At 35.1% G+C, this 71,896-nt stretch overlaps 6 protein-coding genes across 11 annotated transcripts; 2 read left to right on the top strand and 4 right to left on the bottom strand.

Moving 5' to 3' along the window:
• The first annotated feature begins 34,510 nt into the window (after positions 1 to 34,510).
• Positions 34,511 to 43,179, top strand: LOC104901666 (respiratory burst oxidase homolog protein E). 2 transcript variants are annotated; one of them, XM_048635045.2, is made up of 14 exons: positions 34,511 to 35,650; positions 35,768 to 35,927; positions 36,638 to 36,686; positions 38,730 to 38,843; positions 39,080 to 39,502; positions 39,919 to 40,302; positions 40,390 to 40,485; positions 40,573 to 40,688; positions 40,774 to 40,941; positions 41,031 to 41,181; positions 41,283 to 41,471; positions 41,572 to 41,700; positions 42,026 to 42,104; positions 42,636 to 43,179. In XM_048635045.2, exons 1-14 carry the CDS (start codon positions 35,014 to 35,016, stop codon positions 42,755 to 42,757), a joined length of 2,817 nt encoding a protein of 938 aa, XP_048491002.1. In that variant the 5' UTR covers positions 34,511 to 35,013; the 3' UTR covers positions 42,758 to 43,179. The 2 variants fall into 2 exon arrangements, with proteins under 2 accessions (XP_048491002.1, XP_010687558.2); XM_010689256.4 differs by having other exon boundaries at positions 34,528 to 35,650; positions 42,648 to 43,179.
• Positions 40,121 to 48,029, bottom strand: LOC104901667 (hypothetical protein). 2 transcript variants are annotated; one of them, XM_010689260.4, is made up of 3 exons: positions 47,795 to 48,029; positions 44,748 to 44,902; positions 40,121 to 40,275 (listed from the first exon to the last, which is right to left on the bottom strand). In XM_010689260.4, exons 1-2 carry the CDS (start codon positions 47,935 to 47,937, stop codon positions 44,767 to 44,769), a joined length of 279 nt encoding a protein of 92 aa, XP_010687562.1. In that variant the 5' UTR covers positions 47,938 to 48,029; the 3' UTR covers positions 40,121 to 40,275; positions 44,748 to 44,766. The 2 variants fall into 2 exon arrangements, with proteins under 2 accessions (XP_010687562.1, XP_010687560.1); XM_010689258.3 differs by lacking the exon at positions 40,121 to 40,275 and having other exon boundaries at positions 44,491 to 44,902; positions 47,795 to 48,027.
• A 1,469-nt stretch (positions 48,030 to 49,498) lies between these two features.
• Positions 49,499 to 52,367, bottom strand: LOC104901664 (eukaryotic translation initiation factor). Its single transcript, XM_057391296.1, is given in 7 exon segments — positions 49,499 to 49,689; positions 49,691 to 49,839; positions 49,842 to 50,598; positions 50,695 to 50,937; positions 51,017 to 51,370; positions 51,449 to 51,536; positions 52,156 to 52,367. Coding segments are annotated over 7 exon segments (1,710 nt in total). The 5' UTR covers positions 52,239 to 52,367; the 3' UTR covers positions 49,499 to 49,653.
• Positions 52,368 to 52,536: 169 nt separating this feature from the next.
• Positions 52,537 to 62,101, bottom strand: LOC104901665 (eukaryotic translation initiation factor-like). Of its 4 annotated transcripts, none has more exons than XM_057391297.1 (5): positions 61,875 to 62,101; positions 58,982 to 59,069; positions 53,529 to 53,882; positions 53,208 to 53,450; positions 52,537 to 52,981 (listed from the first exon to the last, which is right to left on the bottom strand). In XM_057391297.1, the coding sequence occupies exons 1-5, from the start codon at positions 61,970 to 61,972 to the stop codon at positions 52,673 to 52,675; spliced, it is 1,092 nt and encodes a 363-aa protein (XP_057247280.1). In that variant the 5' UTR covers positions 61,973 to 62,101; the 3' UTR covers positions 52,537 to 52,672. The 4 variants fall into 4 exon arrangements, with proteins under 4 accessions (XP_057247280.1, XP_057247282.1, XP_057247281.1 ...); XM_057391299.1 differs by having other exon boundaries at positions 59,008 to 59,069; positions 61,875 to 62,016; XM_057391298.1 differs by lacking the exons at positions 52,537 to 52,981; positions 53,208 to 53,450; positions 53,529 to 53,882 and adding exons at positions 57,619 to 58,001; positions 58,228 to 58,470; positions 58,556 to 58,903 and having other exon boundaries at positions 61,875 to 62,098.
• On the bottom strand, positions 55,043 to 57,464 carry LOC125492500 (eukaryotic translation initiation factor-like). The gene is made up of 5 exons (XM_048635048.2): positions 57,175 to 57,464; positions 56,475 to 56,562; positions 56,045 to 56,395; positions 55,723 to 55,965; positions 55,043 to 55,496 (listed from the first exon to the last, which is right to left on the bottom strand). Exons 1-5 carry the CDS (start codon positions 57,255 to 57,257, stop codon positions 55,188 to 55,190), a joined length of 1,074 nt encoding a protein of 357 aa, XP_048491005.2. The 5' UTR covers positions 57,258 to 57,464; the 3' UTR covers positions 55,043 to 55,187.
• A 5,225-nt stretch (positions 62,102 to 67,326) lies between the features above and the next one.
• On the top strand, positions 67,327 to 71,529 carry LOC104901662 (peroxiredoxin Q, chloroplastic). Its single transcript, XM_010689254.4, has 4 exons — positions 67,327 to 67,634; positions 67,763 to 67,900; positions 70,560 to 70,649; positions 71,117 to 71,529. Exons 1-4 carry the CDS (start codon positions 67,437 to 67,439, stop codon positions 71,333 to 71,335), a joined length of 645 nt encoding a protein of 214 aa, XP_010687556.1. The 5' UTR covers positions 67,327 to 67,436; the 3' UTR covers positions 71,336 to 71,529.
• The last annotated feature ends 367 nt before the right edge of the window (positions 71,530 to 71,896 follow it).

Genomic DNA, 71,896 nt, shown 5'->3' with positions numbered 1-71,896 from the left:
CAGTCTCATCTTTCAGATACAGTATAACTTGACCTACTTTCACACTCTCAGGACAGTTCACAGCCCCAAAAATCTTTTCAAACGCCCTAATCCGACTTCTAAGAGATAGGGTCAGCTTACCCCTTAAGGTACGACAGTTTATTCTTAGCTAGTCTCTCCAACATGTCCCAGCAGAATCGGGACACTCAACTTTTTTCGAGTCAAATTCTTGCCAATAGACGAATAGCGAAAGCAATTAAGGCATCATTATTGTTTGACACTCTACTTCGCACTAAACTTAACGTAACTCTACTTTGGTTCCGATAACTTGCCATTCCTAAAGGCAACATTTGATTTGACCATAAAGATCGCATCAACAAACAATTTCACTAAGTTCCAACATGAAATGTTCTCTAATAATCACATAATCGTTCATGTAAAATATATTCACATCAACGTGCAAGTAGAAACAAGCAAGCAAGAATATAATCACATGATAAAAGAATAATAAAAAAAATATTCCCATCACGTGCCCAGAATAAATTCTTACTCACTCATATAAAGAAATAATAACTTCTATTCCTCAATCGATAATAAGAATATTTTCCCAATCCAAAATAACCAACTTATTCCTCAATAATATAAAGAATACTCAATAAGGAAATTTAAACCATTATAGCTTGACTACTTTCCAACAACTAATCTTAAAGCATAAATAAATACTCTATGGAGTTACACCATCATTCTCATCCTTATTTCCTTTATATGGAGTAAACATTTCATCTTCAAAGTCTCCAAAGTCTTCACTATAATAATAATAATAGTAACAATAATAACTTGAGTTCCTAGATCTAGTAGATCTTCAAATACTTTTGGATTGATGTCCATTTCATCCATCTCTAAAACACTCACATCGCTCAGATAAAGTCTCCAAATAACATTGTAGATGTCCTTTCAAGTTTGCACTCTAGTACAATCAAACTCTTAAATTACTTCATATATCGCTAACAGGGATACCTACTTTTAACACATAAAGCATAATGATCTCCAGGCTTATATAACTATAACTTCCAGGCTCATAACATCGAACATTCTCATCATCACTCAATATAGTTGGGTTATAATAGCTTCCTACTCTATTAACTTGCCTGACAATTCTATTAACTTGTCTGGCAGGCATGGTTAGGGATCTACAACAAATAAACCATAATGGTTTAGCACTCTTCCTGACGTGTTCCCACCAATAATTAAAGGGTAAACAAAAACAAAGGCATGTAAAATATAACACCTTAGCAGGCAAGAAGGATATAACAGTTAGCAGGGAAGAAAAACATTCATGCATCATAGCAGGGAAGAAAAATAAATAATGCACTTATTTGCAGGGAAGAAAATAATGATGATGCTGAACTAACTTTTCAATGCAGGCATATAATATTCTATCCTATATGCCCTTCTTATACTACCCATTCTCACAATGCAATACTATACCTTAAAGGCATGAAAATAATGCAGACACTTTTTATAAATAACATTACTTTGTGCCTAAAATAATTTTCGAAAAAAAAATTTGAACTCCAAGGTTACTCGAAAGAAAAAAAATTTCACTCGAAATTTTTTTTTTTTTTCGGACTCGCACGTTTTTCAAAAAAAAATTCGAACTCTAAAATTTTCGGAAAAGAATTTCGAACCTCGAATTTCCGAAAAATATCGGTTCTAAAAAAAATTTGATCCTCAAAATATTTTGTCAACTTTTCGAAATGAAACGTAGGAGCATACTAAGGTTTCCTCCAATATAACTAATAAGCTAGTTAGTTACGCGCCTATAAGTCTTAAACTAACCTAAAGCTCCTAGATACCACTTTGTAACACCCCGATAATTCTCTCTTTCTAGAAAATACTTTTATAACAAATCTAGAGAATTACCCAGGCATTATCGCCCGTGTGAAAACGTTTCGGCTTACTCAGAATTTTGCAGCGGAAAACAATTACTAAAATAAAATCAACTTTATTAAACTTATGAAGTAAATGACAACTGTTTCGAAACTAAAGCACACCAACTAAAAACCTCAAACTTAAGTAAAGATGCCCTACGAAAACAACTTCAACTATACTAAGTATAAGCCTCTCCATTCCAGATTCCCAATGCAATGCATCTGCAAACCTGTAATGTCAATGCAATACTGACTCTGCTCACCAGAAGGATCATCACAGGATCAATAGGCAAAGCCATGATCACACACAAAAACGCACGTAATCAGCAAAGCTGAGTACTACATATCAGGCATAAATAATCCTAAACATGATACTACAACAATAAATAATAATAAGCATACAACAAACTGCAGATGATTCTTACTGAACTAGACTCTAAACTTTTATTTCTTCTTTTAAATGGAATAGTTATGGGACGAGTTGTCTATACTGAAGTAGGAGATATGGGAGCTACCACATATTCCAATTGACCTGCGATATCGAGGAACCTTTGAGCTAAAAAGGAAAGGTGATCAATCCAATCCTAGGAAATACATATCACGGCGGACTATGTATCCCAACCCTTAGTGTCCAACTCTAGACGTGCACGTCAAGTCTATAACCTATCTCGTTTCACTTTACGTTGCATTCATTTTTATACTTGTGTTGACACCAACCAAGCACACAACACATATAACTAATAATCACATAAAATCACAAAACTCCTTTTTATCTTAGAATTAACAAGTGTTCACAACTTATCATTCAAGACTCTTTTAACTTCTTTTATTCTTTACTAATTGCCTGTTGAACCTAGCCAACAGTAAACTGTACCTTTATATAGGTATAACTCATAATTACCAAATAAGATCCACGGTTCTTATAAGATAAATAATAATCTCAAAGATCATGTAACACATGATTCAACTTACTTACATTAATTCACTCACGATTAACACCAAAAACTAAACTTATCTGCTTGCATCAAACTTCCATACAAACAGTCATACTCATACATATTCTTAGTTTACATGTAGCACACAGGCAAGTAACATGTAAAGCAATTTCAGTAAATCATATATATGAACAACAAGGTCCTATACATGATACTACAAATAAAAACATCCCTAAAGCATGTTTCTAACCATATAGCACGTAGACTATGTACGTACCTTGTGTAAACGCAACGGTAGGCCACTTTTATGTTCTAAAAGTCCCCTACTATAAATTCTCCGCCTACAACAATAAAATAATCAAGTAAATAATTGAACTAAAAAAAAATACAGCAACTTTAAAACGTCCCAAACCTTTTTAAACGTCTTTAAAAATCGTTTTTATAATTTAAAATCTCGTTATTTTTAATCTCTAGTATAGTACAACTATTCTAGTGATTAAAAATCATTAAAAGCCTTAAAATACTAATTTTCTGAATTTCCAACATTTATAAAATTTCTAAACTTCTGAAAATATTTTAAATGCATATAAAAATCGTATTCCACTCAAAATTCATATTTATACTTTAAATATACGGTTTCTAGTGATTTAAAACCCTAAAAACCGTATCTTTCATGATTAAAACTAAAAATAATAAATCTGAAATTTTTTTCTTTTATACATATGAAAACCGAAACTAAGTTCTTCATTATAAATAATAATTCATATCATAATCATGTAAATAGTAATAAAATAACAATAAAAATTAGGACTTTAATGGAATCTTAAGGAGAAGTAAAGAAAAAACAACCAAAACAATAAGGAGGAAAAGAATCAAAAGGAAAAAGGAAGAAAAAGAGTAATATACCGAATTCGCGAGTGAAATATGGCAGCAGAATTGCGAAACTTGCAGAGGCCATAACTAATAGAATAAGAATCGGAATTGAGTGATTCTTGAGGCTAACTTCAATAACTTTTCGAGATCTACAACTTTCAAGAAGGAAGTTTTGGCTAAAAATTAACGGAACTATGAGAAATCTGGCCAATCAGATTCGGGTGAAAGAAAAAACGAGTGAAGAGAGGAAAAAAGAAAAACCATGAGGAGAGAGAGAATAGAAAGTGGCGTGATTCTGAAAAAAAAGTGTGTAGGGTGAAATAATTGGGTTTTAGGATAATTACATAAAGGATAATCCTTTTATGTTTAGGAAAAGAGATAAGATTTAAAAAGATTTGATGACTAATAAGATGATCAACTTAGGACTTTAATCATCAACATGACTCTTTTCCTTTTTTTTTTATCTTTTTAGGAGTTTCGATTCCACTAAACTTCTTTTTCAAAATACTTTTAATATATAAACTTTTATTAAGACATGCTTAATTAAAACATTTTCAATTTTATTAAGCTATGAAAATATTTTTAGTTGACTTTTAAAATAGTCAACCCTTTTTAAAAGTCAAATCATTTTCCAAACTCATTTGGATTTAAATATAATTACATAAATACTTTAATATATTTATGAAAATCCTTTAAAAATGTGGGGGATTACAGTCTACCCCCTTAAAAGAAGTTTCGTCCCGAAACTTAACACAAAACCCCCGTACTTTCAAAAGTTTGAACTAACATTTCGAAAACTTTTGGAGAAAAGGTAGTGCCTCTCGTGCACTTTCCCATTTTTAAAACACTTGTGTAACTATGAACACTTTTCTTATGCGGAATCTACTTCTTTTGCACTTAACATGTGCAAATTCCCAACATAGGCATACATATGATGAAAATCGCATAAAAATAGACAAAAAGGCGAAATTTATCGCATTCTACCCCCTTAAAGAAAACGAGTTACGCCCTCGTAACTCACCTCAAGGAATAGGTCTGGATACTTTTTCTTCAATCCTCTTCGGCTTCCCACGTTGCCTCTTCTGACTCGTGGTTAGACCAAAGAACTTTGACAATATGAACATCCTTGTTACGCGTACTACGCACTTTCCTGTCGAGAACTTGACAGGTCTTTCTCATAAGTGAGGCTACTATCTATCTGACTCGTTCAGGCTCTAACACATGGCGCTCATCAGGGATATAGCGCTTCAATTGGGAATATGAAACACATCATGCATCTTTCTCAAATCCATTGGCAAGCCAATCTATAAGCTACTTTCCCAATGCGCTCCAAAATCTCATATGGGCCTACATATTTAGCACTCAGCTTGCCCTTTTTCCCAAATCTCATAACGCCTTTGGTGGGTGATACTTTCAGGAATACTTATCACCTACAGCGAACTCATCTTCGCGCCGTTTTAAGTCTGCATAACTCTTCTGCCTATCTTGCGCAGCTTGAATTCGAGCCTGAATCAATCTAACGTTCTTGACGGTCTCCTCAATGAATTCCGTCCCCAAAACCACATTCTCACTATAGTCATTCCAGCAAATGGGACTTCTACACTTCCGTCCATATAACGCCTCAAAAGGTGCCATCTTGATACTCGCATGGTAACTATTATTGTAAGAGAACTCAATAATCTAATTGGTCCTCCCAACTTCCTTGAAAATCTATAGCACAAGCTCGCAACATATCCTCCATAGTTTGGTTAGTCCTCTCAGTCTGACCATCGGTCGCGGGTGAAAGGCGGTACTCATCTTTAATGTTGTCCCAAGGTTTATTGGACCTTCTTCCAAAATCTAGATAGAAATCTAGAGTCACGATCCGAGATAATGTCCTTTGGAACCCCATGCAACCTCACTACATGCTTGATATAGGTTGTAGCGAGTTGCTTCTTCTTCCATATCTCCTTAATAGGTATGAAAACAGCGGACTTGGTCAGTCTATCCACAATAACCCAAATGGTATCATTTCCACTCCTCTCGACTTGGTAAGGCAGTCACAAAGTCCATAGAAATCGAATCCCACTTCCATCCAGGAACCTCTAGTGGTTGGACTTTCCCCATGGTCTCTTATGGTCTATCTTCACTTTCTGACAAGTTAGACACTTAGACACATATTCAGCTACTTCTCGCTTCATGTTCGGCCACCAATAGATCACCTTAAGATCCTTATACAACTTGTCACCCCCAGGGTGCACAAAATACGGAGTATTATGCCCCTCATCCATAAGACGTCTCTTAAGGTCATTGCACTTCTGTGGTACACACCACCTCCCTTTGAACCTTAGACTCCCATCATCATGAATCTTGAAGTCTACTTCCTTACCTTGCTTCATTTTCTCTTAATCTTGTCTAGATGCTCATCCCCGACTTGACCCTCAATAATCTCATCGAAAACTGACACTCCCAAAGAAAGATTACTAAGTCTAGCCTCACTTTCCCCAGGATTTAAAATTTCTAGGCTCAACCTTTGCATATCTCTACACAACTCCTCAGGGACTATCAAAGCACTTAAGCTATGACTCGATTTTCGACTCAAGGCGTCAGCAACCACATTTGCTTTCCCTCATGATACTGGATGTCTAGATCGTAATCCTTAATCAACTCTAGCCATCTCCTTTGTCTCATATTCAAGTCTTTTTGGGTAAATATGTACTTCAAGCTCTTATGGTCTGTGAATATCTTGCAAGTTGCTCCATAAAGATAATGTCTCCAAATCTTCAATGCAAACACTATGGCAGCTAACTCTAGATCATGGGTAGGGTAATTAGCCTCATAAGGTTTCAGTTGACGCGACGCATAAGCTATTACCTTACCATTTTGTTGCAACACACAACCCAAACCATTCTTTGAAGCATCACTATAGACCTCAAATCCCTCATTCCCATCAGGTAGGGTTAAGACAGGTGCAGTGGTTAAACGATCCTTCAAGATCTGAAAAGCTTCCTCACACTTCTCATTCCACTCAAACTTGGACTCCTTTTTCATCAAATTAGTCATAGGTCTTGCTATCTTCGAGAAATCTCTCACAAATCTCCTATAATAGCCAGCTAAACCCAAGAAACTTCTAATGTCAGTCACACTCTTTGGAGTTGGCCACTCACTCACAGCTTGAATCTTAGCAGGATCTACAGAGACTCCTTCCTTAGACACAAAATGACCCAAGAATGCTACTTTCTCCAAACGAAACTCACACTTACAGAACTTGGCATATAGTTGGTTCTTTCTCAAGGTTTCCAAGATAATCCTCAAATGTTCATCATGCTCGGTTTCATTCCTCGAATATATCAAAATGTCATCAATGAAAACCACTACGAACTTATCTAAAAACTCGTGAAAGATTCTTTCATCAAGTCCATAAATATAGCAGGAGCATTGGTTAACCCAAATGGCATTACAGTGAACTCGTAGTGACCACAACGCGTTCTAAAGGCAGTCTTAGGTACATCCTTATCGGCTACCCTCAATTGGTGATATCCTGAACGTAAGTCAATCTTCGAGAACACACATTCGCTCCATTCAGTTGGTCGAATAGGTCATCTATTCTAGTCAAAGGGTACTTGTTCTTGATGGTAACATTGTTCAACTCCCTATAGTCGATACATAACCTCATACTCCCATCCTTTTTCTTCACGAACAAACAGGAGCTCCCCAAGGCGATGCACTAGGTCTGATATAACCCTTATCAAAAGTTCTTGCAATTGCGTCTTTAACTACTCATCTCAGGAGGTGCCATTCTATAAGTAGGTGCCTTAGATATAGGTGCAGTTCCAGGAACTAAGTCTATGGTAAACTCAACAGCTCTTGCAGGCGGCATACCTGAAATTTCACTCGGAAATACGTCATAAACTCATTCACTATCGGAACATCCTCAAGTTTCAACTCAGCTTCCTTACTCATATCTTGCAGCTACAGAAAGAACAGCTCACAACCCTTTCTCATCAACTTCTGCACTTGCATAGCAGAGATCACTCCAAAGTTCTTAGGTTTCCCAAATCGTCTATATGAGGTAAATTTTCTCGAAGGGTTTCTCAATACTACTTTTTGAACTTCACAATCGATCCTGGCCTTGTAATGACTCAACCAGTTCATCCCAAGAATCACATCTAGGTCTCCCAAATTGAATTCTATTAAGTCAGACGGAAATACAAAGTCTCCTATCTTTAAAGGCAATTTCTCAACATGGCACACCTTATGATTTCTCCAATAGGTATGCTAATAGGCAAATCAACACTTCAAAATCTACTAAACCCCAATTGAATTTCCTCAGCAAGCTTGCTCAAATACTGAGCCTTTAACTCCTCATGGCTATTACCTCAAGTGCAAACCTAGCTATGAACTTCTATAATACTCAAGATAGTCATACTTCTCATCCTAAGGTTTGTAAACTTCGGGCTTTTAGTTTCCTCATAAAATCAGGGTAAAACTTTTCTCTTAAAGCAGCAATAAAAGATTCCCAAATAAACTCTTTCATAATACCGAGTCTAGTCTCATTCTCTTTCTACTATAAGTCAGTCTCATCTTTCAGATACAGTATAACTTGACCTACTTTCACACTCTCAGGACAGTTCACAGCCCCAAAAATCTTTTCAAACGCCCTAATCCGACTTTTTAAGATGATAGGGTCAGCTTACCCCTTAAGGTACGACAGTTTATTCTTAGCTAGTCTCTCAACATGTCCCAGCAGAATCGGGACACTCAACTTTTTTCGAGTCAAATCTCTGCCAATAGCGAATAGCGAAAGCTAATAGGCATCATTATTGTTTGACACTCTACTTCGCAACGAAACTTAACGTAACTCTACTTTGGTTCGATCAGACTTGCCATTTCCTACGAAGGCAACATTTGATTTGACCATAAAGATCGCATCAACAAACAATTTCACTAAGTTCCAACATGAAATGTTCTCTAATAATCACATAATCGTTCATGTAAAATATATTCACATCAACGTGCAAGTAGAAACAAGCAAGCAAGAATATAATCACATGATAAAAGAATAATAAAAAAAATATTCCCATCACGTGCCCAGAATAAATTCTTCTCACTCATATAAAGAAATAATAACTTCTATTCCTCAATCGATAATAAGAATATTTTCCCAATCCAAAATAACCAACTTATTCCTCAATAATTAAAGAATACTCAATAAGGAAATTTAAACCATTATAGCTGACTACTTTCCAACAACTAATCTTAAAGCATAAATAAATACTCTTGGAGTTACACCATCATTCTCATCCTTATTTCCTTTATATGGAGTAAACATTTCTCTTCAAAGTCTCCAAAGTCTTCACTATAATAATAATAATAGTAACAATAATAACTTGAGTTCCTAGATTAGTAGATCTTCAAATACTTTTGGATTGATGTCCATTTCATCCATCTCTAAACACTCACATCGCTCAGATAAAGTCTCCAAATAACATTGTGTTTCCTTTCAAGTTTGCACTCTAGTACAATCAAACTCTTAAATTACTTCATATATCGCTAACAGGGATACCTACTTTTAACACATAAAGCATAATGATCTCCAGGCTAATATATCTATAACTTCCAAGCTCATAACATCGAACATTCTCATCATCACTCAATATAGTTGGGTTATAATAGCTTCCTACTCTATTAACTTGCCTGACAATTCTATTAACTTGTCTGGCAGGCATGGTTAGGGATCTACAACAAATAAACCATAATGGTTTAGCACTCTTCTACGTGTTCCCACAATAATAAAGGGTAAACAAAAACAAGGCATGTAAATATAACACCTTAGCAGGCAAGAAGGATATAACAGTTAGCAGGGAAGAAAAACATTCATGCATCATCAGCAGGGAAGAAAAATAAATAATGCACTTATTTGCAGGGAAGAAAATAATGATGATGCTGAACTAACTTTTCAATGCAGGCATATAATATTTCTATCCTATATGCCCTTCTTATACTACCCATTCTCACAATGCAATACTATACCTTAAAGGCATGAAAATAATGCAGACACTTTTTATAAATAACATCACTTAAGTGCCTAAAATAATTTTCGAAAGAAAACAAATTTTGAACTCCAAGGTTACTCGAAAAGAAAAAATAATTTCACTCGAAATTTTTTTTTTTTTTCCGGACGTCGCACGTTTTTCGAAAAAAAAATTCGAACTCATAAAATTTCGGAAAAGAATTTCGAACCTCGAATTTCCGAAAATTTCGATTCTTAAAAAAAATTGATCCTCAAAATATTTTGTCTAACTTTTCGAAATGAAACGTAGGAGCATACTAAGGTTTCCTCCAAATAACTAATAAGCTAGGTAGTTAAGGCGCCTATAAGTCTTAAACTAACCTAAAGCTCCTAGATACCACTTTGTAACACCCCGATAATTCTCTCTTTCTAGAAAATACTTTTATAAAAAAAAATCTAGAGAATTACCCAGGCATTATCGCCCGTGTGAAAACGTTTCGGCTTACTCAGAATTTTGCAGCGGAAAACAATTACTAAAATAAAATCAACTTTATTAAACTTATGAAGTAAATGACAACTGTTTCGAAACTAAAGACACCAACATAAAAACCTCAAACTTAAGTAAAGATGTCCCTACGAAAACAACTTCAACTATACTAAGTATAAGCCTCTCCATTCCAGATTCCCAATGCAATGCATCTGCAAACCTGTAATGTCAATGCAATACTGACTCTGCTCACCAGAAGGATCATCACAGGATCAATAGGCAAAGCCATGATCACACACACAAACACGCACGTAATCAGCAAAGCTGAGTACTACATATCAGGCATAAATAATCCTAAACATGATACTACAACATAAATAATAATAAGCATACAACAAACTGCAGATGATTCTTACTGAACTAGACTCTAAACTTTTATTTCTTCTTTTAAATGGAATAGTTATGGGACGAGTTGTCTATACTGAAGTAGGAGATATGGGAGCTACCACATATTCCAATTGACCTGCGATATCGAGGAACCTTTGAGCTAAAAAGGAAAGGTGATCAATCCAATCCTAGGAAAATACATATCACGGCGGACTATGTATCCCAACCCTTAGTGTCCAACTCTAGACGTGCACCAGTCTATAACCTATCTCGTTTCACTTTACGTTGCATTCATTTTTATACTTGTGTTGACACCAACCAAGCACACAACACATATAACTAATAATCACATAAAATCACAAAACTCCTTTTTATCTTAGAATTAACAAGTGTTCACAACTTATCATTCAAGACTCTTTTAACTTCTTTTATTCTTTACTAATTTGCCTGTTGAACCTAGCCAACAGTAAACTGTACCTTTATATAGGTATAACTCATAATTACCAAATAAGATCCACGGTTCTTATAAGATAAATAAATAATCTCAAAGAATCTATGTAACACATGATTCTAACTTACTTACATTAATTCACTCACGGATTAACACCAAAAACTAAACTTATCTGCTTGCATCAAACTTCCATACAAACAGTCATACTCATACATATTCTTAGTTTACATGTAGCACACAGGCAAGTAACATGTAAAGCAATTTCAGTAAATCATATATATGAACACAAGGTCCTATACATGATACTACAAAATAAAAACATCCCTAAAGCATGTTTCTAACCATATAGCACGTAGACTATGTACGTACCTTGTGTAAACGCAACGGTAGGCCACTTTTATGTTCTAAAAGTCCCTACTATAAATTCTCCGCCTACAACAATAAAATAATCAAGTAAATACTTGAACTAAAAAAAATACAGCAACTTTAAAACGTCCCCAAACCTTTTTAAACGTCTTTAAAAATCGTTTTTATAATTTAAAATCTCGTTATTTTTAATCCCTAGTATAGTACAACTATTCTAGTGATTAAAAACATTAAAAGCCTTAAAATACTAATTTTCTGAATTTCCAACATTTATAAAATTTTCTAAACTTTCTGAAAATATTTTAAATGCATATAAAAATCGTATTCCACTCAAAATTCATATTTATACTTTAAATATACGGTTTCTAGTGATTTAAAACCCTAAAAACCGTATCTTTCATGATTAAAACTAAAAAAATAAATCTGAATTTTTTCTTTTATACATATGAAAACCGAAACTAAGTTCTTCATTATAAATAATAATTCATATCATAATCATGTAAATAGTAATAAAATAACAATAAAAATTAGGACTTTAATGGAATCTTAAGGGAGAAGTAAAGAAAAACAACCAAAACAATAAGGAGGAAAAGAATCAAAAGGAAAAAGGAAGAAAAAGAGTAATATACCGAATTCGCGAGTGAAATATGGCAGCAGAATTGCGAAACTTGCAGAGGCCATAACTAATAGAATAAGAATCGGAATTGAGTGATTCTTGAGGCTAACTTCAATAACTTTTCGAGATCTACAACTTTCAAGAAGGAAGTTTTGGCTAAAAATTAACGGAACTATGAGAAATCTGGCCAATCAGATTCGGGTGAAAGAAAAAACGAGTGAAGAGAGGAAAAAAAGAAACCATGAGGAGAGAGAGAATAGAAAGTGGCGTGATTCTGAAAAAATAAGTGTGTAGGGTGAAATAATTGGGTTTTAGGATAATTACATAAAGGATAATCCTTTTATGTTTAGGAAAAGAGATAAGATTTAAAAAGATTTGATGACTAATAAGATGATCAACTTAGGACTTTAATCATCAACATGACTCTTTTCCTTTTTTTTATCTTTTTGGAGTTTCGATTCCATAAACTTCTTTTTCAAAAACTTTTAATAATAAACTTTTATTAAGACATGCTTAATTAAAACATTTTCAATTTTATTAAGCTATGAAAATATTTTTAGTTGACTTTTAAAAATAGTCAACCCTTTTTAAAAGTCAAATCATTTTCCAAACTCATTTGGATTTAAAATAATATACATAAATACTTTAATATATTTATGAAAATCCTTTAAAAATGTGGGGGATTACAGTCTACCCCCTTAAAAGAAGTTTCGTCCCGAAACTTAACACAAAACCCCGTACTTTCAAAAGTTTGAACTAACATTTCGAAAACTTTTGGAGAAAAGGTAGTGCCTCTCGTGCACTTTCCCATTTTTAAAACACTTGTGTAACTATGAACACTTTTCTTATGCGGAGTCTACTTCTTTTGCACTTAACATGTGCAAATTCCCCAACATAGGCATACATATGCATGAAAATCGCATAAAAATAGACAAAAAGTGCGAAATTTATCGCATTCTACCCCCCTTAAAGAAAACGAGTTACGCCCTCGTAACTCACCTCAAGGAATAGGTCTGGATACTTTTTTTCTAATCCTCTTCGGCTTCCCACGTTGCCTCTTCTGACTCGTGGTTAGACCAAAGAACTTTGACAATATGAACATCCTTGTTACGCGTACTACGCACTTTCCTGTCGAGATCTTGACAGGTCTTTCTCATAAGTGAGGCTACTATCTATCTGACTCGTTCAGGCTCTAACACATGGCGCTCATCAGGGATATAGCGCTTCAATTGGGATATATGAAACACATCATGCATCTTTCAAATTCCATTGGCAAGCCAATCTATAAGCTACTTTCCCAATGCGCTCCAAAATCTCATATGGGCCTACATATTTAGCACTCAGCTTGCCCTTTTTCCCAAATCTCATAACGCCTTTGGTGGGTGATACTTTCAGGAATACTTTATCACCTACAGCGAACTCATCTTCGCGCCGTTTTAAGTCTGCATAACTCTTCTGCCTATCTTGCGCAGCTTGAATTCGAGCCTGAATCAATCTAACGTTCTTGACGGTCTCCTCAATGAATTCCGTCCCCAAAACACATTCTCACTATAGTCATTCCAGCAAATGGGACTTCTACACTTCCGTCCATATAACGCCTCAAAAGGTGCCATCTTGATACTCGCATGGTAACTATTATTGTAAGAGAACTCAATTTAATCTAATTGGTCCTCCCAACTTCCTTGAAAATCTATAGCACAAGCTCGCAACATATCCTCCATAGTTTGGTTAGTCCTCTCAGTCTGACCATCGGTCGCCGGGTGAAAGGCGGTACTCATCTTTAATGTTGTCCCAAGGTTTAATTGGACCTTCTTCCAAAATTAGATAGAAATCTAGAGTCACGATCCGAGATAATGTCCTTTGGAACCCATGCAACTCACTACATGCTTGATATAGGTTGTAGCGAGTTGCTTCTTCTTCCATGTCTCCTTAATAGGTATGAAAACAGCGGACTTGGTCAGTCTATCCACATAACCCAAATGGTATCATTTCCACTCCTCGACTCAGGTAAGGCAGTCACAAAGTCCATAGAAATCGAATCCCACTTCCATCCAGGAACCTCTAGTGGTTGGACTTTCCCCATGGGTCTCTTATGGTCTATCTTCACTTTCTGACAAGTTAGACACTTAGACACATATCAGCTACTTCTCGCTTCATGTTCGGCCACCAATAGATCACCTTAAGATCCTTATACAACTTGTCACCCCCAGGGTGCACAAAACGGAGTATTATGCCCCTCATCCATAAGACGTCTCTTAAGGTCATTGCACTTCTGTGGTACACACCACCTCCCTTTGAACCTTAGACTCCCATCATCATGAATCTTGAAGTCTACTTCCTTACCTTGCTCATTTTCTCCTTAATCTTGTCTAGATGCTCATCCCCGACTTGACCCTCAATAATCTCATCGAAAACTGACACTCCCAAAGAAAGATTACTAAGTCTAGCCTCACTTTCCCCAGGATTTAAAATTTCTAGGCTCAACCTTTGCATATCTCTACACAACTCCTCAGGGACTATCAAAGCACTTAAGCTATGACTCGATTTTCGACTCAAGGCGTCAGCAACCACATTTGCTTTCCCCTCATGATACTGGATGTCTAGATCGTAATCCTTAATCAACTCTAGCCATCTCCTTTGTCTCATATTCAAGTCTTTTTGGGTAAATATGTACTTCAAGCTCTTATGGTCTGTGAATATCTTGCAAGTTGCTCCATAAAGATAATGTCTCCAAATCTTCAATGCAAACACTATGGCAGCTAACTCTAGATCATGGGTAGGGTAATTAGCCTCATAAGGTTTCAGTTGACGCGACGCTAGCTATTACCTTACCTTTTGTTGCAACACACAACCCAAACCATTCTTTGAAGCATCACTATAGACCTCAAATCCCTCATTCCCATCAGGTAGGGTTAAGACAGGTGCAGTGGTTAAACGATCCTTCAAGATCTGAAAAGCTTCCTCACACTTCTCATTCCACTCAAACTTGGACTCCTTTTTCATCAAATTAGTCATAGGTCTTGCTATCTTCGAGAAATCTCTCACAAATCTCCTATAATAGCCAGCTAAACCCAAGAAACTTCTAATGTCAGTCACACTCTTTGGAGTTGGCCACTCACTCACAGCTTGAATCTTAGCAGGATCTACAGAGACTCCTTCCTTAGACACAAAATGACCCAAGAATGCTACTTTCTCCAAACGAAACTCACACTTAGAGAACTTGGCATATAGTTGGTTCTTTCTCAAGGTTTCCAAAGATAATCCTCAAATGTTCATCATGCTCGGTTTCATTCCTCGAATATATCAAAATGTCATCAATGAAAACCACTACGAACTTATCTAAAAACTCGTGAAAGATTCTGTTCATCAAGTCCATAAATATAGCAGGAGCATTGGTTAACCCAAATGGCATTACAGTGAACTCGTAGTGACCATAACGCGTTCTAAAGGCAGTCTTAGGTACATCCTTATCGCTACCCTCAATTGGGATATCCTGAACGTAAGTCAATCTTCGAGAACACACTCGCTCCATTCAAGTTGATCGAATAGGTCATCTATTCTAGGCAAAGGGTACTTGTTCTTGATGGTAACATGTTCAACTCCCTATAGTCGATACATAACCTCATACTCCCATCCTTTTTCTTCACGAACATACAGGAGCTCCCCAAGGCGATGCACTAGGTCTGATATAACCCTTATCTAAAAGTTCTTGCAATTGCGTCTTTAACTTACTCATCTCAGGAGGTGCCATTCTATAAGCTAAGGTGCCTTAGATATAGGTGCAGTTCCAGGAACTAAGTCTATGGTAAACTCAACAGCTCTTGCAGGCGGCATACCTGAAATTTCACTCGGAAATACGTCCATAAACTCATTCACTATCGGAACATCCTCAAGTTTAACTCAGCTTCCTTACTCAATCTTGCAGCCTACAGAAAAAACAGCTCACACCCTTTCTCATCAACTTCTGCACTTGCATAGCAGAGATCACTCCAAAGTTCTTAGGTTTCCCAAATCGTCTATATGAGGTAATTTTCCGAAGGGTTTCTCAACTACTTCTTTGAACTTCACAATCGATCTGGCCTTGTAATGACTCAACCAGTTCATCCCAAGAATCACATCTAGGTCTCCCAAATTGAATTCTATTAAGTCAGACGGAAATACAAAGTCTCCTATCTTTAAAGGCAATTTCTAAACACTTGGCACACCTTATGATTTCTCCAATAGGTATGCTAATAGGCAAATCAACACTTCAAAATCTACTAAACCCCAATTGAATTTCCTCAAGCAAAGCCTTGCTCAAAATCTAGCCTTTAACTCCTCAATGGCTATTACCTCAAGTGCAAACCTAGCTATGAACTTCTATAATACTAGAGATAGTCATACTTCTCATCCTAAGGTTTGTAAACTTTGGCTTTTAGTTTCCTCATAAAACAGGGTAAAACTTTTCTCTTAAAGCAGCAATAAAGATTCCCAAATAAACTCTTTCATAATACCGAGTCTAGTCTCATTCTCTTTCTACTATAAGTCAGTCTCATCTTTCAGATACATATAACTTGACCTACTTTCACACTCTCAGGACAGTTCACAGCCCCAAAAATCTTTTCAAACGCCCTAATCCGACTCTTTAAGAGGATAGGGTCAGCTTACCCCTTAAGGTACGACAGTTTATTCTTAGCTAGTCTCTCCAACATGTCCCAGCAGAATCGGGACACTCAACTTTTTCGAGTCAAATTCTCTGCCAATAGCGAATAGCGAAAGCTAAAGGATCATTATTGTTTACACTCTACTTCGCAACGAAACTTAACGTAACTCTACTTTGGTTCCAGCATTCAACTTACCATTCCTACGAAGGCAACATTTGATTTGATCATTAAAGATCGCATCAACAAACAATTTCACTAAGTTCCAACATGAAATGTTCTCTAATAATCACATAATCGTTCATGTAAAATATATTCACATCAACGTGCAAGTAGAAACAAGCAAGCAAGAATATAATCACATGATGAAGAGTAATAAAAAAAATATTCCCATCACGTGCCCAGAATAAATTCTTCTCACTCATATAAAGAAATAATAACTTCTATTCCTCAATCGATAATAAGAATATTTCCCAATCCAAAATAACCAACTTATTCCTCATAATATAAAGAATACTCAATAAGGAAATTTAAACCATTATAGCTTGACTACTTTCCAACAACTAATCTTAAAGCATAAATAAATACTCTATGGATTACACCATCATTCTCATCCTATTTCCTTTATATGGAGTAAACATTTCGTCTTCAAAGTCTCCAAAGTCTTCACTATAATAATAATAATAGTAACAATAATAACTTGAGTTCCTAGATTTAGTAGATCTTCAAATACTTTTGGATTGATGTCCATTTCATCCATCTCTAAAACACTCACATCGCTCAGATAAAGTCTCCAAATAACATTGTCGTTGTCCTTTCAAGTTTGCACTCTAGTACAATCAAACTCTTAAATTACTTCATATATCGCTAACAGGGATACTACTTTTAACACATAATGCATAATGATCTCCAGGCTAATGTAACTATAACTTCAAGGCTCATAACATCGAACATTCTCATCATCACTCAATATATTGGGTTATGATAGCTTCCTACTCTATTAACTTTGCCTGACAATTCTATTAACTTGTCTGGCAGACATGGTTAGGGATCTACAACAAATAAACCATAATGGTTTAGCATCCTCTAACGTGTTCCCACCAATAATTAAAGGGTAAACAAAAACAAAGGCATGTAAAATATAACACCTTAGCAGGCAAGAAGGATATAACAGTTAGCAGGGAAGAAAAACATTCATGCATCATCAGCAGGGAAGAAAAATAATAATGCACTTATTTGCAGGGAAGAAATAATGATAATGTTGAACTAACCTCTTAATGCAGGCATATAATATTTCTATCCTATATGCCCTTCTTATACTACCCATTCTCACAATGCAATACTATACCTTAAAGGCATGAAAATAATGCAGACACTTTTTATAAAATAACATTACTTTGTGCCTAAAATAATTTTCGAAAAAAAAAAATTTTGACTCCAAGGTTACTCGAAAAAAAAAAATTTTCCTCGAAATTTTTTTTTTTTTTCGGACTCGCACGTTTTTTCGAAAAAATTCGAACTCTAAAATTTTCGGAAAAGAATTTCGAACCTCGAATTTCGAAAAATTTCGTTCTTAAAAAAATTGATCCTCAAAATATTTTGTCTAACTTTTCGAAAATGAAACGTAGGGAGCATACTAAGGTTTCCCTCCAAATAACTAATAAGCTAGGTAGTTAAGGCGCCTATAAGTCTTAAACTAACCTAAAGCTCCTAGATACCACTTTGTAACACCCCGATAATTCTCTCTTTCTAGAAAATACTTTTATAACAAATCTAGAGAATTACCCAGGCATTATCGCCCGTGTGAAAACGTTTCGGCTTACTCAGAATTTTGCAGCGGAAAACAATTACTAAAATAAAATCAACTTTATTAAACTTATGAATAAATGACAACTGTTTCGAAACTAAAGCACACCAACTAAAAACCTCAAACTTAAGTAAAGATTTCCTACGAAAACAACTTCAACTATACTAAGTATAAGCCTCTCCATTCCAGATTCCCAATGCAATGCATCTGCAAACCTGTAATGTCAATGCAATACTGACTCTGCTCACCAGAAGGATCATCACAGGATCAATAGGCAAAGCCATGATCACACACCAAACACGCACGTAATCAGCAAAGCTGAGTACTACATATCAGGCATAAATAATCCTAAACATGATACTACAACATAAATAATAATAAGCATACAACAAACTGCAGATGATTCTTACTGAACTAGACTCTAAACTTTTATTTCTTCTTTTAAATGGAATAGTTATGGGACGAGTTGTCTATACTGAAGTAGGAGATATGGGAGCTACCACATATTCCAATTGACCTGCGATATCGAGGAACCTTTGAGCTAAAAAGGAAAGGTGATCAATCCAATCCTAGGAAAATACATATCACGGCGGACTATGTATCCCAACCCTTAGTGTCCAACTCTAGACGTGCACCAGTCTATAACCTATCTCGTTTCACTTTACGTTGCATTCATTTTTATACTTGTGTTGACACCAACCAAGCACACAACACATATAACTAATAATCACATAAAATCACAAAACTCCTTTTTATCTTAGAATTAACAAGTGTTCACAACTTATCATTCAAGACTCTTTTAACTTCTTTTATTCTTTACTAATTTGCCTGTTGAACCTAGCCAACAGTAAACTGTACCTTTATATAGGTATAACTCATAATTACCAAATAAGATCCACGGTTCTTATAAGATAAATAAATAATCTCAAAGAATCTATGTAACACATGATTCTAACTTACTTACATTAATTCACTCACGAATTAACACCAAAACTAAACTTATCTGCTTGCATCAAACTTCCATACAAACAGTCATACTCATACATATTCTTAGTTTACATGTAGCACACAGGCAAGTAACATGTAAAGAATTTCAGTAAATCATATATATGAACAACAAGGTCCTATACATGATACTACAAAATAAAAACATCCCTAAGCATGTTTCTAACCATATAGCACGTAGACTATGTACGTACCTTGTGTAAACGCAACGGTAGGCCACTTTTATGTTCTAAAAGTCCCCTACTATAAATTCTCCGCCTACAACAATAAAATAATCAAGTAAATATTGAACTAAAAAAAATACAGCAACTTTAAAACGTCCCAAACCTTTTTAAACGTCTTTAAAAATCGTTTTTATAATTTAAAATCTCGTTATTTTTAATTCTAGTATAGTACAACTATTCTAGTGATTAAAAATCATTAAAAGCCTTAAAATACTAATTTTCTGAATTTCCAACATTTATAAAATTTTCTAAACTTTCTGAAAATATTTTAAATGCATATAAAAATCGTATTCCACTCAAAATTCATATTTATACTTTAAATATACGGTTTCTAGTGATTTAAAACCCTAAAAACCGTATCTTTCATGATTAAAACTAAAAATAATAAATCTGAAATTTTTTCTTTTATACATATGAAAACCGAAACTAATTCTTCATTATAAATAATAATTCATATCATAATCATGTAAATAGTAATAAAATAACAATAAAAATTAGGACTTTAATGGAATCTTAAAGGAGAAGTAAAGAAAAACAACCAAAACAATAAGGAGGAAAAGAATCAAAAGGAAAAAGGAAGAAAAAGAGTAATATACCGAATTCGCGAGTGAAATATGGCAGCAGAATTGCGAAACTTGCAGAGGCCATAACTAATAGAATAAGAATCGGAATTGAGTGATTCTTGAGGCTAACTTCAATAACTTTTCGAGATCTACAACTTTCAAGAAGGAAGTTTTGGCTAAAAATTAACGGAACTATGAGAAATCTGGCCAATCAGATTCGGGTGAAAGAAAAAACGAGTGAAGAGAGGAAAAAAAGAAAACCATGAGGAGAGAGAGAATAGAAAGTGGCGTGATTCTGAAAAAATAAGTGTGTAGGGTGAAATAATTGGGTTTTAGGATAATTACATAAAGGATAATCCTTTTATGTTTAGGAAAAGAGATAAGATTTAAAAAGATTTGATGACTAATAAGATGATCAACTTAGGACTTTAATCATCAACATGACTCTTTTCCTTTTTTTTTTATCTTTTTAGGAGTTTCGATTCCACTAAACTTCTTTTTCAAAATACTTTTAATATATAAACTTTTATTAAGACATGCTTAATTAAAACATTTTCAATTTTATTAAGCTATGAAAATATTTTTAGTTGACTTTTAAAAATAGTCAACCCTTTTTAAAAGTCACAAATCATTTTCCAAACTCATTGGATTTAAATATAATTACATAAATACTTTAATATATTTATGAAAATCCTTTAAAAATGTGGGGGATTACACCCGCGCTATGCCTCGGATAAGAAAAAATTTCATTTATTAACATAATACTTTATAATAATAACACTAAATACAACTTAGCCAGTGGTTAAGACATTAATATATGTATTTGAGGTCACGTGATCAAACCCTATACTATGCAATTTCTAATTTTTTAATGAGATGGTATTGTGTCAGACTCGTCTGACAAACCATTCTCGTCGGACGTCACACACAGAAGACCAAATGAAAGAAAAACAACACAAGCTGAAAGAATAATAACACTAACTGAAATAAAGTAAAATGAAACCTGAATCAAAAAAAGAAGCAACAAACTGAACATAAACAAACCAAACACCCAAATAAACACACCAACTGAAAACAAATACACCATTACCAAAAGAAAGGTAGTAATATGTAAATACCAAAGAAGCTAAAAGCTAAATTCTAAACAACTGAAACACATAAAAAATCACATGAATCATTAAACAAACCAAATAAAAAAATTAAGCAATTCAATAACAATCTGAAAGAATTTACACACCAACTGAAAGAATACAAAATCAACTGAAAGAATACAATAATCAACTGAAAACATCAAAAAATCAAAGAAAAACAAAATCAAAAATACCAAATGAGAGGTAGAAATGTCTAAATGAAAGAAAAAACAACATCAAATGAAAGTAAAACATATGTGAATGATACAAAACAACAATTAAAACACACCAAAAAAAATTATGTAAATGAAACAAAGACAGCATCAACTGAAACAAAAACATAATAATAAAATGAAAGAAATACATATCTAAATGAAGCAAACAAATAAAATGAAAAGCAACATAAACACTACGAAATGATAAAACAACAATACCAACTGAAAAAACACTTAACTAAATGAAATCAATACAGCTACTAAATGACAACAACATTCATCACAATCAAAGCAAAAAAATCAACAAAGTAAACAGACGAAAAAAACAAATGAAACAAAAACAACAATAAAAGAAAGAAATAAAAAAATTAACTGAACAAAATAACTACGAGATATAGGCGCGTTAAGTTGGGCTCAGCCCGTCCGACGGAACCTATTGGGTCAGACGTTCTGACCCAATAGTTTCACTTTTTTTTTATCGTACATGAATTACATGAACTAAAACTTCCTAGGGGAGAGCGCCATGTGGCACAATTTCTTGTTTATGCACGCCTTTTAATATATTTGTATAGATTAGACAAACTCAAGCTTCCTTTCTTCTAACAAGTCCATTACATCGCACACTAACCCAACACTATTCCTAGGCATCTCACACTAACCTAGTGTTCCCTTCTCTTCTCCTTCCTTTGGTTTCTTTCATTCTCGAACTGCATAAAACAATTTCAAAAATAACCCAATCTTACTGATCGAGTGGTTTAAACTAGTCACTAAATGGAATAAATTAGTAATTGAATGGGTTAAAGAATGTGATAACTGCATAGATGAAACTAGCCACGAAGTAGATTAAACTGGTCCCTGATTAGATTAAATTAGTCACTATATTAAGAAGGGTGACATATTCTCTTCTTAATATTGGGCTTAGGTTGTGCTTAATTTTAAATTAAAAGTAAGTTGTCTCTTATAAAACCAACTGAAGTATAAGACTATCTAATTCTAGAATTTTTAATTTTTTGTTTAGGTGTGTGCTTGTGCAGATTCTATAGAGTTAAGCATAAAAGAGGGTACTAAACTTTGCATAAAATTACAGTTTACTCACCCAGGTTGTAAAAGTTGTACTTTACTCACTCAAAGTATATGCAACACTGCTAACTTTTGTGTTAACTTTGAATTTAATGTATAAAAAAAAGTTGTTTGGCCCAAAAAAAACTAGAATGACAAACTTTCTCTCTCCTCCTCTCTAAACTAGATTCACCACACTCTATCCACAACTTCACCTCCTGTCATTGTGTTTTTAGGATCTTGTTTCTTTAACAACCTCCCTGAATCTTCTATCTTAAAATTTTCTCTCTCCTCTCTTCAATCAACCATGAATTCAGATAGAGAAAAGTACGTAACCTTTTGTGATATTAATTCAGACAACAAAGAAGGAGATTGTATATTTGCCATTGACTCCAAAACAAAAGGGATAACGCCACCCATGATCGTCAAGAGTCGAAAGCTAGAAAGTTATTGCCTCTTAAGAAACGAGGTCAAAAACTGAAGCAAGAAAATAATGGAGGAGATAAAAGAATGATTCTGGGACCCAAAAAAGGAAGTGGAAAAACTCAAAGATTGATGAAAGTGAAGATGGTTGAGAAGTAGTTCAGGGGAGGTTGATCCTAATTTAAGGAGAAATTGGAATGTATAGAAAGTGTTTGTGAAAATGCGTCAAAGAAAAAAAAGTAATAAAAATGGTAGACTTACAAGGGGTATGGGTGCATATCGCACACCAATACAAGGAAAGTGTTGTATTCACTGTTTTAGTGATGACAAATAATATTATTGATGCTAGGAAATTAATTGTTTAACTTAGAATTTATTTTTACATTAGTTCATATTCTTTTGAGAATAATTTATTTAATTATAACTTGTGGAGAAATGGTTATGAGTTTAACCTAGTCAAGTTATTTAAATAAATTAGTTCATATTCTCGAAATGTTATGTGTTATAAATTGCTTTGAATTAATATAATAACATGGAATATTATTTTGAATACAAAAAAATTTCCATGATATTTGTTGGAGTATGTATTTGTTATTATTCTACAGGTTGAAAGAATTAAACTGTTCAAGACATGCAATAACAAACTGGGCTATAATGAAGGAAACGCAAATCATGCTGCAGTTCCTAAGTTCTAGGGATACTGGAAACTGACTGACCAATCATCTCCTAGAATCCAGGAGATCTAACTAACTCCCAAACATCCTGCCTCAACAACAAACTTCACGCTGAACATGGAGTGATGTGGATTTGTACGTGGAGTTAGTAGGAAAAGACCATGGATAAAATAGCTACATCAACGGATATATCATGGGTCACTAACACCCATGTTTGCATAGTGGAGCAAAGATATGAGCTGTTGTGGTCTTCTATAAATAGGTCAAACCAAAACCAGAATAAACTAACAACTTTCCAGATTCATTGTCTTATTTGAAAGAAAGTTTGTTTCGGTTTTTATACTAATCAAAGCAATTATCCTTGTAATACTTTCGAGTGTTGGGTGAGTGAGATTTAGAAAACAAAATCTTTGTACTCAGAGTGAGAAAGAGAAAGAGAAGGCTTCCAGTGAAGTCAAGTGAGGAAAGTCACATGTTCAAGGGGAACACGGTGACTGGAAACTGGTTCCTAGAGGAACTGAGTGAGCATTGATTTATAATAAGTTTTAATAATATTGTTATAAATATAAGACCAAGGTTTCTTCCTAAAGAATTGGGGAAGAGAACCTTGTTAAAAGGATCTTCTTGTGTTCTTCCTTATTATTTATTCTCTTCATTAGCTTTCAAGTTTTATTATCCGCAAAAAGTTCAAAAATTTCCACAACTACAATTCATCCTTCCCCTCTTGTAGTTGATCTAGTGTTTATACTAGACTATCAGGAAGAATAGGAAGAAGAAAAATGATGGAATGAAATTGGTGGGAGTACCTGTCATCAGTGGAATGTGCAATTAAAGAATTGTTAGAGAAGGAAAATTTCAAGATTAGTGAGGATGATAGAAGGAACCACTCTTTGTATTTGCTGTAAGCAGTTTATCCTTACTTGAAGCAGTTTAATGAGCAGGTGATGGTGAAAGAGATGGAGGCTCAAACTCAAGATGTGTCACCAGCTACGGTAAATGTAGAACATGTTGATTGCCCTCTTGATGAACGTATGTCTTGTAATAATTATAGTACCTTGATTGTCGATATGCATATATAGAAGTTTTCCGCAATGTTGTTATGATTTATGTCTTGTTTGTTGTCGGAAAGTTCGAAATGGTAACTTTCGAGGGGTTGTTGAGGAGGTTGTGATGATGGAATTTGTGGTTCAAGAATGGTTGGTGTCATGGGTTCTTGATTGTTACCGGAGGAGGAGGGGTTGGGTGGAGGGAGAAAAGAAAGATGAAAACCAATGGAGGAAGAGAGAGAAAACGGGTATTTATGTCTATTCTCGTTTTTGCCAATCAGTATTTTCTATTTAGTTAATGGAAAGTTGAAGGCAAAGTTTACAGAGTTATGATTTGAGTGAGTAAATTGCAACTTTTACACCTTAAGGTAAGTAAACTGCAATTTTGTACGAAGTTTAGTACCCTGTTTAGTGCTTAACCTACATTCTATATATATGTTGTTCTGCTCACCCCTCCCTATCCCTCCCAATAATATATTGGTGTCCGCATACTTTTATGCCAACTATATGACCCATAGGCCATATTAGTAAAGTGAGATTCTGCTGAACAATCTCATTATCATAATAATATATTGGTCACTAATTAGGTAATCAGATAAATCGAAGTATTTTAGTAGATTGATGCTAGTAATTTCTTTTTAAATTGAAAATCCAAATAGGAATTGAAACTAGGCAAGGCCCTGTCTGGCACCAGAATTATGCCACATGTCTGTTAACCAACAAAGTCAAGCGGTCATTATTTAAAAATAAATATGCTGAAGCCTGGGCTCGAACCCCTGACCTTATGTAAGAATTTTCAAAGAATCACCATCTCATCTAACATCTCTTAGTGATCCATGTTTTCACAAAATTACAAATATGTGTTGTAATTAGTTAATGTTATTAAACATATCCATTGCATCCTTAAAAATAAATAAATTTGCATGTTCATTAAAATTAATTATGTATGCATGATACCATTTGAAGAGCAGTGTTGACCACTACAGTAGGGAGTTTTAGTTCATGTAATCTATGTACAATAAAAGAAATTGCATAGTATAGGGTTTGATCCCGAGACCTCAAGTAGATATACTAAAGTCTTAACCACTAGGCTAAGTTGTATTTATTGTTATTATCATAAAGTATTATATTAATAAATTAAATTTTTTCTTACCCGGGGCATAGCCCGGGCCTAATAACTAGTTATATCTAAAATGATGCGAATTGAAGAGAAAGAAATTGCATAATTATATCGTGGCACATGATATAAAGGCCCTAAGGTCATGCAAATGAGTTGTAGCTAGATTAATTGAAGTTTTCTTAATATAATCTCATGCACATAAGTAAAGATTAAGGACGTGTCTAGCTTCAACTGTTGAATGGTACTAGTAGAATATACCTTATAAACGATATAATTAATGACTAATTATAGAGATAGAGAGAAAAAAGATTAAATTTGTGGCTTTCTCCATACACTTCTAGCAATTAACGATTTAATTAATGACTACTTATAGAGATAGAGAGAAAAAAAAAATTTGTGGCTTTCTCCTTACACTTCTAGCAATGGATTATGGTATGGTATGGTATATTAACGATATAATTAATGACTAATTATAGAGATAGAGATCGAGAGAAAAAAAAATTGTGGCTTTCTCTTTACACTTCTAGCAATGGATTATGATATGGAATACGATACGACATAGTATTAAAAAAAATCAATTTAGTAAATTCCTATTGGACGATATTTTTATAATTTAAACCTTAGTTGTATTTATTATCGTTTTATAGAATAATGTAGATCAATCTATATTCTAAAGTGCAAAAGGTACATCAGATTAAGGAAATTACCTGTTTTTAACTCTTCTTATTTTTAACTTAAAAGTAGGAATTAGAGATGGCAATATCCAGTGGATCACCCGACCATCCGCTCCACCCGGTTTATTAAGTGGGTGAAAAACCCGGTTTAAACGGATGATAGCCGGGTGACGGATAATCGGGTGATGGATGCGGGTCGGGTTCGGGTGATATTTTTTCATCCATCACCCGACCCATCATCCGTTTACCACCCGATCCATCACCCGTTTAAAGTAAAAAGTATATAATTTTTTTAATTTTTGGCTTTTTTCATTTTTAAAGCTTTATTAATCTATAGCCCAAAAGTTACAAGATGATAATATAAGTATATAAATGTTAATAAAGTGGATTAGGGTTAGTTTAGAGACGATTTTACATAGTAAGTAGAATTATATGAATGGATTAGTAGAATTATATACATGTTAATAATACTATTTTATTTCACCCGTTAATCACCCGATCCATCCGTTTGACCCGGTTATAAATGGATGGATGGATTCGGGTGGAGATGGATGCGGGTGATGGATGGATCGGGTGGAGTGGGTGGATGCGGGTGATGGATGCGGGTGACGCTCCACCCGCCCCGAACCCGATCCATTTACATCTCTAGTAGGAATATTCTACAAAGTCATTTTATCAAGTTACCGAACACTTGCAAGTGATCATTAACTTAGCTTGACCATATACGTATATAGCTATAAATAGGCAGACATATCCCCCGTTGACGCTGGAGATGACAAAAATATACCATACACTTAAGAAGTTCGTAGTGTAATGCACGATTTTCTTTCTCATTGTTGACTTGTTAATAACCAATATTCCATATGAGTGGTTAAACGTACAAGCAAAATTTTCTCAACTCTTTAGGTAAAAAGGAGATTAAATAGTTTTTGTAAAGAATTAAATATGGAATATGGAGGCCGATCGACGAAAGCAGCCTAGTTGCTGGTTCATGGAATCTAATGAACTCCTTCAATGCTTGGTGGCTAACATATTAGAAACTAATTATTGACTTGAGAAGAAATGAAGAATGAACTACTTTAATACCACAAATTCAAAGTGAAAGCTAGCTACTTCCTCCTTTTTACATCATTCATTTCCTTATTAGATTAAGGCTCGTGGGATACATAAGTCATAATTGATGTGTTCTATTATAAAGTTGTGTATAGCATCAGTATTGAACTATATATTCTCATTTCTCATACAAGTTTACATTCTCATATGAACTCACTTATAAACTACAAGAAAATACACAGTCAACGACGATTCGAAGCCGTCGCTAATTACTAAAAAACAGCCGGTGAAAATAGCACCGACGGCCAGCCGTCGTTGATTGACGGACGTTGCAGATTGGTTGCTAATTTAGGAATCAACGACCGTCAAGCCGTCGGTGCCCGATCAACGACCGTTTTGCTTACTCATCACCGACTACTTCCCAAGCCGTCGTTGATTAGGTAACACCGTCGTTTACAGCAGTTGGAAAATCAATGATAGTTTTCAACTGTCGTGAAATCAACGACGTTTGAAAGCAGTCGTTGTCTGAGCGACGACTGTAAACCGTCACCACTATAAAGTCGTCGTTGACTAAATATTCCGTGTCAGCGCTAGATATATGTCGGTAAATATATAGACACTAAATGCATATATATAGTTACACTAAGTATGTAGAAACTATAGTTTAGAAATCTAGTTGCCAAAACCAAACAAACTACACTGTCACGGGTGTCTCTATAGCACTACTGCCACCACCAAACCCGGGGTCATCGGCTGGTCTACATTGTGGATAGGGTCCTGTGTTGCAACCTGAGAACAAGTGACCGAAATTAGACATGTTCCGCATTATTTTCTGCAAGAGGGTCCGGTTTGACTCTTTTAGCCGTGCTGCGACCTTTGCCTCCACTTCTTCCATCCGTGCAGCGACCTTTGCCTCCACCTGCGCCTCAAGCTGAGAAAAAATGGACGGCTCATGTGGTTGTGAAGAGTAATCTCCTCGCCCGGATATAGAGTTGTAGTACAAATGATCTCCCTGACCCAAACCCTGCACTTTTCCTCTATTCCTCCCACCAACTGTCTCCCAATACAACAAATCAGGGTTTGGATGTGACCCCTGAGTGGTACAATCATCCAGCTTCTTGTTGTATGTCTCCCGCATTTGGTTAAATAATGTACTCATATTCACGCATTTTCAAACAATATGGTCTAAAATGAGCTAAAATGACCTATATTTGGTTCTAACTTGCCTATATTATGTAAATTCAATCAAAACTACAATCCAAGACATTAACCTAAGTATATATATAATGTTTGAGGTGTTTATAACTCAAACTAACTTAAAACTATTCAGATTCACGCATTTTTAAGCAATATGACCTAAAATGAGCTAAATGACCTATATTTAGTTCTAACTTGCCTATATTTTGTAATTTCAAGCAAAACTACAATTAAACACATTAAACTAAGTATATATATGATGTTTGAGGTGTTTATAACTCACACCAACTTAAAACTACTCAAATTCACACATTTTTCAAGCAACAAACAATATGGCCTAAAATGAGCTAAACGACCTATATTTGGTTCTAACTTGCCTATATTTTGTAATTTCAATTATAACTATAATTCAACACATTTAACTAAGTATATATATGATGTTTGAGGTATTTATAACTCAAACTAACTTAAAACTACTCATTTTCACGCATTTTCAAGCAATATGGCCTAAAATGAGCTAAATGACCTATATGAGCTAAGTGACTTTGTGCTAATCACCTCTAACAACATCTAATCAAATATATAAAAAATAGAAACTCAATCTGCAATCAAGAATCTAAACTAATATTACAATTCCAACAGCATTCTACATTTCATTATCAACACATCAACTCTTACTGGCCATCAAGCACAGATGTATAGATGAACAACATGAATCTCGCGGAGGAAGTAATGAATTTCGAGGCGCCAACGTAAGGTGGTGCGTGTTGGCCACCTATATCCAAAAACCCAATTTTTAGGGTAACAAAAATTAAAAAAAAAATAAACAAAGAGGGGTAGAAATTACCGTCGGCAAGGTGGTTTGTGTCGCATGTCGCCAGTCTCCGATTGCCGGAATTGCCTTCGATGCAGTTTAGTGGTGGTGGTGTGTGTTTTGCCAGTTTCGCAAAAACCTTCTCAAAAACGAGTAAACAGTTCAGTGGGAGTAAGTTTTGAGAAAACAGTACCGTACCGTCCATGTTGGCGTCGTACCGTGCCGGCGAGCCTGCTCTACCAGCAACCTTAAAAAAAACAAAAACATACGCCTCTCTCTCTCTCTTCATCCTTGTACTTCGGCTACCGGAGAAGAAGCAAGAGGGCCACCTATTAGTCTGTGTTTTCTCGCCGGTTTCTCTCTATTTCGGTCAGTTTAGAGCACCGTCGAGTACTGTTTTCAGTTAGTCGCTGCTTTTCTGTCCGCCTAGTTTTTTGATTCGTGGTGTTGTTTACCAGCTCAGTCGGTCTTGGGAGGATCTTCTCAGATCCCGTTTCTCAACCTCTGGCAGCCTCTCTCAAAGCTTCCCCAAATGCCATCGTCAATAATCTCGTCGGTAAAGGGAAAGTTTGGGGTTACGGTTTCTTGTTTGGGTTAGGAATTGCTGAATTCCAAGTTGTTGGTTTGTGCATGTAATTGTCTACCTTTTGCCAAAGCTAACCTGGTCGCCGCCGTCTTGCGGTTTCGGAGTCACCTTGATCTTGACGGTAAAGGTAAAGATTAGGTTAGGGTTTCTGTTTTCGGTATTAGGTGCTGGTAATTACTGACTTTTTACCTTTACTTACGTTTGGTATAGAGGTGGTTAGGATTTGTTTGCCTCCCTACTTTCGCTGTTTGTATTACTATGTACTGGTGGGTAGTGTTACCGTGGTTTCTCCTCAGTTTTGTTGGAAGTTCCCTTATTAAGGTTGTTTATTCAAAGATTAGTTTATGGTGTTGGAGTTAATGTATTAGTTTTGAATATCTCGTGTGGGATAGTTCAGTTTGGATGATTGAGGACATTAACCAGTGGGAATTATGGCATAGGAACATAGTGGATTTGCTCATTGTTGTTGTCAATTTCTCCTGTGAATGGAGTTCGGAAATTACCCTGGGTAGTGTGTCAAGGAGCAGAGTCTTAAGGGGGAAGGGGTGTGGGTATTCACGAGTTGAGTTTGTCAGTTCGTCTACGAGGTTAACTAATGTTAATTCTCACTTTCGGTTAGTGATAAAATTGAATTTCATCACTTTCAAAATCTTCTATCTCAACGCTGCTCCCCATTTAATGGGGGTTCATAGTATGCTTTTCGAGTAACTTTCAGTGACTCTTGTTGCTTGTGAACAATTCACAAGTTAGTTGTCTCCGACTCGAATCTGTGTTATCTTTGTGTCTCTATCTTTGTTCTTAACGTTTCCCAGGTTCTCTTGTGTCATCAATAATGGATATTTTCCCAAATGGCACTCACTCATCTCTAGTAGAAGAATTATTGATGGCTTTGGCAGGTCTCAATGTTGCAAACATAGCCATCCCAACAATCAAGGGTCCAATGAAGAAATGTATTCTACCTACTTAATGTCTTGTAATTTTGTTTTTAATTTCACCTCTAAGTATTGTAATGGTCACTAATGACCCAAGTTATGTGTAAAATCTTTCTTTTTATTTATGCAAATTTCCCCATTGTAAAAAAAAAAAACTTTCTAGCTCCTATATTCTCCCTGTGTTTCCTAATGATCTTCATACTTCCTGTTTAAGTCCATTTTCAAAATATATTCCTACTTTTACTCTTTTTTTTTAAAATTAACATTAATTCATTGATTCAAAGTCATATGACATCTATAATAGAAGTAGAAACTAAAAAAATACATATCAACATGAAATAAATACAAATCTATTATGACAAAACCACGATCGTTGAGTAGATCTAACACTTCTGAAAACCCTCGTCTTTCACATCGCTGTCTGATAGAACCTTCTGCAAGGGGGTCTGTTGATCTTTTGTAGTTTTGAAGTAGAACTTGATTTAATTCAAGTGATTGTAAATGAAGTATTGACATCTGTTGCAACTCCGCACAAACTTCGATCAACAAATCAACATCTTGAATTACACAAAAACTCAAAAAAAAATCTCAAAACTCTCACATGGAGGGAGATAAAACCCAATATATGGGTAGGTATAGCCCAAAATATGGGTAGAAAAACTCTCCATTAGAGAGAAACTGAAATTTATTATTAGAAACATAAACATAAAAAGGAAAAATTGACAAGAATAATCCAAACTATCACCGTTTCGCACAAAATAATCCCAACTATGGGTTATTCTAGAATAATCTAAACTTTGGGGAGTACGTTCTCAAAATAATCCAAATTTTTAATTATCCTATATATAGTAGACCCCCAAAATGGATCATTGAAGGCAAGAAAAATAAAAGTTTGGATTATTTTGGGAAGGTACCCTAAATAGTTTGGATTATTCTAGAATAACCCAAAGTTCGGATGATTTTGAGCGGACCGGTCATAGTTGGGATTATTTCTGTCAATTTTTCCAACATAAAAAAACTAGTAATAAAAGGAGAAAAAGGGCCTTACCACTGCTCAAAAGGGTGGTGGTAGCCCCTAGGTTGAAAATTAGGGTTTTGTGGGAGAGGAGAGAGGATGCGGCTTTAGTTAAGAATGGTCGGTATATATATATATATATATACATATATACATATATATATATATATATACATATATATATATATATATATATATATATATATATACATATATATATATATACATATATATATATATATTCATATATATATGTTTACTTTATTCATTAATTACTTGATACAAGCTTGTTCTCTTTTCATACTACTTTAATCCATTTGTTGGACCCATATAATTTTACATTTTCTCTCTTCTTTTGGAATGAACGAAATGAGTAATTATTAATAATCATTGATTGAATATCTCTTTCTATTTTTCTCTTACCTCAAACCTTTAGAATATATCTAAAACTTTACTATAATACTAAGACTATTTTAAGTTCACCTTATTTTTGCTTATTTCAGATCTAATCAGATCAGATCAGAAAAAATAAGTTCAGATCAGATCAGTTCAAATCAGATCATGTTTATATTTAAAAAGCATTATTACTATTAAATATATTTCATTACATATTAGTAAAAATTATAATAATTGAATATTAATAAAGTACTCATTGAGACGAATCAAACAAGACCCTACATGACTATTTTTTTCTTATATATTGAGAAAAATCTAAAAGGTAAGATCTCGTAAATCAGATCGGATCAGATCAGATCAGTTCAGATCAGAAAAAATAAGTTCAAATCAGATCAGATAAGTTCAGATCAGAAAATTTCAGGTGAACTAAACATAGCCTAAATGTGATTCTTTTAATACTACTTTTACATACTTACATGACATCATTTATACTCTCATAAACTTCTAACATGCAGGAACTAGAAAGAGAGATGTAATATCAACAATTCTAACCTTAATAACCTGGATACTTCTAACCCCAATAGTGAAAATTTAGGGGCATTGTTGAACATGTATGATGCGACACAGGGGCCTATATATATATTTGGATCCTTCAATTACTATTTTTTGATTTTTCCTTTATCAAATAATTTCTTTGTCCCAGTCTGTTTGCTCCATTGGGGCTAATTTTTTTCACTTGATGTGAGCACTTCCACAACTATGTCCCTCCTCTAAATAATGATCCCGATTAGTAACCTTGGTTTATTTAAATTATACTGTTTGATTTTTATATTTACCAGCATAAAGTTTTGACCACTAATATCTTTAATTATTATAAGTAAAAAATTAAAAAAGTCAATAATATGTTACGACAAATTTAACAAAATATCATTTGACTATAAATGTCCGAAGCCACGACGACCCCTAGACTAAAACATAAAGTTGTAACACTGAACAATTAATATTATTATGTGCAACAGGTGCACAATAAATATATTGTGAGATTGCTTCACTTTAAATCAAAATTGATCACTTTTTAAGTCAATACGGGTTGTTTTTCAAGTCAAAAGGGACCCCTAAACAAATGGTCCTTTGTTAAAGTTAATAGGGTCACTTCTATACAAATGACTCGTTTAAGCAAAAAGTTACCTTCCTCTCACAATAATGTATTATGCACCCATCTCATTCAAGAATTTATTATTATTATATATATACTCTGATCCATGATAGAATGTCAATGTAACCGTTTTTACATTATAACTAGTTATTAGGCCCGGGGTATTCCCCGGGTAAGGAGAATTTTCATTTATTAATATTATACTTTAAATAATAACAACAAATATCACTTGGTCTAATGGTTAAGACTTTAATATATGACCTTGAGGTCATATATTAGTATAGATGTTGGATTTCTATGGACAAGTTTTGTTCACACTTCACAGGATTACCCAGATTTCAATCCCGATCCGTTCAAAATTCTATTATTATTTTTATGAAAAATAACATAGAAAATAATTATAACTCGTCATATGTATCCTCCTCTGAAGCGCCAAGATCGCAGTATGTCATTTTATCAACTCTCGTTTATTAGACAATTTGGAATAGATTGCTAGATACAATTTAATGTGTCAAGTTTTCTTGTTAGCATTGTTCACTATATAGATTACAACCTCAATAAGTTAGTGAATCAACCTTAATAACCTTATTGATCGATGTAAAGACTAACATAGCAGATTTCCATTGCAAAAGACAGGTGACACATAACAAATACCTCGACATCACAACATCTTCTAATACAATTATATAGATTTTCACCAAAATAGCCATGTAGTACGTACCTCTTTTTTCTTTTTGGTGCAAGCCCTGTACTAATTTTTACTAGTACCCAAAACAATGAATATACTTCAATATGAGGTCGTTATCTACTTAAGCTGTATTATTCGGTTTAGAAATCTCCTTCAAAGAAAGCTAAAAGATGAGAGCTTATATACTAAGCTTTTTCATATCATATATTATACTTCACCTACTTCTCTCCTTTCCTTCCCTCCAACTCATACTATATTATAAACTCAATACATCTAATCTCACCCCTCATATACAACTTTTATTCTTTCAACCCAACATTAACAAAATAAATCACCCCCAAAATTCCCCCAAAAAAACAACAAAAACAACAATAACAAAAAGTGTTGAATTCATGTTTGCGGAGGAGCTAATTAACACCCACCAAGCGTGTGACATACCCCCTTCATTCTCCCGCTCACTCCTTAGCTATCTTCTCATTTTTCCCACCTCAACAAACAAATCACACCAACAACAACAACCATTTTTATCCTTCTAAACCATTATTTCATTTACATCATTTGGTGAAGATCATCATTATTATGAGACAATCATCCATAGGAAGCAGCTCTCGACACTCGAATTACAGCCGGAGTTTCCACCTTCCTGATGAAGAAAACGCCTATGATGACTACCCTGCACCATCTTCCATTGGCGGCGCAATGCTGCCCGCCTTTCTTAAAGACCTCGGAAGAGCTACTACTACTGCCACTACCACTACCACCACCATCAACGACGAAGAACTCGTCGAGGTTGAATTACAAGTAGAGGATGACAACATTTATATATGTAGTGTTACACCAAGAGCTACAACACCTAGGAGTACTGGAGGTGGTGGTGGTGGAGGAGGTGGAGGTATTTTATCGAGGAGCCTCTCGGCTGCCTCGAAACTTAGGAAGAAATTCGCTTGGCCTTCTTCTTCAAGACCATCATCGGAGGCAGGGGATCAACCTCTGCCTCCGATGACTGAAAGAGACAAACGTAAAATGCGAGCGCAACTACAAAGGACCACGTCAGGCGCCCAAAGGGCATTGACGGGGTTACGTTTTATTAGTATGACTACGTGCACAACGACAGGAGATGATGGTGGGGAAGAGATGTGGAAACAAGTGGAGGCAAGATTTGATGAATTAGCACAAAATGGGTTGCTTGCTAGGGAAGATTTTGGAGCTTGCATTGGTTTGTTTTCTTTTCATCATTATATATATATCATCGTTCACATCGATGAAGATGTGATGTGATTCCAACCAATTATAAAATGATACGTACTTATTTCTTTTTTCGCTTTTTCTGAAGGGATGGCGAATTCCAAGGAATTCGCCATCGGTATATTTGATGCATTAGCAAGGAGGAAAAGACAGAGATTGAGTAAAATTTGTAAAGAAGAGTTACAAGATTTTTGGTTGCAACTTACTAATCAAAGCTTCGATGCTCGCCTTCAAATTTTCTTCGACATGTAAGTAATTATGTTGTTCATCTCTTTATGAACTATACTTTGGTATATTTCGTTGATCATGATTTGTGGGGCATGGATACATGATCAATTCTTGCATATTAATTCATTTTAACCAATACAAATAGAATTTAACTAAGTTCCAACTTTTGGGTCATTTCTTAAAAAGTGAAAAATTCGTTTGTCACTTGTAGAAGTCTTCCTTTAAATGGTGAAATGCTAGAGATTTCTACTACTTGGGTCATCTTTTTTCTCACTTTTATCTAAAACAAAATTCTTGTCATCTTTCACTTGTTTTTTTAAAATACTTAGTTTACCCATCTTGATTTTTGACACTATTCACATACATGACTTTGACTATCTCTTATAACTTGTATTTAACGAAAAATATAGTCATGTAAGATTGAATTAGTCTCAATGTGTATTATCCAAATATCAACTTTTTGTAATTTTTGCTTATCGGAAATTAGAGATAATAAGGTTTAAATTAATATCTCGACAAATATGCACCAAAGAAAATGGTAATTGATAGAGTCAAGAGGGAGTAAAATACATGAAGCTATTAATTTCATTTTATGTAAATAAAAAGTGTGTGATAAGTTTGATGGTTAGATGTAAAGGGTAAATATGTAAATTGAGTATGTAACTTAGTTTAGTCATAGAAAAAGTGATGTGAGAAAGAGTCTGATATGAAGTGTGGTTCATGTCGACAGTGCTGATAGTAACGAAGATGGAAGAATAACAAGAGACGAGGTCCAAGAGGTAATTTGTAGTTTTCGTATAGACCATCTTTGTCTATTATTTTTATTTGGTCCCCTAGCCGTCGGTTGTTTTGTCGCTGTTGTAAGAAAATTTCCTAATATATTTTTCCAAAAGTATTCTACTTTTATTACATTCATCAATTCATTCATTATTATCTATTTAGTGAGTCCAAAATTATGTCCTTTAACCACATCATTCTTAGTGTTTTAATCAAATATCAAGCCTCAATTATCAGTTTATCACTAACATGATAACACTTGGTAGATTTGGTAACGTTAGTCTTTTTTTTCTTTTTACGAGTTTAATTACCTCGTCTCAATGATAAATAATACTCCTTCAGTCTTATATTATAGTTTAATTATCATCATTATTTATTTGCTTATTGAAAATAGTTTTTAACTTTGTTTGATCAGACCAAGGATTGAATCAGTCATGCATTATGCTTTTTCACTACTTATTGTCACTCTCTCTTCTAAAATCAGCTTTTTTCCCCATAAAACTCATTTTCAATACATAAACGCTCCTTATTTTCTCTTAGATTCTATTGACCTTGATACACGTACAAAAATGGAATCAGACGCTATAATATGAGATGGAAGAAGTATCATTTAAATTTGAAGTTGTTTTTGAAAAAGTACTATGTATCTAATTTGGAAACTACTAAATTACTCCATGTCTCATAATTATCAAAATTATGTCCCTTAGATTAGACTTTTGTACACGTTTTTCAAATGGTTTATCATCTCTTGATAGGTTGATTTTACTACTTTTTCTCTTAGGTGTGATGGGTTAATTATGAGAAAATAACATAATAATAACATGAACAACAGAATATTGATTATCTAACACTTAGCAAATGTAGAAAAATAATTGTATAAATAGAATTTAGAACTTTAAGCAATGAACCAAAATCCTGTTTGATGTTTGACATAAGAAACACAACTTGTGTTAAGATCTGTGCTTTTCTAAACCAATTACATGAGAACAATAATTGCATTCACCTAATCTAAAACAATAGAATTGTTTGATAAGTTAGTTGTACCGATACTTGGAACTTTTCTTCTTCAATGAGGAAAACTTTTATTTTCAGATGGCAAAATTAGCCATCATTAACTAATATACTTTAAATTGAGCAAAAATATTCAAAGTTGCTTTTGTTTGTAAGTGTAGTTTGTCATTTGATGTTAATGTTTCTTCTTTTTGCTCAAATACTAGTATATGCTCCTTTTTCTTTCTGTTGCCAGCATATTAAAGAAAATTATTCTCTTATTTTCCTTAGCAGGAGTGACTATTGAACCACCTTACATTTGCTAAAGTAGGCAGCTCCTGTTTGTTGTTGTTATCAGCTTTACACCTTTCTTTTTAGCCCCCATCCCCCTCTATTTTTTCTCTTATAAAATGAAAAAATTATACTATGCAAAATTCAGCATATTTGTTGGCCTTTATACTTTTTTTTTGGACCTCATTGGGGACCAATTGGTAAGAAGGACTCTACTGGACCAACACCTCACTAAGATCAGTCAGCACAACTATATAGGTCAACGCTTAAGAGTAAGGGAGGATATAAAAAAATCCCTACTCCCAAACACAAGTAGGTAGTGGGGTTCAAACTTGTGACCTCCAAGTCACAAGGTGAGTTCCCCACCACCTCCACCAAGCAAGCTTGGTTTAAAGAAATATTTTTATTTAATAAGGTAAGGAGAAACCTTGACAAGTTGGGGGAAATAAAAGGGGGTCCAACTTGCCAAGGGTGAGAATCGATTCCAAGACCTCCAAATCTCTAACCAGTAGGCTATCCCTCACTCTCTTATTGGCCTTTATATTAAGGCTTTGTATTTCTCAACTTATTAGTATAAGTTTCGGTTGGTAAAAACAAGCTTTATCTACCAAAAAAAAGTTTTAATCCGGCAAAAATAAATTAACTACCACAACATTAAGTTGAGGAGAGTAGAACTTTGGTCCTCATCGCTTCATTCAAAATGTAACAATTATTTTTATAAGCATTAATTCTCTAAATATGTTGTTTTTCTCAACCATTTGCAGCTTATTATGCTTAGTGCTTCAGCAAATAGATTATCATCTTTGAAGGAGCAGGCACATGAATATGCAAACTTGATCATGGAAGAGCTAGACCCTGAAAACCTTGGTTACATTGAGGTAACTGCATATGCTTGTTACTTAAAACCACGTTATGATGCCCGATTATTAGGAACAATCCCTTGATTAGCATACTATAAGCAAATTTTATATGAGTAAACTGTAAACAAAACAAAGCAAAACAAGATAATTTTATCGAAGAAAGTAAAAATGTACAACTACTATATACCATTGATAATAATACAGGTAAAAAGTTTTCTGAATTTTGTATCCAAATGTTGTTTTTCATTTTACAGTTATGGCAGTTAGAAGCACTGCTGCTACAAAGAGATGTCTACATGGAATATAGCAGGCCACTAAGCACAGTAAGTGCAGGGTGGAGTCAAAATTTGAGCACATTAAGACCAGTAAGCCTGGTGAGAAAAGTAAGCTGCACATTAAGGTGTCTCATCCTAGAAAACTGGCAGAGAGGGTGGATTATATTGTTGTGGGTTACGGTCATGGCGTCGCTTTTCGTCTGGAAATTTCTTCAGTACAGGAAAAAATCAGCATTTCAGGTTATGGGTTATTGCTTATGCACAGCCAAAGGAGCCGCCGAGACCCTTAAACTTAACATGGCTTTAATCCTCCTTCCGGTTTCAAGAAACACGCTCACTTGGCTTCGATCCACTCGAGCCAGATGCTTCATCCCTTTTGATGATAACATCAACTTCCATAAGGTATGTATTACTTGTATGGCATTAGATCCAAATACCATATATGCTAATGGCTTGGTTGGTACACAGTAATGATAATGAATCCTAGTGTAATTTTGTATAGAAGAGTCTGTATCAACATTACCGGTAATGTTTATCAAACTTAATCAAACATTACTTGTTTTCGTAAACTTCTAAAACTCTTCGGGACATCACCACTTTGTTAGATGGTATTGAGAGGTAAAGTATGAAGAAAAACTCCTGTTTGAAAACAGAGTTTGTTACCATGACATTGGCATAGAAATTGTTCTACAAAATTACACTAAGATTCATTACTATTGCCACCATTTATGGCCACCTACAAAATGCACCATAAATGCACACCAATACACCTTCTACGGAACATATCCTTATACTCTAAACCAATCTCTAACGAGCAGATAATCGCGTGCGCTATAGCAATTGGAGTGTTGCTTCATGCAGGAATTCATCTAACATGTGATTTTCCCCGTTTGATCAACTCTTCCCCCGGTAAATTTGCACTCATAGCCTCCGATTTCAACAACAAGAAACCAACATACTGGGATCTTGTGAAAGGCATCGAAGGAGTGACTGGTATCGGCATGGTCGTTTTGATGATGATTGCCTTCACATTAGCAACAAGCCGGTTTAGGAGAGATGTGGTGAAGCTACCAGCACCTTTCAATCGTTTGGCAGGATACAATGCATTCTGGTATTCTCACCATTTGCTCGCTATTGTCTATGTCATGCTTGTGGTTCATGGATTCTTCTTGTTCCTAGTGAAGGATTGGACCAAAAAAACGGTAAGACCTCAAACCATTAATGTTAGTTAGCAAGATTAAATGAGGTGAATACCAATATTTTCTCATCTGATTTTCCTTTGTTTTCAGACATGGATGTATATTTCTATTCCGCTTCTGCTTTATATAGCTGAACGAAGTTTGCGGACTTGTAGATCAGAGATTCGCTCGGTTAAAATCTTGAAGGTGCAGCAACTACTAACTATTCTTTGAAGCGATTTCACCTTAGAAAAACTGTGACAACCCAAGAGAGCTTACTGTAATTGTTTTCAGGTGTCAGAGCTACCAGGAAATGTCTTCAGCTTACTAATGTCAAAACCTCAAGGATTCAAGTACAAGAGTGGACAGTACATTTTCCTGCAGTGCCCTGCCATCTCAAAATTTGAATGGTATGCTTAACCCTAACTTTCCCACAATTTAATTGTACTGCATGATTCTTCATCAGACACTTAATGAAACAATCGACCTCTTTAGGCATCCATTTTCTATCACCTCAGCACCAGGAGACAACTTCCTTAGTGTTCACATCAGGATTGTAGGAGATTGGACACAAGAACTAAAGCAGGTTTTTACCGAGGGTAGAATGTCGGTTTCCTCCATTGGTCGGCTCAAATTTGAAGAAGAGGGTATTCGTCAGAGAGGGTAAAAAACCTTCATTCCCTTATTATACTTCTAAATTTACCTTCCCTACTATACTTTCATGGAAACTTACAACAAATCATCCAATTCAGCTTACCTAGACTGCATGTTGATGGACCTTACGGCGCTCCAGCACAGGAGTACCAGAGTTATGATGTTTTGCTCCTCGTGGGACTAGGGATAGGAGCAACACCCTTTATCAGCATCCTCAAAGATCTTCTAAACAATGCAAGAGCAGCAACAGTAAGTTTGTCTAATTTACTATCTACAATTCTACAATACAAATTCTGTGGTTTGTCTAACAATAATATTATTTCTAATTGGCTTGCTTTCGACGAATGTAGGACTCAACCACCGACTTCAGTATATCAGATGACAGCTTAAGTAGTTTTGCATCGGCCAGTACAGCACAAAGTGGAAACAAAAGGCCAATGAGAGTTAAGAGTGCGCAATTTTACTGGGTTACAAGGGAGCCAGGTTCATTTGAGTGGTTCAAAGGGGTGATGAATGAAGTAGCAGAAATGGATCATAAGGTAAATTTTTCAAAAATAATGTATATGATTATAACAATAATAGTTACATATGATTCTGCAAAGCTGTCTGACATTACTCTAATGCTTGACACTGATATAGGGCTTGATTGAGATGCACAACTATCTTACTAGTGTGTATGAAGAGGGTGATGCCAGATCAACCTTACTAACGTTGGTCCAAGCTCTGACTCATGCCAAATATGGTGTTGATATATTATCTGGTACCAGGGTAAGATCGATCTTCACTACTCTATCTCTGATTTGCCAACTTCTTTTCACCTAACACCAGGTTAATGTGCTAAAATTATTTGTCTGAACTACTACTTCAAATATAATAATGATGGTAGTTAGGTCAGAAAAAAACAAGGGAAGGACTTCCTAACCAGACTGCATTATTCATTCTGTCTGAAAATATCTATTAAGTAATTTCAATGATAGAACTCAGTGAGGTTACTGCATAAGATGATATGAAAGACAATTATTTCATGTTCAAACTAATCTCTATTTTATCTAGAGGAGCTACTAACAAGCATTTCAACCCTGATATACTGCAGGTAAAGACACACTTTGCCAGACCTGATTGGAAAGAAGTATTTGCTAAAATAGCTAAAAAACATCCATACAGCACTATAGGTAAATTATTGCAGTTTTTAATTAACTTGTCTTTCAAGTTTGTCAAAAAAATACAAATATTCTCTGAGAATAATATTCCTTCAAGTGAAGTCAAAACCAACAAGGATTTCATAAACATACCTACCAACCTTGTAATTCAACACCTAATCTGTATTATGAGCTCAGTTCTGCAAACTTGGCATACATAAGCCATATCTTTGTTTTGACCTATTGTCAGTGTCATACCCATAATTATAAGATTGACATCAATAATAGGAGGAATAATAAAGATGATCAACAATCAATAACGATTACAACAAACATACATTGGTTATTTCTTAAACTCTCCATCTCAGTACCCATGTCAGTTTCTCAATACTTTATTTTTAACATGGGTGTGGACACTTAGACAATTCAATTTTAGACCAATTAAATGATTTTTAAAAAAAACAGCCGAATCAGGCTTCACCACTAGGACCCGTACCCCGAACCATGAGCACACGAGTCTAAAATATAATTTACCTAATATATATAATATGTTGCTTAATGTAGTTAAATATGCAGGGGTTTTCTACTGCGGCAGGCCGGTGTTAGCCAAAGAGTTGAAGAAATTAGCACATGAAATGAGTCACAAGACATCAACACGGTTCGAGTTCCATAAAGAGCAGTTTTAGAACAGAGAATAAACTCCCTTCCCCTCTTCCCAGAATGTAAAAACCCGAAAAAAAAAATGGAAAGAAAAGAAATCAAGCCAATAAGTCAAAACCAAACTAAGCTAACCATATCCACCTTTTTGCCAACATTGTAAGTACTCCAACATTCTTACTGAGAAACTCAGTAACATTGTATACACAATACATATACTATACACTTCCATCCATAGTAATCGCCTTCAGCGAAATTGTAAATGAAAACTTTACAAATGTCCATATAAAATATATATATAGCACATCATTCTATAGAAAATTCCATAGCCCTAGCTGTTATTCTAACAATGACTGTTTGTTACAAACAGGATTATTTCTTTCAAAATCTTAGGATCTATGTATCTTATTCTAGATTATACTCAATAAAATAAATTGCAGATTATTTGGTATCTTTTGGATATATTTTTCTGAATACATATAATTATACAGAGAAGCCGGCTTTCTATGTTATACTAATCTTATTTAATGCATGGAAGCACATCCAGAGTTGTCAACTCACCATCAAGGCATGAACTGGTATCATTTAGCCAACCACAATGGCGTAGGGTAGTCAACTTGGATTAATTTCCATTATTTTTCAGATAATTAAGTAATATAGACTGGTATGCCAACCACTAACTTGTATTGAAGGAAGACGTTAAGTTCGTTGTAATTACTAGTATTTTTTTATTTATTCTTTTTATGGAGTTAGTACTATATTTTAATGAGTCTTACTTATCAGTTATCAAAGATTAGGAAGTGGAATGATCAACCCCATCTAGATGTATGCAAGGTTCATGGCCTCTCAATAACGCATAGCTATTGCCTATTGCAGTTGCAAAGACCATGTCCTAGTACGCAGTTTTTTTACTTTTTTTTTTTAACTTTGTGGTAGGAAATGAACTAGTGACGGTGTATAAAGAGCAAGTACATCCACTGTTTTTAAATAGTTGTTCCATTTTGACCATCACGTTTGTAAAGGCACAACTTTAACCATTTAGTATTTATTAGTTTCAATCATACTTTCTTTTGTTTCAAAATACTTGCTACACTTCTCTAAAATGAAAATGTCACGATATTTGCTACATACCATACTTTTTCCTTAACAAATGTTTTCTACATAAAAAGTGGTGTGATACACACACACATGGTTAAAGTGAGACAGTATTTGCAATATTTCCTAAAAGAGCAAGAATTATCTATGCGATATTTTTCATAAATTATAATCTTCCCAAATCTTAAGATGAATATTGCGAAAGCCCATCTTCAACGCATCGTTTTTAGAAAGTTGTCCTTTTAACCTAATTTAGTGGGAAAATAGGAAATTCAGTACACTTGCATTAAATAAACTATGATACTATCAGTACTGAAAACAAGTTATAACCTTTTTAGCTGAAATAGTAGTAAAAATTTGTATTATTCTTGCCTAAATCAGAATTAGCAAAATGCTTTTAGGAACTTAACAGAAAGTAGTGTAAAAACCTAAGCTTAAAGCAGCCCTATCTATCTCAATAGAGACAGACTAGGATACAAGAATTGATTCAGGAACCAAAAGCACAAGATCTGGATGCCTAACCATCAAGCCATATTTTACGTGATTTTCGGCTCCCCTACCATATGGAGGTTAAACAATCTTAATCGAAGGAGTTTCCTGCAGTATATGTTATGAGTGATGCAGATTATACTCTATATGCAATGTAGCACTCGTGAAGTCCGGGAAGTAGGACACAAGAAGATCAAATGACATTTGCATCATAAATTCATAACACGTAATCATCACCAAGTTTCATTGAAATCTACTACTATTTCGGTGCCAAAAACTTGTATACTGAAGTACTGTCACATATACACCAAAAAGTGAGACAGAAAATCATGTAATCTCATATATTGATTTCCTCAGCATGCGCTTAAAGAGGGCAAAACTCTAAGTTAAGCTTCATTTCTTGGGTCTTTGAAGACTCGGGTTATAAGGTCATACCAGCAGAAAAGAGAAGCTCTCAGTCATCCTTCATTCTCCTCAAAAGATTGGAGATCCAGCGCCTAACCCGTCGTTTCAAAGTGTAGCCAACAAAAATTCCAGCAACAAAGCAAGCCGCACAAAGCTTTGAGCAAGTCCATATTGACACCCATTGTCTGCAAATGGACGAAATTGAGCTTTTAGTTTGTGAAGGTGACAATCACTACTTTCAAGATTCAAGGCAAGCATGACAATGGTAATGAACAGGATGAGTTTCACAAACATAATTCTAGTTTCTGCCATATTTAGTGCTCATTGTAGAACATATTACATCAAAGAAACATTGGCTAGTAATGCATGAAGTTACTCCTTTGTTCCTAACATATTGGAGGGATCATCTAAGGTTTACTTCAAATCCTTAAATGATCCCTCCAATAATGGCCTCTGGATAATTTGACTTAAGACCGCAACCTAGAGCATATCCCTGTAAACTGGCATAATGCCTCAACAAAAGGTTTGATTTTACATAAGTGTACAGCACTATAATAAGGGAAATCCAATGTGCCATAGCAAAAATTTGCAACAAAAAGCATTGCATATGACTAGATCTGATTGATATCCAGAGCTGATCCCTTCACTAAGGGCCCTTGGTAATTGATACTATTTGCCCCCGCAGCTGCAATGTCATATCATCAAAAGCCAGGCGGATCCCACATTGATTTGACTCTAAAATCCCTGTATTGCTACAATTCTAGTAAGTAGTAACTGCCCCTACAAAGCTGTTACTGCATTTCTCATTTCACCAACCACTGTGCACTTCCAAAATTGATAATCTAAGTGACGGTATTTGGTAAATTGAATGATGACGAGTAAATAAGAGAACATTTGGATACAAGATGAATCATGAAATCAGACAAATTCTAGAGGGCCTGATGACTTAAATCTCGATGCCAACGGATTCTTTGGATAATAAAACCAAGTTTTGCCTTTTTAGAGCCTTGGCATCTAAGAAAAATTATTGCACATCAATGGATGACCTTCATTACTGATACACCATCAACCTACTCATGTTGTCACTGCTGAGTCAACCGTGCTGCCTGTTGCATTGAAAGGAATGATTTTAAGCAGTTGATTTGTCATCCCCCAAGATCCAATCAACCTAGCAAGGTTATATCCTCAGCATCACCACCACTACGGTTGGGTGCGTGACTAGATTTCATGCATCTACCAAATTCTGAAAGTGCATAATCAGTGTTACACTTAACTTCATACGTGCCTCCTTACTGCTTAGAATGAGACCCTGCAGAGCTTGCACAAACTTAGTTACTGGCTACTGCTGCAGGCATAACTTCTCATGGCTTATTGACCAATGTCGAACTTAGCTTAAAATCTTCTTCATACAGCCATATGCTTCGGCTGAAATCTAAATTGAACTATATATGTTGACTGTTGGGATATCGGCTACTTTTGTATGCACACCCAATTTTCAGTTTCCATTTCAAAATTTGTTCAACATAAACAAGTGGTGTAAGCATGATAGGTTGTTTCTTCAATAACCAAATCAATGCGTGACCAAAGCAGTCACTAAGAAACAGTGACATGTTATATGGCTCTCACCTTAAGCTTCTGACTGGCTCATAGGTACTTAGCTTCTTCAATATATGTTCCATTGCAGTTGTCTACACCTTGCGGCTAGGCATTACTAAATTTCTCGAGTCAAAATCATAGGACATGAGACTCACCATGACCTTTTTACTTTAAAATTCACATCTCCTTCAAAATTGTTTCTCTCTCTTTACCCCCCCCCCCCCCCCCCCAAAAAAAACCAAAAAAAATATCTCACCAACTTTACCCCCATATCCTTGGTATTGATGAAAATCAAAGCGTGTAATCTACAATGAAATGGAGGGCATATATAATTACAATTTATTTCTTGCGTAACGGGTCACACACTCAAATAATGGTGCAGCCACATAAATTTATTGTGATAACATTATTTGTATTCCCTCTTAAACTTATTGGTAACCCCTCTAGTACTTATCAGTGTCCTACCTATTGATACATTGACACTAACCCTGTTAATCCATTGTCAATAACCAGTGTATACCATCAACAAATAGGATGGTGTGTGGCATACTCGCATTTAAAGAAATTGATATCACACTTACAGTTTCTTGGATTGTATAACCATTTTGTACATGCAAGATTTTATTGCCAAAAGCCAAGCATTTGAAAAGACTATAGGATCTTTGTACAGTCAAATACGCTCTACCACTGAGCAAAAGCTTTACTATCATATCTTATATGTGCCCCAATTTTTTCCAACATTTTGGGGGTTCAAGAAACAGCTTATAAATAGTCGCTTTATCCGAAAGTAATAGTTAAATTGCCCCATCCCTCATAGATATCACCATATAACTTAACCAAAACAAATAAAAAATAAATCTTCTTAATATTTGCCTCATCCCATCTTCTGTTCATAACTCAAGTCAAATGAAGAAATATCAGAAACCAACCATAATGTACTATTACCTATGTCCACAAACAAAATTCTCATCGCAATATTTAGTATACATCTCTTATCAAACTTCCTTTGCTATCTGCAATGAGGAATAACCCAAGAATCCACGAAAAAACTACGAAAATCACTGGCAATCCCACAAGGATGTCGACTTATGCACCATATAGTATCACATAACTTCCTCAATCTCCATGAAAGCAACCAATATACACCATATAATATCACATAACTCTAATTCAAAACCGAGGGCCAACAATGAGAATGTTGAAAATCCCTCAAAATAGATACTATTTACGAACATCATTTCCTCAAAAATTTTCTCATTCACGGGTAAGAATTTCAATACTTAGTGAAAATCAGAAAGAACATGAAGGGGTTTCAGAATTCCCCCACATACTGTTTTTTTCACAGCACCAGCATTTCATTTTTGCATAATTATGAGAAAATGATGATGGGTAAATAAGTATATGCAAGATTATGTCCTAAATTCACCAAATTTCACAGGAAAATTGCAAAAATAGATTAAGGAGAAGCATAAATGGAGTACCTTGAAGGTCTGGTGGCTAGAACTCCATAAGGCAAAGATGAAGAAGAAGATGGAGGATGTGTTGATTGTGCTTCCATTGCTGAAGATGCCGCAGTTTTCGCATCTTTCGAAATCTTACGGAATGCGCTCTGAACATTCTCCATTTCAACCCAACTCCACTTTGGATTTCCCCTCTCGAGTCCAGGAAACAATGAGGTTTAAGGGTTTTACCAACTTTTTATTATGAGAAGTGTGCTGGTGGAGAAGCTTAAGCACAAATTGCCAATTCATCTTGGACACTTGTTGGTGGGGTGGAAGTTATTTGGACGAAAACCAAAATCTAATCCAATCTAAATCGAATTAGTAAATTAAATTGGGTTCGAACTATGTTTGAGATGGATTCGGATGTATTTGGATTGAGTTTTTCTAAAAATTTAGATTTTAGGATTTGATTTGGAGTGACCGTGATTAAATGTAAAACAACTGAATAAGAAATCGCATATGTAGTGTATATTTGTATATTTGTGCACAGAAGTAGAATTGTGTCATAAAGATGGAAGTAGGACCTCCAACCAACTACGTCAACATTGATTCTTATTTGGTATATTTAAGATTGGGATAAGTGGTTTGTTTCGATAAAATTTATAAGTTTGTATAAATTATTATTTCACCGTTAATGCTAAAATTTTATGGGAGGAGTGAGAAAGAGGTGGAGGAGGAAGAAGAGGAAAGAGTTGGAATCGGAGGGAAAAAAATTAAAAAGTGTTGGATGGTAGGGTGGTGAGGTGGTATTGAATAGGTTGTGGCGAAAAAAAAATAAAAAATGTGTTTTACCTGTTGTAGCAAATCATTAACCTGCTGAGACTAATATGGCAAAAGTATGCATCGTTGAGATTGCTTAGAACTAATCCTTTGTTGGGACTGAAAATAGTGGAACCTTCATAGTTAGGACTGTTCTTATCAATTTTTTCTTAAAAATAATTATAAAAGGAAAATAATATTAATAAGTTACTACATTATACAGGGAGGGGATTAGGGAAATTTATTTGGGGCTTTTTGGTTTCACCCGTGATTTCGCACAAACTTTCTCTCTAACATACTTTTTTTCTTTTTGGATTTTTTATAGCTATGTGACATATGGTAAATGAATTTATTGGGTCAAATATGTATTTTTGGCTTATTTATAACATAAATTAATCTCTTGGATTTAAATTTACTAGTTAGTGACAGTTTACCAATCTGTAAAATTCTATGTTTTGGCTTATATATATCATAAATACTCTTAATAATTGCCCATGAGTCTACATTGTTATGGATATGATATATTGATGGTTTAACAAAAATTCGAACTCTGCATCGAACCTAATGTAGCAGTGACATCTAATAGCATTGCGTTGGTGATTAGGTTACTCAAGGATGGTTATGATGCACTAAACGTGAATCAGATACCTCCTCAAACCAGCAAGGAATAACCTTGATCATTCAAAGACATCACAAAATAATACACATTGTCCAGACATGCTGGACAGAAAAATCCATGCATCAAGCTTCAGCTTTTTACTCAAAATATAATACCCAAAAATCATCAAATAAGAAGAGAAGATAAAACCTACAAGTATGAACTTAGTCCTTTAGAGCAAAATACACGAAGTCGATAAAAAAAACAAACGAACACAGATCCTCACTGCTCCAACTTTACTTAGCATATAGCAATCAATACATGGATGCTCACCTCAACAAGGAGAAATTGTAAAATTACAATGCAAAATTTAATCATAGGGAGAATCTTCGGACAAATGTGGTGCACTACATGGAATTCAAGTACTAGTTTAACTGTAAAGGGGAAAAAGAGAATGACCGACCAATTTAAGCACTGGAGTTCAGAGAAGGGCCTTGCATGCTTCAACATCAGCAGTTTTGTGCTTCCAAAACTCCTGGTCCAACCGCCCTCACTGTGGCATCGAATATAGGTTTCCGAGAGTATACATCTTCTACCTTCTGCAGGATTTCCTTCACCACACTAAAGTTCAATGCCTCATCCAAAATCAGCTTACCCAAGATCTCCAATTATTAGCCTTGGGAAGGTCAATAGCTATATCATCCATCATTTGACCATAGAGCAAGCATCCAGTACTTATATCTGTTGCCGTTAAGACTTTCTTAGCAAACAAGTACTCCAAAAGCTTGGCAACCTGCTCAACACAAGGTGGATTCTTTTCTAATCCCAAGTTAATTGCTTCCCTCACAATCTCACTGTAATAAGATGGTGACTTGAGCTCCTCAACACATATTAATGCCTCATCCAACTGCCCAACATCGAAGTATTCCTCAACAAGAGATGTTGTCTTCCTCTTAAGCTCCTCGGGTTTGATATTGGTAGTTGTATCCGGAGCAAGGGCAGGTCTCTCAACATGGGATGCTATTGGTTGAGGTGGGGAGGGATTAGCCTTGGGCATTTGGCTTAGCGACTCCATACTCGAACTTTGGCTTGGTTGACAAGCAGTTGGCCCACTAATGATACCACCACTACCCTGAGGTAAGAGCCTAGAATTCAACGATGTTGGTCTGCCAATCACTGATGACTGAAAGCGTCCTCCTTGAGAAGCAACATTCACATCGACTCCTCTTTGCATTGACCTCATGTATGGAAGCGTCATCCCGGGAATCATACCCCCAGCACTTGGGCGATTAAATCCTCTCTGGCTCATGTTTCCTTGAGCAGGGAGTTTACCACGAGGGTTCCTCATGCTTGCAGTACCCCCAAGACGCAGGCCCATGTTCCTCTCTGCGTCAGAGTGGATTTCAGTATTGGTTTTCGCTTTGATCTAAAAGAAGTTGGATGCAAGAAAGGAATATCATGAACACCACATAATATTCATTGAACAAAATGCTTGAAGACAATTTAAAGAGAATAGTCAAACCTCTTCACGCCCAGGAACCCAGTTGTTTGTTCGCAGATCAAGGATATTGCGGACCATGAAACGCAGACGAGGGGTAAGTTGATCAAGTGTGCTTAGTTCCTTCAAGCGCCACATATAAACATCATTGATACGCTGGGACTTTGGCTTTTCATCAAGCTGCTTACCAATTGTACTGAAAAATTGGCATATGGCCTCAACATTCTCCTCTTCTGGGCAACTTTTATTGTCAGGACCCAATAGCTCCTGTTATGTAACAAAGGCAATATCAGAGGAAAGCTCACATGATAAAACTTTAGAAAAACAGCAGCAAAAAATTGTATACCTGTACAATATGATGCACAATATTTTCAGGCACCATTTTCTGCTTGAGAAGTTCACCAATAAGGCGGATGTTCCCAAGAGTACGAAGTTTAAGCATTCTTTCTTTATCTCGACGTTCAGCTTCTTGCTCAGGGCTTGTCATCTGCCTTAATTCAGCTCTCAGATTGTCAGCACCTTCAAATGTCTCTTGACATATGTTCAAGAGAACACGCTTAAAGGTAATTTCTTTTCCACCAGCTTTCTCTGGTGGATATGGAGGAAGCTTCTCATTCAGATCAGAACATAACTGCGCGTACATGGGACAAAATGTAGGCCCGAGAGAAACAGCTTTATCATGTATCCATGAAACAACAGCCTGAAAGACAAAAGGAACATATTTCAGTTGCCATGAAAGATTCATAACCAAATTCCACAAGCAAAAAAAGATACTAACAATTAGATCTTCAGCTGATGTGATATCAGAAGCAATTAGCTGAGCTTGGAGAAGATCATACTTCTCAGGTGTGAGCTTGTTCAGAATACTGCATTACAACATAATGGCCAAAACAAACTTAGTCACATTTATATATTCCGGCATGTCCAATTTCCCAAGCAAACTTAGTTTGCTCAGAACACCACAAGTGCAGCTATTTAAACTTACAAAGATTGCATTTTTGCATAATAATGGAACACTATGTTAAAATCCCAACCCACTATTTTTTTTTTTTTTACAATACCAGCATTACATTTTTGCACAGTAATAGAAAAGTGATTGTTAGATACTTAAATTGTATCAAACTCCTTAATGTTGGTGTAATTCCATTGATCAATATAAATAATGGTTTCAAAATACCAGTCATATCTATGTGACTATGTTAGGAAACCTGGGTAAGATGAGGATAATCTTTACATAATATATCCAAATCTAAACTAATTTATAGCCCTAAATCTTTAGCTAAAATATCCTAAATATATTTTCTATCAAAAATAAATAATTGAGATGGCTAAAGTTTTACATGAGCATTAATACCATGTTAGATTGTATCAATCTCCTTAATCTTGCACACACAAAGAAAACAAGTGATCATGGGTAAGTACGTAGTATATATGATAATCTAAATTTACAGGAAAAAAAACAAAAAAAATAACAGAGTAAAGTACCTTAAAGATGTAGAAGAATTTAGAGGATGAGTTGATTCTGCATGTTTCGAAATCTTACTGAATGCGCTCTGAACATTCTCCATTCAGTCTTCAACCCAACTCCACCGTCCAAATTCTTATTTTGAGTCACAGTCACATAGAAGTACTTCATATAGTATGGTGTAAGGGCTGTTTTTAGGGAATTGGGAAGTCATTACTCTGTTTTTAGGGAATTGGGAAGTCATTACTCTGTTTAATTTTGCTCCACTGTTGTCCAACTTGTACTAGTGTTAGGATGAATGTTGTTGAGCATTTGACTCCACTATATGTACTTTGAACATGGGTTAATTTGAGGTAATGCATGAACTTTTTTTTGGCTCAAATTTGGCTCCATTAAGTGTATTTTGCTCCAACAATTTTTTCGCATTCACTAAACCTATTGTTCATCAAACACATCACAACATGTTTTCAGCTTCAACAATTTTTTTCATTCAGTCGATTGAACAACAATCATTACAAAGGAAAACCCACTGCCAATCTATTTTAGGTACAACAGCAGAATGGCAAAAAGAGGGCATAAAACAAACAAAGCCATAATCAAATTTTTCTCATTGCGTGAAGTCTTCAACACCTCAATACGAAGTTGTGAAAGCTCAAATTTTATCTCTTGTAGATCCTTTTCCAGGTTGTCCTTTTCAAGCTGTAATTTTTTGATTTTGTCAACCATTAAACTCTTCTCATACTCCATCTTAGCTATGGTAGTCTCCTTCTCCAAGATCTGAAATCTAAGATCACTATTTTCCTTGCCTTGCTCATCAATCCACCTAAAGAACTCACATTTTTTATCCTATATTACAAAAACATTGAATTAATGGAGATATCATAACAAAAGCTAAATATGATAATAAAAGCATTAGGGTGTAGGCTCATATTCCACTCTGCCTCATAGTGGATTTCAATATTGGTTTTCACTTTGATCTAAAAAAATTGGATGCAAGAAAGGAAAATTATGACCACCACATTATATTCATTCAACAAAATGCTTAAAGGCAATTTGTAGACAATAGTCAAACCTCTTCACGCCTAGGAACCCAGTTGTTTGTTCGCAGATCAAGGATATTGCGGACCATGGAACGCAGACGAGGGGCAAGTTGATCAAGTGTGCTTAGTTCCTTCAAGCGGCTCATATAAACATCATTAATACGCCGGGACTTTGGGTTTTCATCAAGCTGCTTACCAATTGTGCTGAAAAATTGGCATATGGCCTCAACATTCACCTCTTCTGGGCAACTTTTATTGTCAGGACCCAATAGCTCCTGTTATGTAACAAAGGCAATATCAGAGCAAAGCTCACATGAAAAACTTTGAGAAAAACAGCAGGAAAAATTGCATACCAGTACAATATGATGCACAATCTTTTCAGGCACCATTTTCTGCTTGAAAAGTTCACCAATAAGGCGAATGTTCCCAAGACTACGAAGTTTCAGCGTTCTTTCTTTATCTCGTCGTTCAGCTTCTTGCTCAGGGCTTGTCATCTGCCTTAATTCAGCTCTCAGATTGTCAGCACCTTCAAATGTCTCTTGACATATGTTCAAGAGAACACGCTTAAAGGTAATTTCTTTTCCACCAGCTTTCTCTGGTGGATATGGAGGAAGCTTCTCATTCAGATCAGAACATAACTGCGCGTACATGGGACAAAATGTAGGCCCGAGAGAAACAGCTTTATCATGTATCCATGAAACAACAGCCTGAAAGACAAAAGGAACATATTTCAGTTGCCATGAAAGATTCATAACCAAATTCCACAAGCAAAAAAGATACTAACAATTAGATCTTCAGCTGATGTGATATCAGAAGCAATTAGCTGAGCTTGGAGAAGATCATACTTCTCAGGTGTGAGCTTGTTGAGAATACTGCATTACAACATAATGGCCAAAACAAACTTAGTCACATTTATATATTCCGGCATGTCCAATTTCCCAAGCAAACTTAGTTTGCTCAGAACATCACAAGTGCAGCTATTCAAACTTACAAAGATTGCATTTTTGCATAATAATGGAACACTATGTTAAAATGATAAAATCCCAACCAACTATTTTTTGTTTTTACAATACCAGCATCACATTTTTGCATAGTTATAGAAAAGTGATTGTTAGATACTTAAATTGTATAAACTCCTTAATCTTGGTGTAATTACATTGATCAATATAAATAATGGTTTCAAAATACCAGTCATATCTATGTGACTATGTTAGGAAACCTGGGTAAGATGAGGATAATCTTTACATAATATATCCAAATCTAAACTAATTTATAGCCCTAAATCTTTAGCTAAAATAACCTAAATATATTTTCTATCAAAAAAATAAATTGAGATGGCTAAAGTTTTACATGAGCATTAATACCATGTTAGATTGTATCAATCTCCTTAATCTTGCACACACAAAGAAAACAAGTGATCATGGGTAAGTACGTATATATGATAATCTAAATTTACAAAGAAAAAAAACAAAAAAAAATAACAGAGTAAGAGTACCTTAAAGATGTAGAAGAATTTAGAGGATGAGTTGATTCTGCATGTTTCGAAATCTTACTGAATGCGCTCTGAACATTCTCCATTCAGTCTTCAACCCAACTCCACCTTCCAAATTCTTATTTTGAGTCACAGTCACATAGAAGTACTTCATATAGTATGGTGTAAGGGCTGTTTTTAGGAAATTGGGAAGTCATTACTCTGTTTTTAGGGAATTGGGAAGTCATTACTCTGTTTAATTTTGCTCCATTGTTGTCCAACTTGTACTAGTGTTAGGATGAATGTTGCTGAGCATTTGACTCCACTATATGTACTTTGAACATGGGTTAATTTGAGGTAATGCATGAACTTTTTTTGGCTCAAATTTGGCTCCATTAAGTGTATTTTGCTCCAACAATTTTTTCGCATTCACTAAACCTATTGTTCATCAAACACATCACAACATGTTTTCAGCTTCAACAATTTTTTTGCATTCAGTCGATTGAACAACAATCATTACAAAGGAAAACCCACTGCCAATCTATTTTAGGTACAACAGCAGAATGGCAAAAAGAGGGCATAAAACAAACAAAGCCATAATCAAATTTTTCTCATTGCGTGAAGTCTTCAACACCTCAATACGAAGTTGTGAAAGCTCAAATTTTATCTCTTGTAGATCTTTTTCCAGGTTGTCCTTTTCAAGCTGTAATTTTTTGATTTTGTCAACCATTAAACTCTTCTCATACTCCATATTAGCTATGGTAGTCTCCTTCTCCAAGATCTGAAATCTAAGATCACTATTTTCCTTGCCTTGCTCATCAATCCACCTAAAGAACTCACATTTTTTATCCTATATTACAAAAACATTGAATTAATGGAGATATCATAACAAAAGCTAAATATCATAATAAAAGCATTAGGGTGTAGGCTCATATTCCACTCTGCCTCATAGTGGATTTCAATAATGGTTTTCACTTTGATCTAAAAAAATTGGATGCAAGAAAGGAAAATTATGACCACCACATTATATTCATTCAACAAAATGCTTAAAGGCAATTTGTAGACAATATTCAAACCTCTTCACTCCTAGGAACCCAGTTGTTTGTTCGCAGATTAAGGATATCGCAGACCATGAAACGCAGATGAGGGGCCAGTTGATCGAGTGTGCTTAGTTCCTTCAAGCGGCTCATATAAACATCATTGATACGCCGGGACTTTGGGTTTTCATCAAGCTGCTTACCAATTGTGCTGAAAAATTGGCATATGGCCTCAACATTCACCTCTTCTGGGCAACTTTTATTGTCAGGACCCAATAGCTCCTGTTATGTAACAAAGGCAATATCAGAGCAAAGCTCACATGAAAAACTTTGAGAAAAACAGCAGGAAAAAATTGCATACCAGTACAATATGATGCACAATCTTTTCAGGCACCATTTTCTGCTTGAAAAGTTCACCAATAAGGCGAATGTTCCCAAGACTACGAAGTTTCAGCGTTCTTTCTTTATCTCGTCGTTCAGCTTCTTGCTCAGGGCTTGTCATCTGCCTTAATTCAGCTCTCAGATTGTCAGCACCTTCAAATGCCTCTTGACATATGTTCAAGAGAACACGCATAAAGGTAATTTCTTTTGCACCAGCTTCCTCTGGTGGATATGGAGGAAGCTTTTCATTCAGATCAGAACATAACTGCGCGTACATGGGGTAAAATGTAGGCTCGAGAACAGCTTTGTCAAATATCAATGAAATAACCCCCTTAAAAAAACAAGGAACATTCTCAGTCGCCATGAAAGAATCATAACCAAAATTTAACACACAAAAAAAAAATACCAACCTTCAGAATCTCAGCTGATGTGATACCAGAATCAATTAGCTGGCCCTTGAGAAGATCATACTTCTCAGGTGTGAGCTTGTTGAGAATACTGCATTACAATATAATGGCCAAAACAAACTTAGTCACATTTATATCTTCCGGCATGTCCAATTTCCCAAGCAAACTTAGTTTGCTCAGAACATCACAAGTGCAGCTATTCAAACTTACAAAGATTGCATTTTTGCATAATAATGGAAAACTATGTTAAAATCCCAACCAACTATTTTTTTTTTTACAATACCAGCATTACATTTTTGCATAGTTATAGAAAAGTGATTGTTAGATACTTAAATTGTATAAACTCCTTAATCTTGATGTAATTCCATTGATCAATATAAATAATGGTTTCAAAATACCAGTCATACCTATGTGACTATGTTAGGAAACCTGGGTAAGATGAGGATAATCTTTACATAATATATCCAAATCTAAACTAATTTATAGCCCTAAATCTTTAGCTAAAATATCCTAAATATATTTTCTATCAAAAAAATAAATTGAGATGGCTAAAGTTTTACATGAGCATTAATACCATGTTAGATTGTATCAATCTCCTTAATCTTGCACACACAAAGAAAACAAGTGATCATGGGTAAGTACGTATATATGATAATCTAAATTTACAGGAAAAAAAACAAAAAAAATAACAGAGTAAGAGTACCTTAAAGATGTAGAAGAATTTAGAGGATGAGTTGATTCTGCATGTTTCGAAATCTTACTGAATGCGCTCTGAACATTCTCCATTCAGTCTTCAACCCAACTCCACCTTCCAAATTCTTATTTTGAGTCACAGTCACATAGAAGTACTTCATATAGTATGGTGTAAGGGCTGTTTTTAGGGAATTGGGAAGTCATTACTCTGTTTTTAGGGAATTGGGAAGTCATTACTCTGTTTAATTTTGCTCCACTGTTGTCCAACTTGTACTAGTGTTAGGATGAATGTTGCTGAGCATTTGACTCCACTATATGTACTTTGAACATGGGTTAATTTGAGGTAATGCATGAACTTTTTTTTGGCTCAAATTTGGCTCCATTAAGTGTATTTTGCTCCAACAATTTTTTCGCATTCACTAAACCTATTGTTCATCAAACACATCACAACATGTTTTCAGCTTCAACAATTTTTTTGCGTTCAGTCGATTGAACAACAATCATTACAAAGGAAAACCCACTGCCAATCTATTTTAGGTACAACAGCAGAATGGCAAAAAGAGGGCATAAAACAAACAAAGCCATAATCAAATTTTTCTCATTGCGTGAAGTCTTCAACACCTCAATACGAAGTTGTGAAAGCTCAAATTTTATCTCTTGTAGATCTTTTTCCAGGTTGTCCTTTTCAAGCTGTAATTTTTTGATTTTGTCAACCATTAAACTCTTCTCATACTCCATCTTAGCTATGGTAGTCTCCTTCTCCAAGATCTGAAATCTAAGATCACTATTTTCCTTGCCTTGCTCATCAATCCACCTAAAGAACTCACATTTTTTATCCTATATTACAAAAACATTGAATTAATGGAGATATCATAACAAAAGCTAAATATGATAATAAAAGCATTAGGGTGTAGGCTCATATTCCACTCTGCCTCATAGTGGATTTCAATAATGGTTTTCACTTTGATCTAAAAAAATTGGATGCAAGAAAGGAAAATTATGACCACCACATTATATTCATTCAACAGAATGCTTAAAGGCAATTTGTAGACAATATTCAAACCTCTTCACTCCTAGGAACCCAGTTGTTTGTTCGCAGATTAAGGATATCGCAGACCATGAAACGCAGATGAGGGGCCAGTTGATCGAGTGTGCTTAGTTTCTTCAAACGGCTCATATAAACATCGTTGAAGGGACGGGACCTCGGGTTTTCATCAAGCTGCTTACCGATTGTGTTGAGAAATTGGCATATGGCCTCAACATTCTCCTCTTCTGGGCAACTTTGATTGTCAGGACCCAATAGCTTCTGATATGTAAACAAAGGCAATATCAAGGCAAAGCTCACATGACAAACACAACCTAAAGAAAAAACAGTAGCAAAAATTGTACACCTGTATAATCTCAAGCACAATCTTGTAAGTCACCATTTTGTGCTTGAAAAGTTCACCAATAAGGCGAATGTTCCCAAGAGTACGAAGTTTAAGCATTCTTTCTTTATCTCGACGTTCAGCTTCTTGATCAGGGCTTGTCATCAGCCTTAGTTCAGCTCTCAAATTGTCAGTGCCTTCATACGCCTCTTGACACTTGTTCAAGATAAGACGCTTAAAAGTAATTTCACCAGCTTCTTCTAGTGAATATGAAGGAAGCATTTGGTTCAGATCAGAACATAACTGCGCGTACATGGGACAAAATTTAGGCTCGAGAGAAACAGCTTTGTCATATATCAATGAAACAACAACCTGAAAGACAAAAGAAACATATTTCAGTTGCCATGAAAGATTCATAACCAAACTCCACAAGCAAAGAAAGATACCAACCACTAGAATCTCAATTGATGTGATACCAGAAGCAATTCGCTGACATTGAAGAAGATCATACTTCTCAGGTGTTAGCTTGTTCAGAATACTGCATTACACAACAGCCAAAACAAAGTTAGTCACATTTCTATATTCCGACATGTCAACACAAATATGACCTAATGGCAACATACCACATTAGTAAAAAAACTAATCATCAATCTCCTATAATATTGTTTGTTTCACCGACCTAAATATTTACTCCCTCCGTCCCAAAATATAGTTCCCATTTCATTTTGCACAGTCTCCGAGACGTACCTTTGAGGCTTTGACCTACAATATCTTCTCTTTCTTATTAGTAAAAAATATAAAAAGTTGACACTAGGGGAAAAAACAGAAAGGGTTGCGCTTTTCGTAAAAGCGCAGCCCTACTAGTGAAGGGCTGCGCCTTTTAAAAAAGCGCAGCCCTACTAAGTGAAGGGCTGCGCTTTTTTAAAAAGCGCAGCCCTTCTGCTATGTAGGGCTGCGCTTTTTAAAAAAGCGCAGCCCTTCTGCTTAGTAGGGCTACGCTTTTTTAAAAAAGCGCAGCCCTTCCTGAAAAAATTTGAAATTTCGGAATCGCGGGCTTTGAAATATTGAGCGGGGATTCGTCAAATATATTATCCCTCATTCTCTCTCCTCTCTCACGTCCCTCATTATTCCTTTCCTCCTTCTCTCTCATCCTCTCTTCTCTCTCATCTCTCTTCTCTCTCAAAAACTCCCATAAACATTTGCGACAAAAACCTTGAAATGATTTGCACTAAACATGGCGACGGAGTCCGATTGCCTATTGTGATACCTTTTCGGAAGTGGAACGGGCCAACGAGTCAAACTCACCGCTACGCCGTGATGTTTAGGCTTTTTAAGCCATCCGAGTTCGTTTAAGCCTCCAAATAGCCATTTTAAGTTTTTCCGAAATTTTTTTTTTCCCTTAAATTATGTATTAGGGTTTTGTTTTATGTATTTAAACATTATTAAGTTAATGTTTGGATGTAGTTCTTGTATTTTCAGATCTATAATGTTCTTGTATACTTCTCTTTCTTTATATATTTTGATTAATGTTCTTGTATACTTCTCTTTGTTTTGATTAATGTTCTTGTATACTTCTCTTTGTTTATTTTGATTAATGTTCTTGTATACTTCTCTTTGTTTATTTTGATTAATGTTCTTGTATACCTCTTTGTATATAATTTCTTGTATTTTCATCTTTGTTTTGATTAATGTTCTTGTATACTTCTCTTTGTATATTAGTTTTTGTTCCTTTTTTTCATTTTCGTTTCATTCTGTTTATTGTTTTGGGTTTAGTATTTTCGTTTCGTTTCTCTTCTGTTTAATTTCAGAAAATGTGAGATTATGAGTAAAAAAATGTCAAAAAAAAAAAAAAAAAATTTATTTTTTTTTTTTGGTAGGAAGGGCTGCGCTAGTTAGGAAAAAGCGCAGCCCTTCTAGCTCAGAAGGGCTGCGCTTTTTCCTAACTAGCGCAGCCTTCTAGCTTAAGGGCTGCGCTTTTCTAGCGCAGCCCTACTTAAAAAGTGAATGGCTGCTACTGAAAGGGCTGCTGTCAAAAAGCGCAGCCCTACATGCCTTTTTTAGCGCAGCCCTTCTTCATTTTTCCACTAGTGTGATATTACGAATTTATACATTGAGACGAATCTAACAAGACCCCTCATAATATGTTTTTTTGTATACATTAGTAAGAATATTTGGTCAAAGTTTTTAAAATTTGACTCCCAAAATAGAAATAGGAACTATATTTTGGGACGGAGGGAGTAGATTTTAGACGATGACATGAGCAGCAGGTAAATGCAATTACAGCAGACTACTGATAGTCACCCATTTGCCATTTCCCAAGCAAACTTAGTTTGCACAGACACCAAGTCCACATACCACAATTGCAGCTATTTAAACTTACTAAGGTTGCATTTTTGCATGATAATGGTATATCTCTACGATATCCCATGCAAAAATAATGGTACTTGGAAGTCGATTACATACTCTATATGGTGTTTAGGATTAATCTAACACTCCTAATTATAACTTTATAGGGTATATATCTACGATATAAAAGATACATTATTTCATAACCACAAATATGAAGGGAAAAATAATTAGAATATAATGGAAAGTTGGAAACTTTAACATATGTAATAGAATTAAACAAAAGAAAGGAGAAAAAGAAAAAGTGTGGGTCCTTTTGAAAAAATGAGAGGAAAAGAAAAAGAAATGAGAACATGTAACTATGTAAGCATCCAAGTACCTAAAAAAGAAAATCAAAAGGCAAAGGAACATTATTTACTTGCTGAGGATGATCTATACACAAGGCCGTCTTGAAGATTTGGAGGCCCCGGTTCTAACATGAAAATTGGACCCTAGATTTATAGAAAATAAAGATGAAAGGTTAGAGACTTAGAGTTCTAAAGATGGAAAGTTGAAAATCTAAAGATGAATCATTGACAAATTTATTGAGGTTGGAAAATAAGGGTGATTTCTTCAAATACAAAGTAAAATTTTCAAAATAATATATTTTGGGTATATTTTTTTGGGGCCTTTAGAATTTTGGGGGCTATGTGCTGTTGGGCTCCTTGCACACCCTCATCTACCCCTCTGTCTATACATAATATATCCAAATCTAAACTAATTTATAGGCCTAAATTAAATCTGTGGCGAAAATATCCTACATATATTCTCTATCAAATAAAAATATTTGGGTTGGTTAAAGTTTTAAAGTTTACCTGAGCTGTGATACCATGTTGGATTGTATCAAACTCACACACAAAGAAACAAATGATGATGGGTAACAGGGTAAGTAGTATATGAAAGATGATGTCCTAAATTCACAGGAAAACAAACCAAAAAAAAGACAGAGTAAGAGTACCTTAAAGGTCTGATGGCAAGAAGTCCATAAGGCAAAGATGAAGAAGAAGGTGGAGAATGTGTTGATTTTGCATCTTTTGAGCTCTGAACATTCTCCATTGCTCCACCTTCCAAATTTCTTTTTGAGTCCGAGAAACAAATTACACAACTCACATATTTACTATGAGAGGGTTTTGGGAAAGAGTAAAGTCATTACTCTGTTTTGGAGGGATAAAAGTCATATTCTCATTCTTCTAGATATACTAAGCTTTTTATGCGTGGTATCCTTGCGGTGAGATTTTAAGCATAACAATTGTTCGGTAATAAAATAAATTAAAAGTATAGGTATGTATCTAACTTCACCTTTATTTGATGAGTAAGAGAGATTTAAATACTTACAAATATTATTTAAAAATATTTAAATAAGTATAAGTGGTGAAATTGCATATTCAAGTAATGAAGAAAACTGAATTTCTTTTGGGGTTTATGTTTCTGCTAAACTTTTTTATTATAGAAAAATTTATCTAAGTTTGAATTTTGTCTCTGTATTGAGAATGTCGTGTTTTTGAATTGTATGTGGTACTCCCTCCGTTTCCTAAAGATTTTTCCACTTACTGTTCCTACAGCTATCAAGGAAAATCAAGTTGTGTGTGGCATGGTGTGAGTAAAGTAGGAGAGAGAAAGGGGTTAATATAAATAAACAAATAAAAAGGGGTTAAAGTAGGAGAGAGAAAGGGAGTAAAATTGAATTAATAATGTAATGGTGGACCATATGATAGTGACATAAGAGGGTAAATAGGGAAATTTGTTTTGCCAAATAAGGAATAAAGCAAAAGAGGGAAGATCTTTTGGAAACACCCTTAAACGGAAAGAGGGAAGATCTTTAGGAAACGGAGGGAGTATTAATTTTGGTAAGTTCTTGATTATTAATTTTTTTAGTTGATTGGATGTCAATTTGATTGAATCTTTTTCATTGAGAAGTTTATGTGATTGATCATTATATGAGTTGATTGGATTTAATAGTTATTTGAGTGAATTTTTTTTTTGACAAGTTTATGGGTGTAATGTTTGATTTACTATTGGAGGGTGTAGTTGGGTTGTAATATTTCTGTTACGAAAGGGTGAATATGTAAATTCATAGGGGACGCAGTTGCTCTCCCTTGGCTTATATCATAGAGATTTATCGAAGCTTAAGATTTGGAAGGGGCAAAAACTTTTCGTCTATTTTGTTAGATGTAATATTTACTTTTTTGGTGAGTGAATTAAAATAATTAAATGTTGTATTTAAAAAACAAACGTAGCAGGAAGGAAAAAAAAGTGATGATGTTATTAGTTTTTGGAATTCTCATTCTTTTATATATTAGTCAAATGAGGATCAGGTTGAGATCAGGTACACTTGATAATAGGTCAGTTCAAGATCATTTAGGGTTGAGATCGAATTCACTCGAATTTTAGGGCATCTCAGGCCGAGTGTTTTGGGCCATTTCGATTGTGGGTCATTGTCGGGTTAGTTTGTCTACGAGGTTGTATTCAGACCGGATTTGGGTCTTCAATTTCTTAGATTAGAACGGGTCGGGTTCACATCAAATATTCTCTTCGCCAAACAAAATAATCACTTATTCTAGCCGGATCAAGTTTTGAAGACTCTAGTATAGACAAATGGAAGAGTTTTTTAAGGGCTAAAAGTTGATACGCAAATTATTAGAATATGCGGTCTAATTGTAACATAAAATTAGATAAACTCGATATTTCTAACAAGCCCATTCCATTCCACTATAATCCAACACTATTGTAGTCATCCCGTCTTTTCTCCTTCCTTTGTTTTCTTGATTCTCGAACTACAACAGACAATTTTAAAATATAACTCGATAGTCTTGTGGAACAGATTAACCTAGTCACTAAGTAGAATAAACTAGTCACTAAATGGATTAAAGAATATCATTTCTGAATAGATTAAACCGGTCACGAAATAAATTAAATTGGTCCCTAAATAGATTAAATTGGTCACAATATCTAAAAAAGGTGGCATGTTCTCTTCTTAATATTAGGCTTGGGCCGAACCTAATTTTAAATTAAAAGTAAGTGGTCTCTTACAAAACCAACGGTAAAGTATATACATGCGATTGTCCTGCAAAAATGTAACACTAAACTTACATGAATAACAAATCTTTATCACTAATTTATTTAATTATAAGTAAATCTATATGGAGTTTATTCAAGAATCTACGAAATTTACATGTCACTAACTTGCATTTTCAATTCTCGTGTTCTGATGTAAGGGTTCAATACTATTAGTAAGCTTGTGTATCAAGTAGAGGTGATTATTTGCGGGTTTGGGCAGAATTAGTCGGGCCTAATCTTAATTTTTTGTCCAATGGCCTAACATGCCTAGTCTAAGTCCTTTTATGCGAGTTTCACTACTTGTCCATGACCCGCCCTAATAAACGGGTGGGCTTACCTGTGAGCCTAACGAGACTATTAATACTTTTATTTTTTCCAAATAACTCTAGTTAATTTTCTTAAATAATTATAGTTTAAATTCATTAAAACATAATTTTGGTTAAAATAGAAAAAAAATTGATAATCACAGTAAGATAAAGAAAAAAATTTAAAAATTTCGCAATAAAAATGTTAGAGGATGACAAATTATTAATAAATTAAGTTGTAAAGATAAGAATAAAGATAATTATATGTTACCTAAGCTATATTAGTGCAAATAAACTATATATTCCAAAACATAAATCAACACTAAATTAGTAAGATTAAAAAAATTAATTTCATAGAAAATATATATTATGACAAATGAGTCGGGCGGGTTTTCCCATGACATGTTTGAGGTTGTCCATATCCGCGCATTAATATTGGGGGGTTGGGTTTGGCCCGCCCGTTTAGAAATTTTTTTCAAAGTTTGTTGTCGAAGTCCGCAACTTTAGCGGGTCGGATTGGGAGGGCTTAGTGGGACGTCCCGTCCATGAATAGCTTTAGTATCGAGTATAGCCCTATTAATATATTACCATTATCTCTCTGCCCTTTTTACATGGAAATGAAGTATATTTTTCACCAAATTTAGGTATAATATATTGTTACACAAATAAGTGATGTTGTAACAATCCATTGACACTTTTGAAATCCCCAACCCAAAACCTCCATCCTTTTTTCTATCTCCTCCAACGACCTTTTTTGGACACGATTAAGTTTCTTCTCGGCCGCCAATCCTCCTACATCGCTCTCGACAAGCTCGTCGCCCTTTTTTGACTATGACAACAACATCGGATTACTCCGACAATGATATCGTTCATCGTTGATCCCTCGAATCCTCGAATTCGCTGATCTCGAGAGTCCCGCGACATCGACAGAGCTTCCGACCCTCGAGATCAAGGGAGATTCTCGGACTAGATTCATGATGTTGTATGTAACTGCTAAAACAACGCCGTTTGGTGATTCAAGTGTAGTTAGAACGAAGCAAATGGTGATTTGGACAATGGTAGGGTTAAAAAGTTAGGATGGCAATTTGGGCCAAACGAAGTCGTCGTTGGAGCAAGGAAGAATATGCTCCTCCTCCTCTTCTTCTTCTTCTTCTTCTTCTTCTTCTTCTTCTTCTTCTTCTTCTTCTTCTTCTTCTTCTTCTTCTTCTTCTTCTTCTTCTAGAGTAGGTGGGTTATGTTGTTGGGAGGTTTTGTCTCTTTGCGATTCATTATATGGTTGTGGGAAGAGGATTTACATAGAGTTGTAGGGTGTTTGAAGATGGGAGGAATTGAGGGAGGGCTACCATTGATGGAGGAGAGAGAGAGAAAATGTGGGTGGAAGGAGAAGTAGATGACGTTAGGGGAGAGAGATTGAGAGTGGATTGACAATTTTGTGGAGGAGTTCTTTGGACAGTGTTTTCTTGAGGAATTATAGGAGATTTTCCGGCACTACAGTAGGAAGGTGTGAGTAAGATCCAAAATGATATAAAACATACCAACAATGACATAAAATAGTTTCATAAATGACATGAAACACTTCCAAAATGGTGTGAAACAAATTAATAATGACATGAAAGTATTTTATAAATGACAAGAAATAGTTCCAAAATCATGGAACACAACTCAAATTGAGAAAAAAAAACATACTAGCAATGACGTGAAACAAATTTAAAATGACATGAAATAGTTCGAAATGATATCAAATATAATAATGACATGACTGATGGTATAAATGACATAAAACAGTTTCAAAATGATATGAAACTTACAAATAATGACATCAAAGAGTTTTATAAACGTTTTTTTCACCAAGTACCCCCGAGTTTTCAAAAAGTTCACTAGGTACCCCCATGTTTTCAAATTTCACAGGATAGCCCTTAGTTTTATGTAAATACACCCAGATACCCTTAATGACTAACGACACTAATTTTTTTAATCCTAATTAATTTATAATCCTAAGTCCTACCCCTAACCCTGACCCCAAGCCTTAACCCTAACCCAAAACCTATCCTCCCACCCCTCACTCCCCCACCCTCCAACCACGCCACCACCCCTGCCCCTCCCCCACCTTCGCAGCACCCCCAACCCAACCCCTCCCTCCCACCCCTTTGCAGCCCCTCCCCCTACCCTTCGCAGCCCCTCTCCCACCCTTTAGTTTCGAGCTCAGAAATCAAAACTCGACGGGGGTGGGGGGAGGGGCTGCGAAACTCAAATGGGCGTGGGGAGATAGAGGGGCTGCGAAGGGGTGGGGGAGGGGGAGGGGGAGGGGGTTGCGAGGCTGGGGGAGGGGTGGTGGGGGAGGGGGTGGTGGGAGGGTTAGGGTTCAGGGTTAGAATTAAGATAGGTTAATTAGGGCTAATTAAGGTTTAATTAGGGTTAAAACTAACGGCGTTAACTGCCATTAGTCATTAAGGATATTTGGGTGTATTTATATAAAACTAAAGGATATTCTGTAAATTTTGAAAAAATGAGGTGTACCTGGTGGATGTAAAACATCTCAATAATAACATGAAACATATTTAAAAATGACACGAAACAACTCCAAAATAATACAAAAGACTCGTTTTTATAAATGACATAAAAATTATTTACAAATGACATGAAACAATTCTAAAATAATAAACATGAAACAATTACTTCCCCCGCTTCTAAATAAGTACAACACTTCTTGTTTTCACGTTTGCCAATGTATTATTTTAATCATTAATATCTTCAATTATCAATAAGTAAAAATTATAGAAAGTTAATATATAAAAAATTCACATTTAAACGAATCTAACAAGATCCTACATGACTATTTTTTTTTTCCTAGAATGTAAATCACCAAAGCTAATTAAAGTATAAATTGTGAATAGTAAATACTATGTAAATGTTGCACTTATTTAGAAATGAGGAAGTATATCGGATGGCACATGAGATTTTGTTACAGTTGGAAGAACAAGACAAACTTTGGTAAGGTTTGGTTGGCTGGACACCATTACTCCACGGAAGGAAATCTACTTGAAACATTAGAAACCTCTCACCCTTTTTCACCTCCTTATCTTTCTTCTACTTCTACTTCTACTTCTACTTCAAAATAATCAACTTTTTGTTAAGAAATTTTGCAAGTAAATTCTTCAATGGCTACCCTCTCTCTTCCAAAGCATTCTCTTCCTTTCACTCTTCCATCCCAAACCCCAAAATTCCATTCTTCTCAAAACCTCTCTATCATCTCTAAATCATCACAATCCCAATTTTATGGCCTCAAATTCTCACATTCTTCTTCTGTCTCCTCCCCTTCCACTTCCCGTTCTTTCAAAGCTGCCATTGTTGCTAAGGTGAACTTTTTCTTGCAAAAATGTAAATTTTTTTTTGTGGGTTTTCTGATTTGTGAATTGTCAGTGAATTTTATTATCTGGGTTTTTAAAATTTTTGATTTTTCTTCTTGTTTTTGTTAAATGTATAGATTACTGAAGGAAGTATGGCACCTGCATTCACTTTGAAAGATCAAGATGGAAAGAATGTGAGCTTGACCAAATTTAAGGGGAAGCCTGTTGTTGTTTACTTTTACCCTGCTGATGAAACTCCTGGTTGCACCAAACAGGTCCTTAGCTTCTTTTCTCTCCATTTAAAAATAGCTTATGAATTTGGTCCTGCAATGAATTTTAGTTTCAGAGCTTATTTTCTTAAAATGTCATTGTGAAAGAAACATATTACTAACTATTTACTAATTACTTATATTGAAAAGCTTAGACTCATTTAATGAACCAATATCACCTGTATTAGACTGATGTATGGTAAAGTACAAAAATTGTGATCATTTTATGGTAATTGGAGCAATATTGGGATCTTAAGTGATCTCCCCATCAGCTACATGTTACTTTGGTTGTCAAAGCTCCCTATTATTAATCATTAATTTGTCTTGGGAATCAATGAGTTCTGCATAAAAACTAAGGATGCGTTCACTTCACCAGAAGTTTGCTATACTGTACTTACCAAGTTACGAGAACTCGTTACACTTGAATGGACCTTATGTTTACACTTCATACCTAATAAGTCCTGAAACTTAATCTTGTAAAGGTGAAGCAAAAGCTAACTTTCGTTTTGTGTGGGTATAGTGTTCAAGAATTGATAAGGCAAAGTTTGGACCCATAGTATTCTGAATAGCTTTGCCAAATCGCCCAAATGATAGCACACTTTGAAGTTTGAATGCAATAATTTGGACGACAAAGAGAACAGAGGTCTTGCTCTCTGATACTTTCATTAGTCACAAGCAGTTGTTTAGGCTGGTATACTCATGCGAATTTCAAAATGTTTGTAAGTCTTCATGTACAGAAATGAATTATTCTCTCATGTAACACTATGTGTTTGAGGCGATTTCAATTTATCTGCATCATGATGTATGATAAGGTATGCTATACTTTTTTGTGGACTACGTTAGCTGTGAGCAATAAAATAGATGAATAGGCTGATCCGCTAATGGATCAGTTAGCCTGTCATATTTACAAGAATATGCGATGCTCTGCTAGTAGGGTATCCGAATGTAACTAGTTAGATGAAATGTGATCTGGGAGAGAAGAATAGGAAGGCGGCAAGAGAGTTGGATTATCTGGCAATTTCAGAGTGCAAGTTCAGAATATAACTTGTATATCCAATGTCAACATTGGAGATGTCATGATGCAGCACTTATCATCAATCTATCGAGCAAGAAAGTGATGCAGAGGAGCCACAAGCTATGACAGGATTTGACCCTTTCTCTGATAAATTTGTTTGCAAAGGGATGATAATTTCAGTTTAGTTGTGCCATCTTCATAAAACCAACAAATGACACCCTTTTCTTAAACCCCCAAACAGTTGCTCAAGAGGTTTATTAAGTGAACCTACCTCAAGCAGACTAAAAAATTAGTTTCAAGGGTTCCTACTGTTGGTTCTTGTAGAGTTCTTCTGAACTCGCCACTTGGTGAAAGTGCGAGTCCCTGGCCAATGAAAAATTATCTTAACTATAGCACATTTGATGTCTTCAAGTCTAAGTCTTTGTCGATGCAGCATCATTGCTGCCTATATCTGTTATCTTTCCAATAGACGCTTCATTGAACTAGGTTCTCTGCTTAATTGCAGTTGTTCAATGAGATCTGCAGATGTCAAGAGAGATCATCTCTTTTTCAGAGAACTTTTATGTGATCCAAAGCTTCCAAAATTGAGAAGTGGCTTTGTTCTGGATTTCTGGGAACCTGGATATACTCTTTTATTTGCAATGCAATAGAGAAACGTATAAGTCAAGTAAAAAACAAAGTATTCGTGCACCATTTTGGATTTTTCTGGCCCTAAGAAGCAATCGGGGGATTTGGGTGGGGGGGGGGGGGTGGGGTGGGGTGGGGTGGTGGTGGTAAGATTTAGTCAGCATCAGATACAAGCATTGTCTTTGAGCTATTTAAAACAAAAGGTTTTGAATATAGACTAAACGTAAGATCAAGTATTGCAGCAGTGTACTGTTCTCTGTGATTTTTACTGTCATAAAAGTATTGAAGGATTTCAAGGGAGGCGTAGCTTCGTCCTGCCTTAGAACCGAGTGCCCTTCGGTGTAATTGGTTGAAACAGACGGTTGCTTGCTTTCAATGAAATAGTTGAAAACTTCTGCCTGTTCTGTGCAGAATGTTTGTGGCTTCTGCTTCTTAGTTCAATAAGCAACTTATAACTCGATTGCCAAGATATGCTGAAGAACCAGTATAGAATTATATTGTTACAACTTTAAGCAATATATTTTTTCAAAGGAGTTGCTTCTCCAACAATTTATGTGAGATTTCCCTTTTAAATAGCATGTCATTGCAATGAATAGCTTTGGTGATGGCTAAAATTCTCTTCAACTTACATTTTTGGTACCTCTAAATATGTATTTTCCTTATTACTCTTTCAACTCATCTGTTGATATATGAAGGTACTCGGTACTAGTCATGAATTTATAGGTTATACAAGGTCATCCCAAAATATTACTTTTTTTCCATAATATTTCCATTGTCTTCCATTGCCCACTTTAAAGGTGGTATAGAGGGTTAATGATAATTTATGAAGAAAAACACATTATTAGAAATGACCTTCAATTACCATGATCATTGTCATAAGAGTTTCATTCCAAAATAATATATCTATTCGTTACCAGCACCACAGTAATTACCTGCCACCAGCAAATGGAATGTCAATGTCACGAAGCTTTGTTTTGGCTTGTTTTTCACCTTATGATTCGATCCTTTGCATTTTCCCCACAGGCTTGTGCTTTCAGAGACTCGTATGAAAAGTTTAAGAAAGCGGGAGCAGAGGTTATTGGTATTAGTGGTGATGACTCATCTTCTCACAAGGTATGTAAAAAAGTTCAAGTATAGCCCATGATTCAGCAAAAAAATACCCATTGTTTGGCAAATCTTAACATCACATATTTATCGACAAGAAGAATTATAGTTTCTCAATTATTGCAGTAATGTGTTATAAATGTCCAAAATCCACCTATGCTGTGCTCTCTTCACCTTTTCAGAACTTCTTTGAAATTATTGGAACTTATATTTATAACTTATTGGAATTCATTTATAACTTACGGGAACTTATTTGAATACATTTTCCCCAAACTTTATTTTTAAGGTGAAGAGAACGGCCCTTTATGAGTACAAACTAAACAAAAGTTATCACACTTCTTAAAATTTCTCTGCAAATCTTAATATTGGTTTTGCTTCTTCACAAGAGAAATCATATGGCGACAAACGTACAGCAAAACCAAACACCTTGTATGTATCTGAAGTGTTTGACATGCCCTTTTCTTGTATGAATTCAGTCATTCAAACAGAAGTACAAACTTCCTTTCACTTTGCTAAGTGATGAGGGTAACAAGGTGAGAAAAGACTGGGGAGTTCCTTCAGATCTCTTTGGAGCTCTTCCCGGGAGACAAACCTATGTTCTAGACAGAAATGGAGTTGTTCGGCTCGTTTACAACAATCAATTTCAGCCCGAGAAGCATATTGATGAGACCCTCAAGTTTCTTCAAAGCCTTTGAGCAAATTTCTTTGATATTAGATTCTGTGAATCCTTTATCCCTTCTCTTAATACTCATGTAATTGTGAGTCATTGGTTCTCCAATGTATGTCTTAGATCATCTTTCATTGCAATACTTGTGAATTTTTGATAAACTCTTTCAAGTTTCAACAATTAATTGCAATAAAATGTGAGAATATTATAATTCGGCAAATACATACTATGCTAATTGTGATGCAGAATGGGAGTTGTGGAATCAGTGGCTGATCTTTAACATGTAGGAACATATAGATGCATATAAAATGGAATTTCAGGAAACGATTTCCTAACATCTATCATAGGATCGCAAACATAATCAAACACATGAATCATTCAACAGGGATTAAATGTAAAACATTTGTAGCGTGATTTCCTTTTTATATGCAAGCTTTGAAGATCCGAGAGCCCTAAGTGTTGCTCTCTAATCAGTCAACGAGTACCAATTGAGCACTAACGTTTGCTAGAACGGAAGAGAAGAAATCTCTTGCTTTTAGGTGGTATAGGCACCGGTTAGATGGAATAATTTAGAGTTTCACTTTCTCTC

Source organism: Beta vulgaris, chromosome 8 (genome assembly GCF_026745355.1).
Source record: "Beta vulgaris subsp. vulgaris cultivar EL10 chromosome 8, EL10.2, whole genome shotgun sequence".
Lineage (NCBI taxonomy): Eukaryota > Viridiplantae > Streptophyta > Magnoliopsida > Caryophyllales > Amaranthaceae > Beta > Beta vulgaris.
Note: the sequence above shows the minus strand (reverse complement) of the source record. Positions and strands in the feature narration are given on the sequence as shown.

Bases quoted from the DNA above. Each gene is read 5' to 3' on its own strand.
- LOC104901666 (XM_048635045.2), top strand. From the start codon at position 35,014: ATGAGACAATCATCCATAGGAAGCAGCTCTCGACACTCGAATTACAGC. The intron at 38,844-39,079 runs GTAACTGCATAT...TTCATTTTACAG, and splicing joins AAAACCTTGGTTACATTGAG to TTATGGCAGTTAGAAGCACT. The intron at 41,701-42,025 runs GTAAGATCGATC...GATATACTGCAG, and splicing joins ATATATTATCTGGTACCAGG to GTAAAGACACACTTTGCCAG.
- LOC104901667 (XM_010689260.4), bottom strand. From the start codon at position 47,937: ATGGAGAATGTTCAGAGCGCATTCCGTAAGATTTCGAAAGATGCGAAA. The intron at 44,903-47,794 runs GTACTCCATTTA...GTCCATTTGCAG, and splicing joins CTAGCCACCAGACCTTCAAG to ACAATGGGTGTCAATATGGA.
- LOC125492500 (XM_048635048.2), bottom strand. From the start codon at position 57,257: ATGGAGAATGTTCAGAGCGCATTCAGTAAGATTTCGAAACATGCAGAA. The intron at 56,396-56,474 runs GTTGGTATTTTT...TGTTTTTTTAAG, and splicing joins CATCAGCTGAGATTCTGAAG to GGGGTTATTTCATTGATATT. The intron at 55,497-55,722 runs GTTTGAATATTG...TTTGTAATATAG, and splicing joins GGGTTCCTAGGAGTGAAGAG to GATAAAAAATGTGAGTTCTT.
- LOC104901665 (XM_057391297.1), bottom strand. From the start codon at position 61,972: ATGGAGAATGTTCAGAGCTCAAAAGATGCAAAATCAACACATTCTCCA. The intron at 59,070-61,874 runs GTACTCTTACTC...TGTGTAATGCAG, and splicing joins CTTGCCATCAGACCTTTAAG to TATTCTGAACAAGCTAACAC. The intron at 53,883-58,981 runs GTTGGTATCTTT...TTTGTCTTTCAG, and splicing joins CATCAATTGAGATTCTAGTG to GCTGTTGTTTCATGGATACA.
- LOC104901662 (XM_010689254.4), top strand. From the start codon at position 67,437: ATGGCTACCCTCTCTCTTCCAAAGCATTCTCTTCCTTTCACTCTTCCA. The intron at 67,635-67,762 runs GTGAACTTTTTC...TTAAATGTATAG, and splicing joins AAGCTGCCATTGTTGCTAAG to ATTACTGAAGGAAGTATGGC. The intron at 70,650-71,116 runs GTATGTAAAAAA...GTATGAATTCAG, and splicing joins ATGACTCATCTTCTCACAAG to TCATTCAAACAGAAGTACAA.